At 41.8% G+C, this 53,257-nt stretch overlaps 6 protein-coding genes across 13 annotated transcripts; 2 read left to right on the top strand and 4 right to left on the bottom strand.

Moving 5' to 3' along the window:
• On the top strand, positions 19,826-26,524 carry LOC110433469 (CTP synthase-like). 4 transcript variants are annotated; one of them, XM_021455657.1, is made up of 22 exons: positions 19,826-20,187; positions 21,493-21,572; positions 21,751-21,837; positions 22,507-22,557; positions 22,648-22,765; positions 22,878-22,982; positions 23,057-23,121; positions 23,267-23,350; positions 23,461-23,511; positions 23,593-23,655; positions 23,743-23,789; positions 23,888-23,966; positions 24,079-24,141; positions 24,647-24,736; positions 24,821-24,859; positions 24,944-25,171; positions 25,264-25,349; positions 25,439-25,487; positions 25,576-25,656; positions 25,760-25,853; positions 25,988-26,124; positions 26,253-26,524. In XM_021455657.1, exons 1-22 carry the CDS (start codon positions 20,070-20,072, stop codon positions 26,262-26,264), a joined length of 1,827 nt encoding a protein of 608 aa, XP_021311332.1. In that variant the 5' UTR covers positions 19,826-20,069; the 3' UTR covers positions 26,265-26,524. The 4 variants fall into 4 exon arrangements, with proteins under 4 accessions (XP_021311332.1, XP_021311331.1, XP_021311334.1 ...); XM_021455656.1 differs by having other exon boundaries at positions 25,988-26,132; positions 26,253-26,513; XM_021455659.1 differs by having other exon boundaries at positions 19,841-20,187; positions 22,926-22,982.
• On the bottom strand, positions 27,080-32,804 carry LOC8054963 (membrane-bound transcription factor site-2 protease homolog). Of its 5 annotated transcripts, none has more exons than XM_021455660.1 (10): positions 32,517-32,804; positions 32,264-32,329; positions 31,256-31,322; positions 30,436-30,510; positions 30,259-30,362; positions 29,739-29,886; positions 28,841-28,921; positions 28,303-28,767; positions 27,810-28,139; positions 27,080-27,403 (listed from the first exon to the last, which is right to left on the bottom strand). In XM_021455660.1, the coding sequence occupies exons 1-10, from the start codon at positions 32,612-32,614 to the stop codon at positions 27,230-27,232; spliced, it is 1,608 nt and encodes a 535-aa protein (XP_021311335.1). In that variant the 5' UTR covers positions 32,615-32,804; the 3' UTR covers positions 27,080-27,229. The 5 variants fall into 5 exon arrangements, with proteins under 5 accessions (XP_021311335.1, XP_021311338.1, XP_021311339.1 ...); XM_021455663.1 differs by lacking the exon at positions 32,517-32,804 and adding an exon at positions 31,535-31,600 and having other exon boundaries at positions 32,264-32,320; XM_021455664.1 differs by lacking the exon at positions 32,517-32,804 and adding an exon at positions 31,535-31,595 and having other exon boundaries at positions 32,264-32,306.
• On the top strand, positions 33,067-39,772 carry LOC8054964 (pre-mRNA-splicing factor CWC22 homolog). Its single transcript, XM_002456024.2, has 8 exons — positions 33,067-34,338; positions 34,967-35,089; positions 35,191-35,257; positions 36,504-36,607; positions 36,890-36,992; positions 37,101-37,399; positions 38,758-39,063; positions 39,156-39,772. The coding sequence occupies exons 1-8, from the start codon at positions 33,319-33,321 to the stop codon at positions 39,510-39,512; spliced, it is 2,379 nt and encodes a 792-aa protein (XP_002456069.1). The 5' UTR covers positions 33,067-33,318; the 3' UTR covers positions 39,513-39,772.
• Positions 42,855-44,465, bottom strand: LOC8058257 (isoflavone reductase homolog IRL). The gene is made up of 3 exons (XM_021456740.1): positions 43,977-44,465; positions 43,413-43,854; positions 42,855-43,323 (listed from the first exon to the last, which is right to left on the bottom strand). Exons 1-3 carry the CDS (start codon positions 44,295-44,297, stop codon positions 43,157-43,159), a joined length of 930 nt encoding a protein of 309 aa, XP_021312415.1. The 5' UTR covers positions 44,298-44,465; the 3' UTR covers positions 42,855-43,156.
• LOC8054965 lies at positions 44,621-45,284 on the bottom strand. Its single transcript, XM_002458200.2, has one exon. The coding sequence runs from the start codon at positions 45,105-45,107 to the stop codon at positions 44,847-44,849; it is 261 nt and encodes an 86-aa protein (XP_002458245.1). The 5' UTR covers positions 45,108-45,284; the 3' UTR covers positions 44,621-44,846.
• LOC110433864 (cytosolic isocitrate dehydrogenase [NADP]-like) lies at positions 46,092-50,436 on the bottom strand. Its single transcript, XM_021456739.1, has 15 exons — positions 50,199-50,436; positions 49,206-49,249; positions 48,985-49,094; positions 48,783-48,820; positions 48,606-48,683; positions 48,468-48,521; positions 48,283-48,384; positions 48,027-48,112; positions 47,832-47,935; positions 47,656-47,724; positions 47,462-47,577; positions 47,305-47,339; positions 46,989-47,131; positions 46,618-46,743; positions 46,092-46,511 (listed from the first exon to the last, which is right to left on the bottom strand). Exons 1-15 carry the CDS (start codon positions 50,419-50,421, stop codon positions 46,427-46,429), a joined length of 1,413 nt encoding a protein of 470 aa, XP_021312414.1. The 5' UTR covers positions 50,422-50,436; the 3' UTR covers positions 46,092-46,426.

Raw genomic sequence — 53,257 nt, forward strand, 5'->3', positions numbered from 1 at the left:
TGTCTTGCAGTTTTCTGACGAGCTATGTAATTTATTTTTTTATTAGTTTCTAAAAACCTCTCCCGACATCCTTCCGACACATCCGATGTGACAGCCAAAAAATTTTCATCTCCAATCTAAAGAGGCCCTAGTGAAGCATTGTTGTGCCTCGTAAGATGCCCATTTTAGTACAGAGAGCTAGGAGGTTCTTTTGTTTTGAGGTGTGCCATCTGCATGGCGTACGTGCTGCTAGCTTCACTGTAACACCCTAAAAATTGTTTCTTTGAAAATAGAGCTAAAATAATTTATTTTGTATTTTTGTGCTCATGAAAACATAGAAAAAATATTTATTTTATCAAATTAAAATTTATCATAGGGTATAGCAACATTGTTGTGCAAACATGCTGGTACATATGTTTTAGGTTATGTTTGTTTGTTGCTTCTTTGTATGTGGAGAGTGAGCAAAGTCTTTAAAATGCGTTTAGTAGGTCGATCTTCCTTATCCGACATGTCTTTCATATTCTTCTGTAATCAAATTTCTTGTTTCTCAGCTTAGGCTTTCATTTGGAGCTTCTTAGAAATCCTTCTTTGTCACCCAAATCACTCGTTTTAGTTCGTCAACCATCAAGCAATCTCTATAAACCTCTCACGAATTTTTCTAGCTTTTTCTATAACTTGTTCCCTATTTTTGGTGAGCATAATCTAATTTTGTTAGATGCTCCAAATTATCTTCTCATGAGATTCAAATACTTTATTTGAGTTCCTCATATTCTATAATGTCTTCGAGAGTTTTCCCGAATTTTCGGAGCTTTCGGAGTATTTTTCGTGGCTTAAATAATAATTCTGGACTTTTCTAGAATTATTTTATCCATAAAATTAATTAATTTCGAAAATAATAAATCTCTGATTTTCCACCAACTATCAAAGGCCTTTGTCTTTATTTACTAATGGGCTTTAATTTTATTTAGACCTATTAGTAAAGGTGGAAGATGTATCATCAATTAGTACCATATTGCTAGTTGATTTAGATGTGAAGAGTTTTCCTCCCTATATATACGTACCGACCTCTTAGGCAAAGCATATCAAAACTACTCTAAGAGAATCTCTAGTTTGAGAAATCTCATGTGTAGTAAATTGGATTGTTCTCCTCCTTTTTATTCTCTTGTCGCCACCAGCCAGTCCCTACCATCGTTTGTTGATTTCCGGACATCTTGCGATTCTTGTCTTCAGCACTGGTCAAATTAGCCGCACATCGGTCTCTGGTGAGGACACCTCTTTCATGACCTTATACATTATTTTCAATCGCGTTGTATCGTATTTGTCTGAAAATGCCAATTTTGAACTTCCAGGTCTACTTCTTTCATCCTGCCGCTAAGCACTATGGCCAACTTTGGCGACCCTGCTTGTCGAGAAATCAGCTCCTACCCTGCATTTCACCATGCTTGTTGTTCTGTGCGCCGGCCATCCACTCTAGAGACCTGAGACGTCCTTGCTAGCCGCTGCCGCTGTGGCTATTGTTTGAAGCCTTCTCGTTCATCCGTGCAAGTCGCGAGGCACCTACTGGTGGTAATGAAACTCCTTGCACCGTCATCTCTCTATGGCATGCTCTCTGTTTTGATCACACTACTACTGAACGTTCACATGCAACCATGCGCCGTCCGTGTGCTCTCGCTGATTGCTAGCCTGATGACAGCAGGATGACATCACATGAGTATTATTGCCGTTTTCCTTTAGAAAAATAAATCCAGAAATACAAAGAAAATACACTAGTTTGTTTAGGCCATATCTTCTCTGTTTTAACTCCGATTTTCGTGATCTTTACGTCCGTGTGATCGTAGCGCTGCGTAGAATCTTTTTTATAAACTTTTCATACTATTTTTATATGATTGGTGTACTGTTCTAATTGTAGCCTTTGTTTGCTTCGTGTATGTTTGTTGTCGTATGTTTGTGATCGATGGTCGGAATTAGTCGGTGAGCAATTCGTGGTGATCAAGAGTGCTTCAGTGATCAAGATCAGAGCCTTGGCAACTAGTAAGACCAGCAGGATCAGCAAGAGCAATTGGATTAAGGCAAGTATAGCATTTGGATTTTATTTCTGTGACCGTGATCCTGTGACTAGATTAATGTTAAGTAATAAATGATAAAAATGACTTTTTAGCCACTTGATGATTTATCTGTAAGTGATAACCGGGACAACAGTGCAACCATGAGGACTATAATGGCTCTGGCTTTAGCTCAGTATGAAGACCTTTTCTAGCTTGTTAGAGGTTACCCGAAAGGGCGGAGGGGCTGAACCGTTTTGGGTATAGTGTGGCCTCTGTCTGTATGTGTATAGGCTGCGCGTCATTGTGCCATCGGAAGGGGGGCTCTATATCTGCGCGCAAAGGAAACCTTGCGGCCCTAACATGTTAGACGAACTTTTGAAAGGCTTCATAGTGATCCCTGCCGACCTTCCTTGGTAGTGGGTTAAGAGGTCGACGGGCCTCGGGCGAAAGGGTAAATCATGACTCATGGGTAAAGATGTGCAACCTCTGCAGAGGGTTAAAAACTAGTATACTAGCCGTGCTCACGGTCATGAGCGGCCTTGGGGATTCTTGCATCGACGGTGATGACTCTTGTGTGTTAAATATGCTCATTATTTATTATTTAATGCTCTACATTATTTATGTCACATTGATCATGAGATTGTGGGAGCTATATAATCTAGTTGCTATACTTGTGGAGTTCGACATGGACTCACTCTTGCTATTTCCCCCACCCTTCAGGAGAAGTTTAGGCTTGTGATCAACCAGTCAGTTGGATCCTGTTGAGTGAAGTTAATACCCGAAGTTTGGAGTTATCTGTCCGCTGTTTGTTATCAAAGGTTATATCTTTTATACTAAGTACGTTATATATTTATGCATTGTCTTTTGATATTACCTCTTATTTGTAGCTATATGTGAGATTTGACTTCTAAGACTCACATATGGTGCATATCTGGTTTTGTCCTTAAAATCGGGTATTACATTCACTGTCTGGATAGCGTTATCCAAACACAACGGCATGCCGACCATCCAAAAGTGCGCTGCCTAGTTACCTCACACAAAGAAGCTAGGAACATATTTTTTTTTCTTTCATAGTTGCATGCGCACAGAGAGATATTTTGGCATGATACGTACTACTCGCTATGTTCTAAATTGTAACTCGTTTTGGCTTCTCTAATTGCATAGCTTTTGCTATGTATCTAGATATATATATATTTATATGTAGATACTATGTATAGTAAAGCTTATGAATCTAGGCAGGAAATCCAAAACGACTTACATGATGAAATGAAGGGGTGTAACGTTTCACAAGAGAAAACGAGCAAACTTTTGCTACCACATAAACACCGTATACTACTCGTTTTATAACTACCATTTTGCTAAAGCACGATTAACTTTGTGGCAGATAGAGTAAAAAAACACCTGCACACGCACAAACATGTCGTAATATATACTCTGCGTACAGGTGGAGCATCATTGTAAATTTTTAAGAGGACACAAAAGATATCTGGTGAAACATCCAAATTTCAACTTACTACAGTCTGAAAATATCACAGTCCTCATGAGTGTAAATGCTAGTCAACTTTTATTACGTACATTTGGGATGCCATTATTATCATTATCATAAGAGCATAGTAGCACTTGTTTAACGGGACGGAGGGGGACTGTTGATTCCCGGTTTGTACATGCATGTGCGCATGTATCCAGAGCATGTGCACCTCTTCAACACAAAACGACGTCCTGTAGCGCACCTGCTCTTGTTTGTTCGTATTTGTATTTGTACTAGTATAATACTATAATATGGGTAGCGGCGGGTAGGGCGTTAGTTGGTCAATTAGCAGCGAGCTCGCCGAGCCCCGAGCCCCCCCGTAACTACCAACGGCCGTGACAGGCCTATCGGCGGGCCACGTGCTCCCGGGCCTCCCGGCTGTCGGCATGATACGCAACGTGGTGGGCGCGGCACCCAACCACCTACCGCGCGCCTACGCCCTACTCCTACTGGCTGCTTGCCGGCCTGTAGGGCGATGATCCACCTCTGCCTTACGTGGCCTGTCGTACGGTCCACCACCTGGAAAGCGAGACGACGCCCTTTTGGCTGCCTCACAGGATCTCGAGTGGGACCGCAGACTCCGAAATCCCAGATTTGGCTCTGTCCTCTCCGCCACTGTTGCACTGTTTTCGTTTCCGGTGGATCATCATGCGCGAGGCAATCAGGCCATGTTAGCGCAGTTCCAGCGTACGTGCAGTAGGATTGTTTTTTTTTTCTATGACTATACTAATTAGGGTTAGGAGGCTACCTCCATACTCGTAAAGAAAGTTATTTTAGAGGGAGTACTTTGGTTCCAAGCCTTTTGTTACCTTCCCAAGCCGATGAACTTAGCAGCGTCAACAAAAAGAGACGGAGAAATCGCCGAAGCGAACCCTAGGTTCCCGACCGAATGCTCCCCCACGGCTCATGCATCCCCATGCCAGCTCGATCGCATGCACCCGACCCTGTTGTCCCCATGCCTGCGCGGCCTAGAGACGCTGTCATCGCCACCCACGGGCCTATGCGCTGCCGCTTCCACCCATGAGGCCGGGCACCGCCGCCGCCATCGGTGCGGCCAAGTGCCTGGGCTCGTGCCGCGGGGCACCGCCATTGTGACCTACTAGCCAGACATCGCTAATGAATAGACACTAACCGACGTTGGATGATGCCATCGATCGCCGCGTCTCCTTGGGCCCAACCGACCAACCCAGATCTCTCTTGTTGGATTGGACGTTGGAAGAGCTTGAGGCGCGTAGCGAGGCCGCAGGTAAAAGCACATTGGGAATCCTTCAGGTCCAGGAGCTCCCAGTTGACAGTGGCTGGTGATTCACTGATCAAAAAGCGGATTTTTGAGAGATTCTTCATCGATCTAGTGGCCGGTGAATCACTGATCAAAGAGCGAGCAGCCGCCAGGTTTAATGATTTTGTGGGATCCCTGGATGTAGCGGCTGGCGAACCGCTTGGTTAGCAGCATAGGGAGGTATGGCGATGCCGGGACACAACCCTGACACATCATGGCTTCCTACAGGGTAATTGCTTATGTTTTTCATTTCTCTTATTTATCTCTCTTTGATTAGAAGATTAGGAGCATGGACGGGTAGACTTCAATGGGCGTCCATAGTTTTGATAGCATATTGATTCATAGGATGAACCTTGAGTCCAGCTACCTGCTGGATATAAGACTTTCTGGGAATCCTAAAAAGCGTAAGGAGTTTGCATGCTTTCATGTCTCCATGGTTGTTGATTGTAATTGATGCAATTTTAAGCATCTTGTCCAAGAAATTGTTGATGCATATCCACATGGCTACAATGAAGTAGTATCTACTTTTTTTTACTATGATGAACTCCAAAAGATCTTCCCTCAAGTCACAACTGATCAAGATATTTTTGCAATGTTCAACAAACATGTTCATAGCAAGGTAGTTCGCATGAACATTACATACACCTGGAGATGTTGTGCCTATCCCTGAGCCTTATCCTTCTTACAATTCAGAGGTCCTTGATATCCCAAGTACTCCATCTGTGGCTTGTCTAGTTATACCTCAAGCAAGCCAGTCCACTATACCTTCTGCTAGCTAGTCCACTATGCCTTCAATAAGCCAGTCCACTATGCCTTCAAGCCAACCTAGCACAAATGAGTGATGATGATGATATTCTTGTTAATGATGGTATTATTGCAAATTCTAAGCCATATAATGAACATGTGTGTATTGATGATGAAGTTGAATACCTAACCCATGGTAAATCTGGACTACTCATATTGAGAGCAGTGACTCTGAGTGTGATGAAGAGTACGAGAAGAGGGTGGTCTAGTTGGGAAAGATCTTTTGCCACCCACACCAGTTTTAGCTTATGACAAAAATAATCCTCCAATGTGTGTAGGCAGCATATATCCCAACATGCATGAGTTTAGGTTAGCGCTTTCTCAGAATGCTATTAAACATGAATTTGAGTTTAACATAAAAAAGAGTGACTCAAGGACAGTGAGGGTATATTGTTCAGGGGAGAAAGATGAAGGATGTTGATGGAGATTACATGCTCGTACAATGAAGGACAACATTACAATGAAGGTAACATTTGTCCAATTAGATTCTTTTTGTTGTGTATTTATTTTGCAAAATTCCGGATATATTGTTAAAGGATGAGTGCTTTATTTAGTTGCCTCCTTAGAACATTTGTTCAATTTGTTCAAATATATGCCGGTGACGAGGAACCCACATAAACATTCCTATTCCACACAAAGGAGGAATAAGGTAGTGAAGAATGCAAGAAAATTTTGGGTGTGTGAACAAGTCAAGGATTGGCTCGTGAGAAATGGATGTCTGAGGGTCTGGCCTTCTCTATCTGATTCTAGATAAGTATTTAAAAAATATGAAATATTTGACAATGTCCGCATCAGTAAAGATGATAATCTAAAGCTTATATTTACGATTAATGATTAACAATATAAATGATAATAATTTTATATAACAGATGATATGAATCGTATAAAAGTATTTTAAAGTTATATCTATGTAATTAAATTATGATAATTTAAATATTATTAATAACATATAAAATTAAGTTTAACTAATTATGATATGGCTAACCATATTAATTTAAAAACTTTAGTTTATTTATATATTTATGAATTTTTATATATCTATTTATTGATAAACATTTATATGTACAAATATTATCTACACTTCTGTTTTATTTATTGAATTATTTAAATATTTATCATTATATAAGTTATTTTTGGGAATTGCCTTCGTCTATAGGTGTTACTAGCAAACATGCTTGTGCGTTGCAATGGGAAAAACAAAATTACTAAAAAAATAAGATCAGAGAATGCTCTCCTTGTTTCTCCCCACATTGTAATTCTAATCTTAGATTAAGTCAGCTAGGAGTTTCGTTGCCAAATATTAGAGATTTTTTTGTCCATAGATGATTACGAGGGAGATCTATTTTGACTATTCATGTTGTATCCCTCTATGAGAATTGCACTGGTATATACATATAGCTTGGGAGTGTGTTTATTCATACCGATTTGGATAACAAATCACTCAATATCTGAGTTTATGGTTTGATCCATGAACTAAAGAAAGCTCAAATATAATTTACTTTTTTTTTGAAAAAAACGATAGGAATAACGAAAGATTATTCACCTTGGCACTTATTGGCACGAGTACCCACCATGAGAGGCACTGGTGGAGCTGCTGGCCGGACTCGACGCTGTTTTGGGCCTCCAAATGAGTATGAGTCAATAGCTCAGTTCAAACGATGAGCCGGACGCGATGTGAAGCCCAATCATACAACACGACCCAGTTTCACTTTCATCGCCTAGGCCACCCAACCCTCTGCTCATAGGCCGTAGTTGTTGCGTGTGTTTGTCGGGAGAAGAGGCGAAGATTTAGCACCATATCGGCCACCGAGAGCTGAGCGTGGAGAGATAGTGCTACAAAAGAAAGGGCACGACACCAGAACAACTTGTACATAGATGAAAAACGGCCCAAACGAAAAAAAGTTGAAATTGTATCGACTAATACTTTACTATTGACGGACATAGTTTATCTAGTGGACTGAAATTTTGATAATTATATATTAGGGAAAGATATGTTCATATTGTAAATGCATTCCTACATGTATATTAATTTTATTCTGCTACAAAACTTTCGATAAGCAAACCTACATGTTATCTTCAATCAATTAGATGTCGAAATTTGAGAGAACCATTTTGTATTCATACCCAATAATATCCATATTTGAATTTAAATTAAAATGTGGCAAATGATACTATCTAGATTCGATTCCAAGTGAATTCGATTTGAATCCATCCTTACGTGCAGGCATGTTTGCTAACACTCACTCCTTTCCAAATCGTAAGTTGTTTTGCCTTTTCTAGGTGTATAGTTTTTTTTGCTACCTATCTAATACAGTATATATTATGTCTAGAATCCAAAACGACTTAAAGTTTACTCGTAAGTAGAATGGAGGGGTTATATATCTGTTAATTTCGAGGTCAAGGGTTGTTCTCAATAGAACCAGCTATGTGGCCAAGCTGAAAGAAAAACTAACTATCTCGCGTTGATTAATCTACTTTTTTCTCATGGACTTTCTCCTTGTCTCGATCGATCGATATGAAATAGTCTGACTATTTACTTATTGCTAGCCAACACTCGGTCATCTTCTTCTCTTCTCCTCCCTCTATTATGTAATATAGTGTATTCTAACATTCAAAATTTATCCTCAAATATAATACATTCTAAAGGACAAAACCAATTTTACATTAAATACTTGCTATTTATCAACTAATAATCATTAATCATGTTGATGATAACATCTAGTTAGAAAATAAAATAAGGATATATACGTATTTTATATTCTCTCTTAATTTGTCTTATAAAATTTTTAAAATGTACTATTATATCAAAGGACAGAGAGAGTAAACGTCAAACTCGTCTAGTTAGGTAGCTGAATAGCTGGCCATTTATATATTGGACACCCACGCCCTATCTATAAAGCCTCCAAAACGACCGACGATTAGATCCCATTTTGTGACAGTAGTATCGTATACTAACTTAATCTGCATCTTTTGGTGCAGCGTGGGGTCAGTGGTCACTGGGAGCACGAGATCCTGTAATCCAGCGCCGGAAAGCACTTACTCCACCATGTGGCCGCCGGCCGCGCAAGCATGCATATGACAATTTGCATCATCCTCCCGTCCGCATGCAGCGCCATTCAGGGCTAGATTTCTGCGGCTATTGATTCCTCCCCGTGAGGCCGGCCGGTCCCTGTTTGGCCAAATTATAAGTCCAGATGGCTCGACTCCTTAAGTGAAGCATGTGCACGTCGTCATCTTTCCTCTTCATTTCTCTCATTATCCTGTCCAGGACCATGGGGGGGCGCACTCTCCATATGCAGCATATGCATGCATGTTGCTGGATCTTTAATTTTGTTGCGTGCACTGCAAAATTAGAGAAATGCTATCCAACACTCAAGTGTTTTAGAGCAACCAAACAATCAATTTTTCCTTCTCTTTTCATTCTCTCTTCTTATCCAACTTCGGTGGGCTTAGAAGAGGCTTGGAGGAGACACACCAACCAAACGGCAGGGATGGTGTGAGGGCATCAGTTAGGGTTCTCGAAGCATAGGAGGCGGCCAAGCCAGGTCAGGACGAGGGCGCCCATGGCCATGGTAGTTGCGGAAGGGATGGAGGTGAAGAAGGAGGTTGTCGTGAGAGGTGGATTATGGGCGGTGACGACACGTTGGGAGGAGAGAAAAGATACGGAAAAGGTACCGAAAAAATCGGGTGTTGGAAGAACCTAAAACACGTGAATGTTGTATAAACACATCCAAAAATTATTAATTCTTAGTAAGTATTTAGAGGCAAAATCATCTGGATCCGTTTTGCGCGCTCTACTCGAGTTATGCTAATTATTCAACCTTTAGTCCGACCGTAGGTTCTCAATTTTCCACACAGCTGCGTCTCTTGTCATTAGACGGTCAAACAAAACCTTATCTATACGCCACAAATCTTCTTGCTCTGAGTCAAAGCGCCCCGGTCCCATGCGGCCACGCCCACGCCTCTAAATTAAAGTCAAACACGCCACCTCATCACCTTCTCATGCATGCATGTCAATGAGCAGCAATTGGTAAAAACCTTTTTCCCAAGAGCTCTGCTTATTAGCTTTTTACTAGGGCCTTGTTTAGTTCCGAAAAGATTTCGGATTTCGGTACTGTAGCACTTTCGTTTGTTTGTGACAAATATTATTCAATTATGGACTAACTAAGATCAAAAGATTCGTCTCGCGATTTCCAGTTAAACTGTGTAATTAGTTTTTGCTTTCGTCTATATTTAATGCTTCATGCATGTGCCGTAAGATTCGATGTGACGGGGAATCTTGAAAACTTTTTGCTTTTTGGGGTGAACTAAACAAGGCCTAGATCGTGATTTGGTTGTTGGTAGGCTAATTTCTTCTCATCATCAGTGTGACCTTTAGCTAGGTAGGTACACACGCAGGCACAGAAAAGAGCCCTTCCCTTTGGACGACGACGTCATGATTGACTGATATACCCGCGTGCAGTGATCCATGATGGATCCGAGGTTTCCTGTTTTTTGTTTTTTCTTCGGAGATGACAAAATTTAAAGGGCTTCAAGTATGAAATGAATTTTGTGGAGAAGAGCACAGCTTTACTACTCACATGCATGCACCGACGATGCATGGCTGCTGGTAGTACGTACTATTGACGACGATGAAATAACGTCGTGCAATACTCGATCCGTGAGACACGCTTCACATGCGCAGAATAATTATCATTGGACATATATGGCGCTTGCACTCGATGATCGATCCACGGAAAATAAGCATGTACATTGGTATTGTCTCAAAGGTCAATACCGTGCCACATAATTATAAGACGACTTAAGAGGTAACAAATATAATATATTGTCTTTTAAGTTGTCTCCTAATAATTCAAGAATCCTTAATTCGTGGAAACAAATGTTTGTTGTGAGTTATATGGCAACAACAACTCATACAAGGGTGTGTAAGCTGTATCATAATCCTAAATTTTAGCTCATGAGATAATTGTTTCGTGAAACAATGACACATCTTTCTCTTTTCCCTCTCTCTCTTTCCTTCACGTCAGCAAAAATCCTACGTGACACTATCCTGAGCACCATTATTTCGTCTCGGCCGTCAGCCGTTCAATGTAAGTGCACTGGCTGTTGATGTAAACTTGGCTAAATCGACCTGCAACAATTAAGCCTCATTAATTTATTTCTCAAGCAAGCGTGCTAATTAAAACGACTGCCCATGCATGGTCCATGGCCCGTACGTCCAGTCCAGCGGCGGCGGCCAGCGTGCGCGCGGTAGCGTTCCAAGTTCGTCCACCACAGAGATCGGTATGGCCGGCGGCGGCGTGCTAAGACCTTGTTTAGTTCACCCTGAAAACCAAAAAATTTTCAAGATTCTTCGTCACATCGAATCTTGTAGCACATGCATGAAACATTAAATATAGACGAAAACAAAAACTAATTACACAGTTTAGCTGTAAATCACATGACGAATCTTTTAATCCTAGTTAGTCCATAATTGGATAATATTTGTCACAAACAAACGAAAGTAAACAAACGAAAGTGCTACGGTACCGAAAACTTTTCACTTTTCGGAACTAAGGCCTTGTTTAGTTCCCAGAAAATTTTACAAAATTTTTCACATTCCCCGTCACATCGAATCTCTAGACGCATGCATGGAGCATTAAATATAGACGAAAATAAAAACTAATTGCACAGTTTGGTCGGAATTGACGAGACGAATCTTTTGAGCCTAGTTAGTCTATGATTAGATAATATTTGTTAAATACAAACGAAAATGCTACAGTGTCGATTTCCCAAAAATTTTCGGAACTAAACACGGCCTAAACGAGACCTAAGTAGTGACTACTCCATCTATCGAGGTGACGATGTGTACGTACGTGGCGACGACTGCCCGTGCGGCCGGCACGTACCTACAAATAGACTACCCTTGGACGCGCGCGACGATGGGCCGGCGGCCGGCGGGGATATTCCGGCGCGCGCGTCTCCATCGATCGGGCCGGCCGGCGATATCGCACGTACGTCGTCGTCCCGCCTGCTGGTGTCCGACCGATCGTGTGAACGCGCGGGCGAGAGCGGTCGACGAGCTTTTGGTTTGGCAAGACTTCCAGCGGACGGAAACGAAATATCCCGTCGACCGGCATGGGCGCATATATATGGCGAAATTAAAGGACTCGGCCTTGTTTAGTTCACACTAAAAAGCAAAAAGTTTTCAAGATTCCCCGTCACATCGAATCTTGCGGCACATGCATGAAACATTAAATATAGACGAAAGCAAAAACTAATTACACAGTTTAGCTGGAAATCGCGTGACGAATCTTTTGATCCTAGTTAGTCCATAATTAAATAATATTTGTCACAAACAAAAGAAAGTACTACAGTACCGAAATCCGAAATCTTTTCGGAACTAAACAAGGCCGAGATAAGAGATGACGGAGGTCGTCGTCGTCGCCCTCCGACAGCGACGTCAACGAACGAACTAACGTGCGGGAGCGATAGCACACCCCAGAGATAGAGATGTCACTACGTGTGAGGGCGGCGTCACACAAGCAGCTAGCGTCGTCCGTCCGACGAGTTACATTGCTGATGATCCATCATCAGTTAATTTATTTATCAATATCAATTTATTCCTGTAATATATATATATATATATATATATATATATATATATATATATATATATATATATATATATATATATATATATATATATATATATATATATATATATAAGATCACGGAATAAACAGCATTCCGGCCTTCACATTCGCACGTGAATGCTTGGCCCAACAATACAAGAAAGGTACTTAGACCAGAGTTCCGCTATACGGACACTAACATAGTTTAAAACAAAGACAGCAGCCTGCTAACGGCAGCCGCACCAGGAGCAAATCACTCAGCAACCTTACAAAGAGCACATCGTGCAAAAAAAAAGGGATTGCACACCTCAGACAGGGAACAGCAACCAGGACTACCAACATATCCTTCTTTGAAGCTTCCAAACAGGATCTCCAAAGAAAAACAACGCTATCCCTTCGAGACGTTTACATCCTTCAATCAAAGGCCCTCTCTCTTCTTCTTTAGACAACTGGGACCATTGCCTGATCCAATAAGCCCCCCCTGAAAATTACCTGCACATAAGAGTTAGTAAATAATTTTTGGAATACCGCATCGTTTCTATTCAACCATAAAACCCAGCACAATGCTGCTATCCCCACAATTATTTGATTTCTTAGCCCTCGAGTAAAGCTCCTTATCCAAGAACCAAACATATGAGACATGCTACGTGGTGGGTGAATATTGAACGTAATAAGCAGCAAATTCTAAACAAAACGAGCTACCCGACAGTCGAAAAAGAGGTGCTGAATGGATTCTTCAAAGCCGCAGAAATTGCACCTAGAATCACTCCTCCACTTTCTCTTTAATAAGTTATCCTTTGTTAACACCACTCCTCTTTTTAAGTACCAAAGAAAAATTTTAATTTTCAAAGGTATTTTCGCCTTCCAGAATAACTCCTTTCCTCCAATTCTCTCCACTTCCATTAACTCTCTATATAGTGACTGAGTTATATATATATATATATATATATATATTGGTATCTCTATCTCGCGGATTGTCCGATGGCTAGCTAGATCGATGCACGCTAGCTCATGCGCATGCCTTTTCGTTCTTTATTTTGTTCCCTCCCGGCCCTCTCTTACATCATCCGATCCGTCCATTAACAACACTTTTCATTTTCTCTGTCTAGTTTTTTTTTCTGTTTTTATGAAGCGCGTTTAGAACGCCTTTTTCTCTTTGGAATCGTTGAACGGCGAAGACCCAGCGCGGGCGCGGTGTAGTAAACAATTCACACAAGCACACACGGAGCGTCGGGCGGCGTCACAAATTAAATTAATCACATTAGACCGTGTTACCGCGAGTCAATATATAAACAGTCATGACTCGGTGAAAAAGTTACTGTTTCTCTCTTACATTAAAATTTGTCTTTTAGACCGGCATGAATCATCACCAGCATTGGTAGTCTGCTAGATGTTTTGTACTATATAAAAATACAGTAGCCTTCAACAATTCCTCCCATATATTCTTTTCTTTCACAGGAAGAGGAAGAATATTCGTCTACTCCTATATGCTATATATATCAACCCCGAACTTTACCGCTTTTGCTCCTATTATTGTTTGCATGCGTCACGTCTTTTTTTGTTGTCTCCTTTTGCCCATCTGGAGTGTAAATTCGAATCGTTTGAATTGAAAGCAGGAGGAGAAGTTTTTGGTTCGTCGTCCATGTGCAAAGTCGCACCTGCTGCAAACTAAAGAAGGAGCTCGTGGACACATATAGTGTATAGTATATGTGTGCTGTGGCCAAGTACTAAACATTTTCGCTAATGAACGACTGGTTATTGGCTAACCTAAACGTGTCCAGCTACCGAGAACACACACGCGCGAATCAAATAATATCTTGCAGTTGCAGCTGGAATGGATCGGGGCGGCAGCAGGCCGGGATGATGGCGTGGATCCCTGTTGGCGCGGACTCAGCGGCAGCCGGAAAATGTGCTCGTCAATAATTTCTTCAGACAAGTTGGTACGAGTCTGGCAGATTCGGAATTCAATGTTGTTGAGGGGGTCGCCGGGGATGACTCAGAGCCCGGTCACGGTTTGGTCCTGCGTCGTCCGCAGCACAAGCTGCATGCTGCGACTGCATGCATACATCCTCCACCGGCGGGTTCAGCAGTCCCCGTGTCCTGTGATATATATACGTCCTTTCTATTGATTAATTACAAACTTCACAACGGAACCAAGCAAGATTTAGGGGCTGTTTGGTTCACACCCATACTTTGCCTGCCTAAGTTTCGGTGAGCCACGGTGTGGAGGCAGCTGTTTGGTTCTATTTTTAGCTGTGGCGGCCACATGCCTTTCTTTCTTGTCCTTTGCTGCTTGTGGTTGTCGTGTAGCGCATGCTGATTGTGGCGAGGCCGTGGCGAGCGTGGCGGGCGTTTTCTCCGCCACCGCCATGCCATGCTGCGGCTACCATCATTGTGGCGTGGCACAGTGTGGCCGTGAACCAAACAACCTCTTAGGCCTTGTTTAGTTCCGAAAACTGAAAAGTTTTCGAAACTGTAGCACTTTCGTTTTTATTTGACAAACATTATCCAATCATAGAGTAACTAGGCTTAAAAGATTCATCTCGTGATTTACAGGTAAACTGTGTAATTAGTTTTTATTTTCATCTATATTTAATACTCCATGCATGTGGCGTAAGATTCGATGTGACGAAGAATCTTGAAAAGATTTTGCTTTTTGGGTGAACTAAACAAGACCTTATACCAGAATACGTATATAGGAAACGGGCTTCAGTGTCTGCTTTCACCGTTCAGAACACTGTATCTGAAAGGCTGATGGATGAGGTACACATAACACATGTGATGGATGAGGGTACACGTGAACAATTAGAGACACGTGGACAAACGGGTACCCGAACATGTGAGGAGTATACAATATATATTTCACTGCGGTGATTGGAATGACCCTCTGGTTATTACTGAAAATAATGTTTTCCAAAAAGAAGTAAAATTTATGTGCAAATATTCCCGTTAAATTAAATTCACACTAAATTACCACTTCTATCATTGTTTAAATGTAAACTAAAGTATTCCCTGCCCTCAAAGTATAGCTTAAGAGAATGTGACATGCCAAATTGCGTCTTATAAATTGGACGAGAGGGAGTGTATATCACAACTGGAAGACAATATATAGTAGGAGGATTCTCCGCGCATTGCTGTGGGTACGAAGGAGAATATAAATAGGTCTCATTGTAGTCTATTGAGCAGTATGCATGCATGGTCATGTTGAGATAGCTGCATCCACTACCGAAACCATGGATAATGATGTGGCGTAAGGAGGTGCAAGAGAATTAGCTTAGTGGGGTTTGTCTTTATAGGATATATAGATATGTATGTGTATTTGTTACAAAACGAAGAGAGAGAGAGAGTGCAAATATAAGTAGTAATTTTTATTGATGTAGAATAAATAAAAACTTCTAATGCTTAAGAAACTCCTAACCTGTAGAAGGGCAAAAATTGACGGGCAGCAATACTATGCACTGCAACGTAAGCCATAACCGTTGCATACGTTTGCATCCTTCCATTTTCATTCTACTAATAAACAGAAAAAAAAGTATCAATGGAGTCTGCGGCGAAAGTGATGAGAAAAAAAATGCAGCCATGCAGGTTCTTTAATGACACTAGCATTCATGCACACATAAACTATGGCCTTGTTTAGTTCCTAAAAAATTTTGTAAAATTTTTCAGATTTTCCGTCACATCGAATCTTTAGACGTATGCATGGAGTATTCAATATAGACGAAAATAAAAACTAATTGCATAATTTGGTCGGAATTGACGAGACGAATCTTTTGAGCCTAGTTAGTCCATGATTGGACAATATTTGTCAAATACAAACGAAAGTGCTACAATGCCTGTTTTGCCAATTTTTTTGGAACTAAACAAGGCCTATATGATCTGTATCAATTAAGTATCAAGATCTCACCCATGCAAATCCAGTGATAGTTAGGTTAATCAACGCTGTCAACTGCAGGCCGGCCGGTTTGCCTTTGGCGCCAAGTTTGAAATTTCACTTTTCCGATCCCTTCACTTGAACCATAACTAGCTAGTCCCGCTTTACTTAGAATGCAAGAATCTACTCCAGTGGTAATTATATATTATCAGTTGAGATGCGGATCTGCAAAAGGGGGGAAAAGTAGAAAAAACATTTACAGATTTTTTCCCTTGATTTTTGTTGATGTGTGTTCGATCTGCTGCTACCATTTCGCTGCCCCAGGTAGCTGATCATTACGAACTGTAACAGAAAGGCACAAAGCTAGCAATCATTGGTGCTTACTCTAATCTCAAGATTTGAATCTCACGAAAAGTAGATCTTTTGGGAAATTTGGCACAATTGCACCTTCTTTTTATCCATCTCGTGGCATTTGTTTCGAGATATACAGTGTCTTTTCACCCAAACATTTCTACATATAGGTTTTGTTTTTGCAACGCGAGAACGAACTCCATGAGAATTTTGGATTGCTGCAATATTCCTATCCTAATTAACGCCGGAAATTAGATATCTCGCATAACCCACTGTGACTTGTCATCTCACTTCTTCTCGGCTAATCACACACGTTGATGTGTACTAACATCACAGGTAAAACTCGACAGATTAGGCTCTGATTTGTTGGTTTTGAATGACGGGGCTTCATTGTTAACGTCATTTCCTGATGACTATTTACAATGTGGAGCCAGAAAAAGATGTGCGCACTGGAAAAGTAGCGCTGAAGCAAAATCAGGAGCTGTAAAAGTGCTGGCAGAAAGGGACCGGAGTGCAAAAGATTCGATCTTTTCAGTGCAAATTGGAAGGGAAAGATGAAACCCCACAGACTACGACTAGCTTGTTTTTGACAAGAAGAATGACCACGACTCCAAGTCGGCATGTTTCGGGTTAGGCAGCAGAGGGAGGAGCTGAAAATAACGGTTAATAATGATCGATGATGCTAGCTTGAAATGGTATCTCCTTTTAAATTTTTCTCCCACTAGAATCATGTTCTCTCTTGTGGAAATAAAGCCGGTGCGTTTGGCCTTAGAAAGGATACAAGTTGAATATTGGTGATATTTATATGTAATTTTTATCGTAGGCATTTGATTCCCTAGAACCACAAACAAAATTATATATTGACGAGCAAAGAATCATACCGTGGATGATATGTTTCCAACAAAAAAAAGTTCATTCACATAAGACCGACTAACCTAATCTGTTCACATTAAGACTAACCAAATATATATATGTTCTAGAAGAATATCACTTTGATGATATTATGCACAGGTCTCTTGATATTAATTTTATTTAGAAATAATAAGCCTGGTTCTAGAGTACAAGACTAGGAGTCTAGGACCACTTATAATAAGTTATAACGAAATCACACATGATGAAGAATATCAGACAATAATTTAAAAAATTGTGAGATTATTCTACACACGACACTGGCAATACCAAAACAATCTTATTACTTTATCATACAAAAGGTCTGAGATTTGTTAGTTTTTTACTAGATCTTTATGACACGATTTCGCTCTGAACAACGTATTGACGAAAATAAAAACGGAGTGTTTGTGATTCTTTATGTGTTAGTGCGTTGTTCAAAGATCATAGTTTAAACCGCACCTGTTCTGTGGCGAGAAATTTGTGACCGGAGTCCAAGCGTCACCATTCACCCCTTGATGATAAGCTAAATATTCTTACCACGCATAGCTAACAACGTATTACGTACTCCATATCTTCTGCAGTATGCACCCCCGGAACCAACACCAAGAAAGACAAAAACTTCTACAAACCTGAAAACTACTGCTTTTGTCCTACTCCTACCTCAACCGTTGCCTCATAATCCAGACCTCCTTACTATATATGGTTCGATGCCGGGAAAATGGCTGGCAATATTTACTCAGATCGAAATGAGGTGAGATATGACTTATTATGCCTTGTTATGCATGAGTGTTTTCCGAATTATATACATGATCATATACGATTGTGTGAAACTTAAACTATAGAAAAAATATCGTCATTTGGTTTTCATGTGCATCCCTAAAATAAAACCATGGCGTTAGCACGAGCACTATACTAGTTGCAAAAGGAATACAAGTCTTTCCAAAAGAATTTTGTTAACACATCCAAAAATTACTGTGAACATATCTACCTCCCTGCAAGAATTATTATTGCTAGACACAATGACTCAACCCCTAGGGTAAGATATATCCCTTGGAGACAATAATGGAAAGGGATTTTGTTTGGCAGAGTCAAGAAAAGCCATGAACCCCAGCTAAATCAGGACATGTCACTAACGGCAAGGACGTGAAGGGTCGCGTATCATATGCAGCCTTAGTGGACCACATATTTTGCTGAAAATAACACAAGGAATAGCTCCTTTTTTGTTAGAAGAGACCCTCGATCTGTAGATCGCTTTTCTTGCATCTGTACCATTGCATTACATACATGTTATTGACACATATGAAGAACACTAGTACTCCATCCCAAATTGTAAGTTATTCCAAGAATCTTGGAGAGTCAAACTTTACTAAGTTTGACCAAATTTATATTATAAAATAATAATTATTATGGTACTAACTAAGTATCATTAGATTCTTTCTTAATTATATTTTCATAGTATACTCATTTTACGTTACAAATCTTAGTATTTTTCTCTATAATTTTGGTCAAACGTGAAAATGCTTTGACTCTCCAAGATTCTTGGAATGACTTACAATTTGGGACGGAGGGAGTATTATTTAAATTTGTGTTATATTTATTTTGATATGAGACCAGTGTTGTGTTGTGTTGTAAAATTGTGTGTAGATTAATAGGTTTATTTTTTTAGAAATATACTATAACTGTGCGAAATAAAAAAAGGGCTCACTACATGTGCTTGATTTTTTTTTGAGGTCGACCAACTTGTTCATTTGAGATTATCTGTCGAATCTGTCAGCCAGTCAGCAATATTTTTCTCTCACAATAAATCAATAAATAATACTTTTAGCCATAACTTATCAGTCAAGCGAACAGACCAAGGAACATGAATAAAACCTTAAATTTGCAGTCACATAATCTATGAGCATCCTGGACAATGGTTAGCCACCCAAGTCTCATCGGAAAGCTCTATTGCTCGATCGAATTTGCTCAGTTATATCTATATTATTTTTATTATGTCTATATCTATATATGTATAATCTGTATTTATATTTATATTTATATCTAAATAATTAGTATGTATATCTATATCTATGTCTACATCTATATATTTTATAATCCTTAAATCTCTTAGGCTACTGCTTCGACCCTTCCAGTCGTCACACAATCCACTCTGAGGCTGAGCCGTCACTTTCAGAGCGTCTCTAGGCTGGTGTTACTTGTAACAGAAATCCAATCTTTAGAATCAGACACGGTCACACGGTAACACCCTCGCACCGGCCACCTGGTGCTTCAAACCAATGCCTGTCCAGCAACCAAAAATGCTCCAACCAAAAAAATTATATATTATATCTATATATCCCTTCTTTTGTTGTATTATTATAGTAGTAGCATTATATCTATTAAATACTACATGTGAGGGTTCTCGGGGAAGTTGTCACTTGTCAGGGCACCTCCCCTGGGGTTCTATTTAAACCCCCTCGTCGTCTCCCCGTCCATTCCAGACTAAAAACTTCTAAACTCTGCCCACCACCACCAGCGCCTGAGAGAGCCTGCCTCCACTCTTGGTTTGGTTGGCCCCCTGGCTGGCGGCACCACACTAGCCTAGTGAGTAGTGCAGCAGCGGCAGTCTTGCTTGCTCGGTTGCTCCTACTACCTGTCCTGCACACTGCACAGGAGCAGCAGAGCCTAGCTAGGACCGTCGTCGTCGGCGAAAGGGGAGCGGGCGGCCATGAAGTACGTGCTGGTGACCGGAGGGGTGGTGAGCGGCCTCGGCAAGGGCGTGACGGCCAGCAGCATCGGCGTCGTGCTCAAGGCCTGCGGCCTCCGCGTCACCACCATCAAGATTGGTAGCCATTCCTTCCCTTTCCTTCCTGGCTTCCTCCCCGCCGCGCGCTTGGCGATTTCGTTTTGTTTTGGGCGGGGTGGCTTTGGCGTTTCCGCGCGAAAACGAAAAGAAAAGAAAAGGAAAAAAAAAAACTGCCTCCCTCCGGCGGAGAATCCGGAAAAAAGGGCGGATTTTTCGGTGGAAAGGCCGCCGGGTCTGCCTGATCTCGTTGCGTTGTGCCGTTTGCTGGTTGGGTTAGCCTCGGTCTGAGCCCAGAGCCCCGGCCCGGACGCTCCCTTTTTGTCGCTTCGGCTGTGCTGTGCAACAAGAGTGCTGTTTGTTTGGGGGCAAAGGAGGCAGGATTTTCCGGATAACTCAGAGCTGTCTGGCCGTCTGGGCGGGGCGTGCGATGGCCGCGTGGCAACCCCCCCCCCCCGTCTGAATGTGCTGTCCATAGTTAAGCCGGAATGAAATGCGCTCTCAAATTTCGTTCAACTGTCAGACGAACGGTTTTCCTGCTGCAATGGCTGACGAAGCTTCTGAACTCTTGTTTATTCCTCACTCAAAACGGCCTCGAACGCATGCATGCTTGCTTTCCTTTTACTGCCTTGAAATTCGTTGAACCAAAATATACTGTCAAATCAGAGATTCAGATTATTATTACTGTCAAGTTTGTTGGAAGCTTTTGCTCTTTCTATTCCGAGAGTGCAGGAAGCCTTTGCTCATTTTTGTTGTTTTAGCCTTGTAGGCCTGACTCTATTACTTCTGTACATATATGCTAACAACCTTCAGCCAGTACCTTAGATCATGCCTTTCGTGAGCTGTGGCACCATGTTTTTCGGTGATTAAGAGTTTATTCTTTTGGATGCTTTTGTCTGTTCTTTTGGTAAACCAAGTGATTGTTAACAACATTCGTTTTGGATGTTGAGTACTTGTTGTTTTAACGAACAATCAGGAATCTGAACTTGGTGTCACGATCTTAGTTCCTTCAAAGAGACGGAATCCCCAGTAGTTTAGGTCAATTTTGTCACCTCAAGCATTAAATTTATTTTGACATATTTCCACACCGTTTTGTGAAGGAAGGTATTCATTTTGCTCCATTTGATGAGTGTGCAAGTACGGATTTCCAAAGTGGTTGGGAACTTGTGCCTTTGTTTTTTTTTTCTTTTTGGCTCCGTCTTTTAGTTCATTGAAGAATTTAGTTGCAAGGTTTCTGTCTATACTGAAAGTTGGTGAAGGGTTTAAGAAACCATTTTTTTAGTTAACGTTAAGGTTACCTGCTGTTCATAATTTCTTATGGCTGTTTATTTGTGACTACCCTCTGCAGATCCATACCTCAACACTGATGCTGGAACCATGTCTCCATTCGAGCATGGGGAGGTGTTTGTTTTGGACGATGGTGGAGAGGTAACTAACTACAAGCTGGTCCTTCTGTGTCCCTCTCTTAACAGAAAAAACACTGTTGTTGGTAGCATCATGGATGACCTCTCCGCTGACATAGTCTTCAGTAGCTCTCCTACAATGTCTACTATGTGGATATATCTTTCCGGCTAATAGGTCCTTCTTCCTTTTATTTTTCTTGAAGGTGGACTTGGACCTTGGAAACTACGAGCGTTTTCTGGATATCAAATTGACCCGTGACAACAATATAACCACAGGAAAGATCTATCAGGTAATTGGACAGATGAGCCCTAATCCATGCGCAATTAGAAACTGCTGTGGAGTATGGCGCTATCAACTCAAAAGTTTGCTTTTATACTTCCCTATATTTTTTCTTAAAAAGGGAGGAAGTTTATTTCTCCCTTTTTTAATTTTGAATTAACAAACCTGCGGCATTCAGTGGCTATCTGCAAGTCATTGAGCGTTGATTGACTGCATGCACATGGAACCCACAAATCTTTATTGAGTCACTTTACGTTTCATCGTAAGATCCACTGCAGTACAATTATGCATGTGCAGAATCATCCGGGCCTCCTCTATCCTGCCACCGTTGTCGGAAGCAGCTGAAAAAGATTCAGCCTGCCACATGGTGGATTAATTGTGGAGTTGATGCCCTGTTGGCTGTTTCTGAGAATTGGTGGATAAATAATCTTTCTTCTTTTGACCACCTGAATTTTGTATGGGATGCAAAAGTAAACTAGCTAGGTCTGAAACTACAGTTGAAACAAACAATCAATTGGAGCTAACCGTTATGTTGCTAGCCTATTTACTACAAGTACATTATCATGTGATCTCCTGTCGCTTGTGCACACTCCAACTCTTCTTGGACTTGACACCACTGTACTTGCTGGCTTTGTCATATGTAGTTTAACATCAGTTTTCTTTGTAATGCTCGAATCAGGCTGTCATTAACAAAGAAAGGAGAGGTGACTACCTAGGAAAAACCGTCCAGGTGGGTGATCAGTATGTAGTGGAGTTTTCATGTGATGAAAACATCATTATTGAGAGACGTGGCTAAACCTATATTCATTTCCACTATCAGGTTGTGCCACATATTACAGATGAAATACAAGATTGGATTGAACGTGTTGCAATGGTTCCAGTCGACGGCAAAGAAGGACCTCCTGATGTTTGTGTCATTGAACTTGGGGGCACTATAGGTGAAGATAATAATTCTATTATTGCATAAATAAAAGCATTACATTGTTCAACATATAGATTAGTTTATTTTTGCTTAATTGTACCCATAGTTGTGTAAGTATGCCGGTGCAGGGGACAAAATCTTTTCGCCGCATAACGACAGTGGCATTCTTGATGCAGGGGATATTGAGTCCATGCCTTTCATTGAAGCATTAGGTCAATTTTCATACCGTGTTGGTAAGAAAACAACAGTTCTTACTCCATTTTAAAGTTTTTTTTTATAGTCTGATCATTCCTTCTCTGTACTGTAGGACCTGGAAACTTCTGTCTCGTTCATGTCAGTCTTGTTCCAGTTCTAAATGTAGTCGGTGAACAGGTAAATTTATCAGTAGTTTACATAGAATTGCAATTTAGCTTGAAGAAAACTAAACTTTGTGTCACTAACACCCAAAACCTTTTATAAAATAGAAAAACTCTGTTAATTACTTTCATGTAATTGACAGCATGCTACATTTGTGTAGAAAACTAAGCCTACACAGCATAGTGTTCGAGGGCTTAGAGGACTTGGGCTGGCACCGGATATTTTAGCATGTCGCAGTACCGAGGTACACTATACAGTCACCTTTCTCCAGTTTCCAGTCCTTCAAGCCTCTGTTTTACTGTTTGTCGGTGCGTAAAACTGAATCACTAATGGTTAGTTCTGTGTTTTCGGCAGCCATTGGAGGAACATGTGAAGGTCAAGCTTTCACAATTTTGTCATGTTCCGGTAATGATAACGATTCCCATTTCAAGGCTTCTTTTGAGTTTTTACCCTCGCTCTTGTCCTGACAATCCAACTTATGTGCAGATCTCAAATATAGTGAACCTCCATGACGTGACAAACATTTGGCACATCCCCTTGTTGCTAAGGGTAGGGCATTTCTTTTCCTATGGAATGTTTACCATAAATTCGAAATTCACATCTTATTTAACCATCCACAATGGAACTTTTTTATAGGACCAGAAGGCCCATGAAGCTATTCTGAAAGTTTTAGAGCTTCAGTAGTATGTGCTTTTGCATGATCACATCAATTGTCCATATAGTAGTCTGAAAATTGAAGGAACACTAACATGTTCACTTTTTATTACTGCTATGTATGCAGTGATGGAAAAGTACCTCGGGAACCTGAGTTAGCGAAGTGGACTAAAAGAGCCACTAAGTTCGACAAATTGAAGACTCCGGTAGGTTTCAATCATCATTCTTATTGTTTCCAGGAGTGGAGCTAAAATATTGCCCCTTATGTTTTTGAGCAAACAGTTCGTTAAATTGAGCACTATTGCATTAACTTTTCAGGTCAAGATTGCCATGGTTGGAAAATACACTGGCCTGTCGGATTCCTACCTGTCTGTCATAAAGGTGACATTACTACTATTTGAACTTAAAAATGAAAACTTGACCAAACTAGGAGGAACTAGGTGGCACTATAAATGAGAAGAAATAGTCAGGACAAATTTGAGCTGAAAATGGACATGGGCGGTGGGCGTGTACATCCACAACTCCCACCAACCCAATGTCTGATTATGAATCAGTGAAAACATACTAAACCAAAATGAATCGCGTGTTTTTTTTCAGTTCCTCAATCATGACTCTACTCTATCTTATTAAAAATAAAAACAAGAGCTATGTTGAGATGACACTGCCTTATAAATGTACCATAAACATGTGCAAATGCGAGAATTGAGAAGAGCCTGGGGACAACCTTGAAGAGTTTCTTCTTACATGGCGCTGTTTTCTGTTTGAAGCTTGTTTAAATTGTAGTTGCTCTTAATTCATTGGATTTGTGCCAGGAATACTCTTTCTTGAAAGCAGAACAATTTTACTCTTCCTGCTGACTAATTTGTCGAAATTGACCTTATTCCAGGCTCTTTTGCATGCATCAGTTGCTATGGAAAGAAAACTTGTAGTCGAGTGGGTTCCTTCCTGCGATCTTGAAGATTCTTCAGCTAAAGAGGTCAGTTTTATCATGGGCACTGAATCAATTCTATTCCTCAATGGAGCTTTTGCTGATGCTTTTGAGATGTGTTGTTTTGAGTAGACCCCTGAAGCCCATAAAAAAGCATGGAAATTGCTGAAGGTAAGTGCATACATCAAATGGTAGCATGATGCAATTCTTGAAAGTTCTGTACTTCTGCACATGTCTCACGGAATTCCACCTCAGGGTGCAGATGGTGTACTCGTTCCTGGAGGATTTGGAGATAGGGGAGTCCAGGGCAAAATTCTTGCCGCAAAATATGCACGTGAAAACAATGTTCCTTATCTCGGCATTTGCTTGGGAATGCAAATTGCAGTGATTGAGTTTGCCCGTTCGGTTATGAAACTACGAGGTGCCAATAGCACGGAATTCGATCCAGCTACAACATCACCCTGTGTCATTTTCATGCCAGAGGTAGGTTATGTTCACTGCCATGCTTACTTGGTATTATTATCCTTCATTAACCATTCATTTTGAACTGTAAACTTCTGACAACACTTCCACAGGGCTCAAAAACCCAAATGGGAGCGACAATGAGGCTTGGATCGAGGAGAACCTATTTCCATGTCAATGGATGCAAATCTGCAAAGCTGTAAGAAACACTTATCCTCATATTCTTCAGTCTAATGCATGATTGCACACTTGATGTGGTGAAATATAACTGCTGTAAATATATCTCAGGTATGGCAATGCCAGCTCTGTAGATGAAAGACACCGCCACAGATACGAGGTACCCTGATTGAATTGTCTATTAGCCATATCAAACAATGTGTATCACTGTTAATACTTTTGCATAGTGACGATTTTTTTTCTTTCAGGTGAACCCTGATATGGTCCCGGACTTTGAGAGGGCCGGGCTTCAATTTGTGGGCAAAGATGAAAGTGGAAAACGCATGGGGGTAGGCTTGGAAATTTTCTCGGATCCTGTAGAACTTAGATGTACTTTCTAGGAACTTAATAAGAAACGTTCTCAATCACTTAGTGGCGCTCTGTTGGATGCAGATAATTGAGCTTCCCTCTCACAAGTTCTTCATCGGTGCACAATTCCATCCTGAATTCAAGTCGAGACCAGGAAAGCCATCTCCGCTTTTCTTAGGTAACACGACCCTACTTTGCAAAAATACCATAAGTTTTTTTTTTCATGATATCCACTCTTATAATAAGACTGCTACTGCATTTTGAGCATGCCTAAGTGCCTCATCTGAATCAACAATTCATCTCTGCTGACAGGGCTGATAGCCGCGGCATCTGGACAGCTAGAACCTTTGCTTCAACGCAGCAATCTGACAACAAAAGCATGTCCTATCAGTAAAATCCCGAAACTGAAATTATACCCAACTGGACCTGTGAATCCATTGAACAGCTTGGTAAATGGGTACTACCCAAATGGCACTGGCATTCACACCTAGAAGCATAATGCTTAGCAGCGGCTTGATTGATATTTGATTTGCTCATATGGTTTTGCTTGTACCCCCTTTTTATGTTTCTTTTTCAGTTTGTACTCTGATCAACTGAGAAGGCTAAGATTCAGCAAGCCCTAGCTCCAGCGACACATGGTTCCGACATTTTAACGAGGAACGTCCTCCAGTCCGTTGCAGCAAACTAGCTATAGGGTGGTGAGGTCTAGTGTGATGTTGCTTTTTTGTTTTGAGGCCTGGAATTAAAGGCGGGAAGTGTTTTGGTAGCGTTAGTAGAGCCTGGAATCTCAACTATTTGTACATTATGGAAGAACTTATCTAAGGACTGAATATACAAATGCTTGGCCATGATTGCATTGCTGCCAAAATATTAACAACCACACTCAGATAAAGAGTATGAGTGTATAACTGTTTAATTAAAAAAATGCAAGCAATATTGTTGTTGTTACTGTTGGTGCCTGTGTTGCCCTAATGCAATGGTGTACCTGTTCAAGTATCCAGTGTTAACTCGCATTATAATTTTTTTCTTGGATTCGAAATTTTGGAGCTCAAGACAATAATATGGGTGCCATATCATAATTGCATGCTTTTGATGCTTTGCTATTTCTAGTTTTGAAGACACAGTAGTAATTTATTTATCTAAATGTGAGCCTGTTTGGCTTGTTTGAAAAACCATGACTAAAAATACTGTTCACTGATTTATTATAAAAGAAAAACACTATTGGCCGGCAAAAAAAAAAAAGCTTAGAAGACAAGCGAACGGAGCCGCATCCACATTAATATGGACGCACACTGCAAGTCTAAAGCATCTTCCGAAGATGCTTTAGACTTGCAGTGTGTGTGTGTCCATATACATGGATGGGACAGTGAACACAGCCACCTTTACAACAGTGCTAGGACGACAAGTAAAATGGGAGGGGGTATGTATATAGAAAACCCAGAACAAATTATAATTTGGAATGGAGGGAGGAGCTCATATAGGATACGAAATACAATTGGCATGCGCAAAAGGATCTTCTCTCTTTGTTCAAGACAAAATTCCATGGGTAATTTGTTATACAACACCATGTAGCACTGTGGAATAACAAATGCTTGAGAACGTAATAACTGATAAAACCGTCCACACAAAGCGGCATACTTTCAGAATTCTGCGTTGCAGTCTTGGGGTAAACCAAGCTACATAGCTTAAGGTAGTCTCCAAAATCGCTTCACCATCCAGAAAATACACCTATCCATTGTGATAAAGTTAGCTGCTAGAAAAGCACTCTGAACATAGAAGCACACTATGCTAAAAACGTAAAAAGAAAGCAGATGGCTGAACCAACACTCAGAAATCATATCAAAGAAAGACAGAAATCCAGACCTACTAGTTAGCATAATCCAATAGAAACAAACCTAGGCCCAAAAACAGAAAGGAAGAAGAATATAGCCATCTTAACATAAAAATTTCTACTATCATATCTTATATATTTGTCCTTAGAATTACTTGCTAAATTGGAAAGTTTCTTTGCTCTAAAGATTGACACCAAATTCTTCTAAGGCTATCCTCTTATAATCAAAGACATGTAAAAATGTCACAATTGGGTGATAGGAACTGAAGAACCCTTCACTACTTCGGTAAAGTAAACACTCACCGGTAGGCAATTGATTACAGCCAATGCCGCAGATGCATGAAGCAAGCTACTTAAACCATTTTCCAAGATATATGGGATGTCTGCAATGAAAAGTAGAAGTGCCCATCGTGGTCGGTAGTGGGACAACCTAACAAAACGTGCTGATGATGCCAGATCACCCACATAAACAAAAGATCCTTCACAAGGACTCTGTCCAAGGTTACTATTTGCGGTATGTGATGATAACAAATTTCCTGCTTTTTGTAAACATCCCAAAGAGTATGGCCTGGCATAGGAGACCTCAATCCATGAAATGCCTGGGGTGAGAACAGGTACCAAGCAGTGCTCATCCTATCACCATTGACCAAATAGACACATATTAAGCATAATACATAAATCATACAAAAAGATTACTTCTATTAAAAGAAGGAAGGACTTCCTAACGATTGTTCATAAAAACTCTTAATTCATCATTCAAATGTGGTACCAATCAAATCAGATGAGGGGTTCTTACCTCAAAACATGCACAACTACTTCCATCACCTTCAGTCCTGTGCCATCCAATTCCACATCTTCTAAGCTTTACTACATCTTTTGCAATCAAACAATATTTTCCCTCAACTTCCTTCTGGTCACTACCTATGCTAGTCTTCTCAGTCAAAATGGTTGAGCCATTACAGATAGCTTTTTCGAAGGCTATCAGTTCATCTGGGCAAGGCAGCTTGTCTCTTATCTGCCAGAGATTTTTGCTTGCATCTATCCATGAATCAGGCACACAATAACCCTTGGCAGAACTAGTGGCAACATATCTATGAGAGCCTTCAAGGAACTCAGGATCACTAGATTTTGCTGTAGAACCTTGGTTCAGAATCTTGATCCATTCATCAGTTCTTGTTATTTTCAGGCCATCCACAGAAAGGATAACATCATGAGAAGACAAGTATTCTGACATAGGAGATATTTCAGGGACCTCTATGACCTGTTCTGACAGACTTTTTTATTGTAAAGATTGCCAAGATTAAAATAATGTAAACACATAGAAGTAGACTTACCATGAGGCCATCACCACTCACATAGAGAGGATATAACATCACCGGAAGTAATAATGTTATTATCACACATGCTGTACAGAGCTATTAAACATGAAATCACAGCAAAAAAAAAAAACTTTTATAAAACATCACGATTATTGAGTAACAAGCTCAGTATACAAGTATATATTACACTTGAACTACGCCTAGGAGTGCATTAGAACTATATTTGTACTTCTCTAACCAGGGTTTAACAGCATTTTCTAAACCAGCAATTGTTTCTATTTGGTTGTTATATACCTTGAGTCCTGATTTAGGCTACAGGCCTACAGCAAAACCATGTCATATATATTGACTTCAGTTTCTGATGTCCTAACCAGACAAAATGCAGCCCTTCAAATGTACGTGTAGGCATGATACACACTGGTGTATGCCCTCAAGTGTATGTGTAGCTGTGTAGGCAAGATACTCAGCGATGTACCCCCTCAATACCAACTATAAATCTTTTTACAGTCAACTTGTAGAGGGGGAGGGGGGGGATCTAATTATTACATTAAGCAAAGACAAGGACATGCTTATTCGGTTTAGGAGGTTAGTTTCCATTTTCCGAATATATCTCTGCTCACATTGTTTAAAATGAATATTCAGTGAGATCAATTGCATCTTATGCCAAACTGCATAAAGCATATTGTTCTTATTTCTTGTTTGTTGCACTTATTATTGCAAGTAAACAAATAATTAACCGTTTTTCTTTTGATTTAAGCACTGTACTTCCTGTATGAGGTAGCAAGAAGTACCCAAATATTGAAAGTAGCTGACAATGGATTACGAAATTACGAAAATAAAAAGAGGGCATAACGAATAAAATAGAATTACTCCTATCTTTTGGAAATAATCAATGCACAACAGAATGGCTTACCATAACATTATGCCAAATTCCTGCACAATAAATCCGGAGCATAGAAAAGAGAGGTAGATTTTGTAGTAGGTCATAGTTCAGAGCAACAAATGCCCCAGGAAAAAGTACAGCGACAAATATGGCAACATACTCAATCTGTAGTCCCTCACTGTTGCAAATGTAGCAAATAATGTGTCAGAACAGGACACAAAAATAATTAATGAGCAAGCTGTTAGACAGATAGTTGGTTTAGGCCATTGGCCTTAGTCATGTCATGCGCTGTCCATAGGCCCATGCCACATATATACATCGGTTTTGTGTTAGGCAAGGTCGGGGGGATCTTTGTGATTGGTGCTATTTCTATAAACTAAAACCCTAGAGCAGCATTACCTATATAATCAGTAATCTATTCCCTCATAGTCAATCCACTATTTGCTGCCTATTATCCTTGCTTACAGATGTTTTGAGTATCGAGTGAAAACAAAAGCACACAACATCTAAGAGAAAAAAAAATAGACATGAGAAGGTAAGACATAAAGACCTTGCAGCTGCAATGGCATGTCCAAATTCATGAAAAGCAATAGACAGAATTGTTGACATTATGATGATTATGGTGTCCACAATAGATATGCTGAGACCTGAAGTCTGCAATAAGCAGAAATGCTTGGTGGGTTGTTGATGTGAGAAGCTGAAAAGAGAAGCGTCAAATTCTACTCACCAGTAGGTTCTGTAACCAGGCACTAAGGGATCCACTCCTGAAATAACACACACCAATTGACTCCCACAATAGCATCTAGAAAATCGAAAAGATCACAGTACATAAGATTTGTATACCCATGGGAAAAGTATAACCAAAGCATGGGATTCTCCATATTACAACAAAAGATATGGGACCTGCTAAACCCACCACATATTTATAAGGAATCGATGGAAATTGATAAGAGCAAGAACCCAAGAAACACAGAAATTGAAGGTACATAACTACAGATTAATATTATTCAATGCAGTTACTGATAATGATATCAACTGATGGACTCAATTTTTTTTATAAAAAAACTTAACATTATCATAATGCCTAGTAGAACCCTAATCAATTATGTGAGGAAGCCACAAGACAAGCCAAAAAGGTTAAAGATAACTCCTTTGAAAATACTGAACCACCAAAAGGAAATCCTCATGCTTCAGATCATAAGGTCTTAAATCATCAGAAGTACCGCTGTCAATTAACTATTTAATAATTGGCCACCATTAATTTAGGATTTAGGAACAGCATGGAAAATCTCAACACCATCTCCTGTCTGAAGCAGCAATCCATCCATTCAACTTATGTAGACTTATATTGTATACACATTGTAAAATGTAAATTGTCACATAATCATGTTCATCTGTGATTGTAAAGGCACTACCACACGGGTGGTTCTAATTGTTTGAGCAGCAACAATAGGTGACATCATGGGATCCATGATGCAAATGAACATTTTTCAACTTTGGCAATATAACATAGAGAACATTGGAATAATTATTGGACATCAACTTACCAAGGATATACTGACTAAAGCAATGAGAGAGAGATAAACACCTACAGAAAACCATGCTCTCATATATCTGCGGGAGAAAAAAAGGAAGGAAAGTCGGTATAACTTCAAAAGTAATGAATATTTTTGGTCAACATTCTGAATGTGCCAAAGAAACTGCACTTCACCCTTAAGTATTGACACCATTGTTTGAGAAGTAACTGAAAACAACGAAAATTGAGTACAAACATGTGTACAGTACAGTGCATCTAGAAATATCCATGGGTGTAGTTAAGGAAAAACCTGAAAGGAGATCATAAAAGTTCTGCAATACTCATCAGTGAAAGGAATGCAGAGCAAGGATCTGATCTAAAAAAAAGTACAAGATGTTTAATATGGTGCCACCACTATTTATCAATCAGTAAATATAATACAAACACAGCTATATGGTTAATATTTCAGAGAAGAAAACAAAATAAGGACCCATGTTTAATATGGTGCCACCACTACTTATCAATAAATATAGTACAAACGGAGCTATGTGGTTAATGTTCCAGAGGAGAAAACAAAATAAGGACCCCCAAACGACAGTTTTTTTTTTGTTATTATTTTCGCCTAATTTCATGGTTAGTTGGTTACACATATAGGTCAAGCGCTAAATTAGTTATAGAACTATTCAGAATGCCAGATCTGGCAGAATAACATGTTTAAGTTCAGTCTTCTGTATGGACAGCATTGCTTCAGAACAATACAACGTGGACCTTTTGGCAAGATAGGTTCATAATGTATGTAAGTACAACAAAATTTTAAAATATTATAGAGCTATCAAAAAAAAAAAGAGAGAAACGAAAGCAGTGCATATATATGGTTTGAAAAAAGCACAGGGCATGTGTTATGTAGTATTTCAATTCAGAGTATCATGAGCCAAATGCTATGGACGAGTTCAGACAACAAAATATTATCACCTGAAGTTTCCACTCATGAGAAAATTAGGAATAAAATAGAATCTTCATAGTCTAAGCCAGACCATACCTAGCATAGTTCCACCCCAAATTGAAGAGGGCGTCGTTTAAGGCATATATCTTGCAGTCACAATACCTGAATTTTGTGCATCCACAATAAGCAAAATTTAAGTGTCAACTGCCTCTACTGTCTTAAAATCAAGAAAAAAAAGAAAGAAAAAGAAAAGACGAGAGAGAAACCTAAGAAGGATGCTATTCAGATCGAGCTTCAAGCCTTCAACAATATAGCAAGCGAGAGGTAAGAAGCCGTGCAGTTCACTAACCAGCAGGAGATGGAGTGCTCGCTCCGGCGGGAAGCGGCGCTCGTGGGCAGGGACGCCGGTGGCCGCCCCCGCCGCCTGCCGCGGCCGGCGCCGATCATCTCAGCAGTGCGGCGAGCAAGGATCTCCTTCTTCTGTTAAAAAAGGTAGACTAGGTTCAGCTTCTAGAAGCTCGGCTGCCCGCCTCTGCGAGCTTCTGGAACCTTCCTACGGTTGGCGAGACAATTCCGTCGGATCGAGCGGGGCGCGGGAGCGCACTAGTTCAGCTGGAGAGGGGAGGAGACAGGACAGGAGAGGAGCCGACTAGGGATGCAAGTGGCACGGCCGCATGGGCCTGTGCGCATGCCCGCAAGGCCTGCTCCGCAATAGCGGCGCATGCAGGATGCAGCCCACTGGGCCCGTACCAGGCACGGCCCGAAGCATAGATCGTGCTTGGGCCGCTACTCCAGCCCGGCGGGCGGCACGCATGGCCCGGTATTTTTGAAAGGCCTAGTGGCAGCTCGATATCCGGTGCGGCCTGCTAAGCTTCCTCAGCAGCCCGGGCCAGCGCGCTAAGACCCCAAACCCTAACTCCACCGGCCCGGCCTCCCCACGCTCGCAGGCGAAGGCCCCCTGCACCGCCGCGACCTCGTCCTCCTGCTTCCCGCCCCCTGCTCCCCCGCGCGGCCTCCAGCGCAGCGTCCGCGCCGGCGTCGAGCGCGCGGCCGGCTTCGAGCGCAGCGGCCTCGAGCGGCGGTCGCCGCCTCCACTTTCCTTTTCAATCTCGCAGACGACTGACGAACCCGCAGAAACCCTCGGTCGCGCTATGGCCGCCTCCGCCTCCGCCTCCCCGCCGCGCCACCGCCACAGCCACCGCGATGAAGTCTCCCCGCGCCGCCGCAAGCGCCGCGCGTCCCCGTCTCCGTCCCCACCCCGCTCACCATCTCCCGGCGTCGACGCGGACCGCCGTCGCAGATCTAGGGCTTCGCCGCCCGATTCCGACCACCGCGGCCGCCGCCGCGACGCCAAGCCCTCGGAGGAGAAGAACGGCCACGCCAAGCCCGGAAGGGATGAGGACGGCGACAACCACCCTCCCCGGCGCGACAGGGTTTCAGATGGGGAGGATGGTTTCCAACGCCGGAGGATGCGCGATAGGGTTTCCGGCGATGAGAAGGAGGAAGGCCGTCGGCACAGGCGTGCTAGGGATGCGGATGACGCGCCTGACTACCGCCGTGGCAAGCGAGACCGGGAGAGGGACAGCCGGTGCCACCGCCGCCGGAGCCCTAGCTCGGAGTCAGGGTCCTCACCCGACGACCGTCGACACCGCCGCCGGCGCCGAGACGAGGGCTCCAGGCGGCGGGATGACCGCAGGCGAAGGGAGGACGACGGAGACGAGCGCCGGAGAAGCCCTGTGAAGAGGGAGCCGACCCCGCCACTGCCTCCACCACCACCACTGCTTCCGGAGATGATCCCTGGCCGCACAGGTGGGATCTACATTCCGCCTTTCCGCATGGCGCAGATGATGCGTGATGTAGAGGACAAGTCGAGCCCAGAGTATCAGCGCCTCACCTGGGATGCTCTCAAGAAGAGCATCAATGGGTTGGTGAATAAGGTGAATGCGACCAATATCAAGAATATAGTGCCGGAGCTCTTCGCAGAGAACCTTGTTCGTGGGCGGGGGCTCTTCTGTCAGTCTTGCATCAAGTCACAGATGGCCTCACCTGGGTTCACCGATGTATTTGCTGCGCTAGTTGCGGTTGTGAATACCAAGTTCCCTGAGATTGGGCGGTTGCTTCTTGTTCGTGTTGTGCTCCAGCTCAAGAGGGCATATAAGCGAAATGACAAGGTGAGCTTGTCTTCATTTTCCTTAGCTCAAGAAATATTAATACTTAATTGAATGACTCATTTATTTAGAATTTACGAATGCTAGGGTGTAGTTGCATTCCAAGGTGATTTCATAGAACTAATTTAGCTTAATGTAAGGTTGCTTACCTACTCCTGATCAAGATCTTTGGAATTGTTTCAACTCACTTATTTACAAAATGGGCTATGCCATTTATATTAGTCCTTTAAACAAAACTGGCTACTTAAGTCTGCAGCGAAGCAGAACTATTTGTACCAATAGGTCTGCTGTTCTGTTGTTACAAAGGGTTGTAGTTAGGCTCATGAAAATTTTTGCTCAACACTTTACATTGCTTTCCATTTGTATTAGAATGGATGAACTGGATCGATGCAGGTTTAGAAAGTTACATAGGGTATACATTCTACTTGGATTCTGGTTTCAAATCAAATAAAAGAACTAACGGAAGTTGCTGTTTATACCTGGGTCCTATATACACTGGCATCTGCTGTTTATGTACATAGGTTGAATTGTTGCTTACATTCAGGATGCTTAATATTTGAGTATGAAGAATTACATACTTTATTGTTAGTTTCTGCATATATTTCTTACTAAAGTTATCCTTTACTTGCAGCCTCAATTGCTTGCGGCAACCAAATTCATTGCGCACTTGGTAAATCAGGTGGTGGCACATGAGCTTGTGGCGCTGGAGCTTCTTACTGTACTCCTGGAAAATCCAACTGATGATAGTGTTGAGGTACATAGTTTGGACCTTATGTACTTTTTGACTTTTTTCTATCTTGTTAACAATTAACAACTTACTCATTTCTGGAATATGTGTATGTTTGTCAATGATAGGTCGCTGTGGGGTTTGTCAAAGAGTGTGGGGCAATGCTGCAGGACTTGTCTCCTCAAGGGCTTCATGGTAAGCTATTTCAAACGGTGCTCTGACTCTGAGTATGGCTTGCTAAACTTGTTAGCTTTTGGTGATGCAGAATGGTTTTCTCAACACACATTTTATACCATCGAGCATCGACATTCATTTATGGATTTTCAAATTGTTTGAGTCTCTAATGTAGTATGGTCTCATGGTTAATTCTAAAATACTTGGATACCATGATGATGGTTAGGTCAAACATGTGATTATCTGGGTTTTGGCAGAATGTAGAAACCTTGTTTTAACTTTGTATAAGATGCATTATTGTGGACCAATGGTGATTGGTGAACGACTAGATGTTCAGCCTTAGTTTTGGATGCTCTGGAGAAGAAAAGTTTTGATGCATAAGTACAATTATTATGCTGCTATATGAATTGAATTGAATCTGGCAACACTATCCTCTGTGCTAGTTGCCTAATTAAGTAAGATGGAAACTTGTGTACAAAGGTTAGCTATGTGACATGAAGGTTGCTTTTAAAGGTACAAACTACTGTTAGCCACCATAAGTAAACAGTCAAAAATTTTCTGAATTGTTCTATACTATACATCTCGATTGTGTAATACTCCCTCCAGTCAAGTTTATAAGGCACAGTCAGACATGACATGGTCTCCCAAACTACAATTTGGTCATTCATTTATTGTGTTTATTTTATGGTTATAAAGTTATGATCATTGGCAGTATATTTGATTTATAATCTAACTATATCAAGTTTGTATTACAATTACTGGCCAAATTATCGGTTCAAGATTGTGAAGTTTGAATCTTGATATGCATGTGCAAACTGGACCAGTCGGTGTATTCCTTTGAGCCGATGCATATAATCTTTCCATTAACTATATGCATATATTATTTTAGTGTTTGTACAGTCAACTATTATTTCTCCATTAAAAACTGGATGAGACATTCAAAAGATGATATAGTGGACTTGTTTAGGTTGTTCTTGAAGATTGTTATTTTTTCTTTATGTTTGTCACTCATTATAAGATGGATTGATGTTTAGTTTTCTGTTCTCTTTTGAATACTGTGTCCAAAAAAATTATTTTTTATTCGAGGGTGAATGCTATGTTTGGCATTAAATGTGATTAGTGATTATTTATTTATAAATGCTGAAACACTTAGCCTTAATTTGACCATTGTGGATAAGCCTTTATTGATCCCACGCTGTTAGTTTTGTTCTCTGTCCTATTTCTTGTTCCATTCACAAAGTATTTACCTGTTCATCAATTCATGCAGCTATTTTTGAAAGATTTCGAGGCATTCTACATGAAGGAGAAATAGACAAGAGAGTGCAGTTTCTTATTGAAGGCCTTTTTGCAATTAGAAAGGCTAAATTCCAGGTAAAGTTACACTTATGGTCATGGTTTTTGAGGTGCTGTGGTGTCCTGTTGTGCTGGGGAGATGTTTGTACGCCTAGGCTCCTTCTAGGTGACACCTAGGTGATATGGTGTAACTAAAACCTTGTGGTGTCCTGTCGCACTTGGGGTATGCCTCAGTGCCTAGGCGACGCCTCAAAAACCATGCTCCTGATTTAGAAAAGGCTCGAAGTTGAGAAGCCTGGTGTTTTTTGTGTTGCATGTTCAATTGAATGTTCTGACATGATTTTTGTTTCATTTATGTAGGGTTTCCCAGCCATCCGTCCAGAGCTGGATCTAGTGGAGCAGGAGGACCAGTTTACACATGAGATATCCCTTGAAGATGACCTAGACCCTGAGACCAATCTAAGTAAGGCTTTGCTGCATAGATATTCCTCTATGCTACATTGTTAATATGAGCTTTCTGACTGGAGATCCAGTTGTGTGTAATGTAATGCTGACCTCTCTTTAATTGCAGATGTTTTCAGGGCAAACCCCAATTTTGTTGAAGATGAGAAGGCATATGAGAATCTAAAGAGAAGCATCCTGGGAGCAGAGTCTTCTGAAGATGAAGAAGGATCAGATGCTGCTTCTGATGATGATGAAGATGAGGAAGAATCCGATGAAGAGGATGAGGAACAAATGGAGATAAGGGATAGAACAGAGACGAATCTTGTGAACCTTAGAAGAACAATATATTTGACTATTATGTCCAGTGTTGATTTTGAAGAAGCTGGGCACAAGCTTATGAAAATTAAGCTTGAGCCTGGTCAAGAGGTAAGCATCAGAAGCCCTTCTTGATTTCATGTGATTCTGATATCTGATTAATTTTGATATCTAATATTGATTTATGTTTGTTTGTTGAGGTGTTTCTTGCTTGCTTGCTTGCTTGTCTTTCGTTCCCTTTTCCTTTTTGATAGTAAGCTGCCACAGTTTAGAAACTTATTCTGTATTTGCTTCTAGTACCACTATTTTTTTTTACACTGATTTAAACTTTCATAAACGTTTTTAAGTTTTGCTGCTTATCTTTTTATTGGACTAATTTATCTTGGCAAATTTTTCCCATAGCTATGTTTGAGTAAAGCTTGCTTTAGATTAATCCTAATACTTCAATACTCCCCATTTTATAGAGGTTAGATATGTTGTGAAAAGTGACCACACGTTTGGTCAACACCTACAGCCTCAATGGCTGATTCAATGGTAGTTAGAAAGATAACTATCCATTACATGCAAAGTGCTCTTGAATGGTTGAGCATGATAGAGGAATCCTGTAGCGATTGCCTACAGGACATACGCTGAATTTATTGCTGTATATTTGTGTCAAAGCTGCTAACAGGAGTACAAGTTATCATTGGCTGGTTAATCCTTCCTTTAACAATATAATAAATTGCATTGTTACAACTTTTCACCTTCATGGACTCTTTTTTATCATTGGTCTAGCCGAGCTAGTTTTGGTAATTTCACAAGATACCGTTTTCTGATAAACTGGTCTGCAGTCTTTATTTCTGAGCATTTCATTACATGCTATGCACTTTGTAACCTCAAGAGATTAGATTAATTGCAGCAATTGATCTATTCAGATGAGCAGAAAACTAATTTTGAAAATTCTGTGGATACATGTGAAATGTATTCATGACTTGACATTAATTGTTAGTTGATGTATTGCTAGTAACAGACGTATTGTAACAAATACTAATATTGTGTGCAGCAGTGCAGTGCATAACCTACATTAAGACTATCTTTCTGGTTTTTGTTGTTCCACCTGTCGCAAAATATTTCAAGTAGCTGTTGCCTTCAAGAAAAAATTTAAATAAAGCAAACGACCATTGTTTTCGTTATTGTCACTATGCTTGAAACAGATAATATGCACAGAAACAAATAATGCTTAAGGTTAAGTAACTTCTTTGTAGTTATAAATGTAATTAATATTTTGTTGCGTTTAGTGTCTTTTTATATGGGGGTTATGGGGCTTTTAATTGCTTTGTGTTTTGTTGTTGGCTTGATGCAAAATCTGCAATCTTTATTTGTTTGAAGAGAAATCTGCAATGGCTTGATGTGGAATATGTAATCTTTACTTTTTTGAGGAGAAATCTGCAAGTATTGTTTCCTGACGAAAATTGTTTGTTTTATGGCAGATGGAGCTGTGCATTATGCTTCTTGAGTGTTGCAGTCAGGAGAGAACATATCTTCGTTATTATGGGCTGCTAGGACAGCGATTTTGCATGATCAATAAAGTGTACCAAGAGAACTTTGAAAAATGCTTTGTGCAACAATATTCGATGATTCATCGTCTTGAAACAAACAAGTTGAGGAATGTTGCCAAGTTCTTTGCACATTTGTTGGGGACTGATGCGCTCCCTTGGCATGTTTTGGCTTACATCAGGTTGACAGAGGAAGACACGACATCATCTTCTCGAATTTTTATAAAAATTCTATTCCAAGTATGTTTGCAAAGATTCTGCTTTCAAGCCATAGCTATTTATCATTGTTTGTATTGTATTAGAATACTGATATGCCTTTTTTCCTGATGCAGGAATTATCGGAGCACCTGGGCATACGCCTACTCAATGAGAGGCTGAATGATCCTAACATGCAAGGTTCCTTCGAATCTATCTTCCCAAAGGATCATCCAAAGAATACAAGGTTCTCAATCAATTTCTTCACGTCCATTGGTCTTGGTGGTATAACGGAAAGCCTGAGGGAGTACTTGAAGAACATGCCGCGCCTAATAATGCAGCAGCAGAAGCCGGAATCATCGCAGTCAGAATCAGGTGGATCTGAATCTGGTTCAGAATGCTCTAGCTCAGGGTCTAGTTCTGAGTCTGAGTCAGAATCAAGCTCTGATGAGAGTGACAGGAGGCGGAGTAAGAAGAGGAGGAAGAGGACTTGAGAGCACTTCCAAATGTGCTTATTGGAATCACGTATTTGGTTTTGTTCAAATTCAAATGTGCTGCTTTAGTATGCATGTGCAGTATGTGATTTAGCTCTTGATGTGTTCGTTGTAATCAGAAAGCTGTAACATGTAAGATACTATACTATCCAAACTTGTACGGGCAGGTTGGTAGTCCAGCAACCAAGGGGTAATAGAAATCTTAGCCCCCTCGTTTCACAACAGCTTGTCCCGTAGTAGTTTATAACATTGTTCACATATACACCGGACGCTTAGAATCAAATAGAAAACAGAAGTTTGAGTATTTTTGTTTATGTGAACAATGGTCCGCTGTGTGTCCACTAGTTCAAATATATGTGAACACTCCGATGTTGCTTTCTGTTCACAAAAAAAAAAGATGTTGCTTTCAATATCAATAGGAAAGATGGTGGATGACCAAGGAACGGTGGCAAGTCAGGAGCTGGACGTGCTGATTTCCTGATGGATGCTTTCCATGCCGAGCTGTTGGCGTGCTTTGCAGGTTTACAAGTAGCAGTCAAGTTGGGAATACAGGAGATCGACATAGAGACAGATGCTACACTCATCAAAGAGGCGCTGACAGGTGACGGATACAGATTATCTGCTGTTGGGGTCTAGTCACGGAAATAAACTGTTCCCAAAAAATAATGAGGAAATATAAAAGGGGGAAGAACAGAAAAGCAGAAAAAAGAGCTACAAAGTACAAGAGAAAGGAGCTACAAAGTAAAAACTTGTATTGAGTTGACATTGTCTAGAGTAACTTTGAATTCTCAAATTGATGGCCCTTTTGTTCTTGCAGTCGGTTGTTCCAAATATGTGTCGATGCTTCTGATAGCCAAAGTCCTTGGTTCCTTTCTTGTTCTGTGTTTCCAGAGATGTAAAGTTTTCACAACATTCTCTTTGATTGCTGAGCAAGGTATTATGACATTGTCAACTACTTTTCTTTTTCTTGCCAATCAAATATTCTAGGCTATTGCAATTAAAATAGTTGTAGCTTTAGTATCAGCTTGTCCCAATTGATTATGTTCTGCAGCCAATAGAGCTTGTGCCATGTTTGTTTGCTGATTTAGAGCGAAGCCCAAGGTTGTCCATACTTGAGTTGCATATGGACATCTGAAAGCAAATGTTCTACATTCTCCTCTTCATTACAACCTTAGGGACATAAGGCATTTTCTATGATATTTTTCTTTGCTAGGATATCTCTTGTCTTCAATCTTCCTTTTGCTGCTTGCCAAGTAAAGATCTTACATTTCTTAGGAGCCAAGGACGACCAAATATCTTGTGCTACTGGGCAAAGGACTCCTCCAAAGGTTAGCATGAAGTGAATTGTTTTGACCGTGAATTCCTTAGTTCGTCTAAATCTCAACTCTCTTGCATCTTCAAGATCTATCTGAAAGCCGTCTAGTTGATTTAGTAACTGAAGAAGTTCATGTTCTGTTCTTTGAGAAGTTAAGGGTCTTGTACGGATTTGCCATCCTAAATCTGATCTGCAGTCTAGAACAGTGACATTTTTATTTACAACATGTGAGAAGAACAAGTGAGAGTATTGGCAAGCTAAGGGCTTTTTGTTAAGCCAACTATCAAGCCAAAAAGCAGTGTTTTTCCCCTTTCCTACTGTAACTATTGTCATTGCTCTGTAGAGGTCAATCAAATGCATTAGTTGTCTCCATACCAAAGTAGTCTTGTTGATTTTTATCTCCTATCCTTTTTTGGTTGGAACTGAATATCTTATCCATTTAGCCCAACTACAGTCAAGTTGAAAGTGATATTTATGGATAAATTTTAGAAAGAGGCTGGTGTTTTGTTGTTCTAAATTTTTTATACCTAACCATCCTTCGTGCTTTGGAGTACAAATGTTTTCCCAAGCAATCATACAATTTGCCTCTAAAGTGTTTTTCTGTCCCTTTAAGCTCTTCGTCTATTAAGTGAACGTGGCCGGCTACTGCTTTCTTTGATTTCGTGGCAACATATACGGAGTCGCTTGTGATAACCTTATTAATATGAATGGAAGCAATTCTCAACCACTTTTTATGTGTTATATAGACACTATCCAATACGGAATTGATAATGTACAGACGTCTGTCTCATCCGGACAGACCCGCACACAAACGACTTGAACCGCCGTGACCATCCGCTCCCATCCAACCCGTGACCCCCAGCGGATAGAAACAGATGCATCCAGACGCTCTCCCTTCTCTCTCGCACGCACTCGCTCTCTTCGCTCTTGCTCGCCCGAGCTGCTCTCCGGCCGCGCGCCTAGATCGGGATGCTGCACCCGCGTGCAAGCTCGGCTATGCTCTCTCCATCCCTCCCTCTCCTGTGACCTCCATATTACCCTGGGTGTCCCAATCGATCTCGCTCCCGCTTCCCCCATCGGAGACGAGAACGACGACGACCACAACTACGGCTCCAACGCAGTAGATCGTTCCTTCTATAGATCCCACTTATCCTCCTCCTTCTCCTCCTCCTCCTCTCGACCCAAGTTTTCCTCCTCCCCCTACTCCGTCTCCTCTGATCTAGATCTAGATCTAAGGGACACGACGTTGATTAGAGTTTCAGCAAGTTATGTTGCAGTAGCCTTGCTTTGTTGTTGCAAAAAGTAATATTTCTTTGTTGCATTATTGTTGAAGTAGCCTCGTTTTGCTATTGCAACAAGTAATATTTCTTTGTTGTATTAGTCTTTTTTCTCTGATGTTGCATCTCGCATTGCACTTTTGTTTTTATTGTTTCAGTAGCCTTGTTTTGCTCTTGCAACAAGTAATTTTTTTGGTTGCATTAGTATTTTTTTCTTTGATGTTGCTTTCTCGCATTGCGCTTTGTTCTCCTTTGTTGCAGTAGCCATGTTCTGGTGTTGCAACAAGTGATATTTCTTTGTTGAATTAGTTTTTTTTTCTAATCTTACATCTCGCATTGCAGTAGCTTTGTTCTATTTGTTGTAGTCGCTTCGTTATGATGCTGTAGTAGATTTTTTGTTCTGATGTTGCGAACAAGTAATACTTTTTATGGGGGAGTGGTGAAGATGCAACGCACCTAGCGGGGTGCGGCAAGGGGATGTGCGGCGCAACAGGATGGTAGAGAGCAGGTGGCATGGCAGGATGCGGGAGGTCGGGTTGCGTGCGAGCGCGGGATGATCCGCCCTGACTGGCGAGTGACACCCGAGTCGAACGGACCTAAGGTGCTAGGTGCTCTGTTGTTTTGATCACATCAAAATGAGTCGTATTGTTTTGTGCGAGGAGCGAGCACGGTTTCGTGAGGTGAGGAGTCATACACTCGGACGGACCGAGGTGTGTCCGGAGGCACCCCTAATAAAGCCGGACATCCAGCTAGGACTTCCGCTATCCAATAGTGATCCACATACTCCTAGAGCCGGAGCCGCAGCACCCGGAGCCTCACCAACTGGCCCCTGGTTATTATTAGCGTATAATTGAAAAGATGAGACCAGTACAAAACAAGTAGGCACGCTAGATCCATCAGACACGTCTATCACTCATGGCGGGACAAATGATGCTTAGGTAGTCACGTCGTCGCTAGCGACTAGCAGTAGCTAGCTAAGGAATCACACAATTAGTTATGCCGTCCACACCAAACATTGCGGGCCACGGGCGACGTCCGGCCTGTTGAGACAATCAGACGAAGCGGTTGAGGTACTCATCGACGGTGGTGTACTTGACGTCCGGGTACAGCTCGCTGGCGTCCACCCCCATGGCCGGGTCGATCTCGAAGCCGGCCTGCTCCCCACGCACGTACCCCGCGTGCCCGATCGCCAGGATGATGCTCAGCGGGATCGGCGACTCTGCACATGGATCCGACAATGTTAAAACCTGTGCAATACTCTACTGCAATGGATCATATATTCATATCCAAAAGCAAAGCAAAGCAAACCTTGGATCTGCTTGAGCACGGCTTCCTCGGGCACGTACTCCCGCCGGAACGTCTTGCCGGTCTTCCTCTCCCACAGCGAGAGCAGCTGGTTGTGCGACAGCGTGTTGGACGGCGGCTTGATGTACAGCGTCTTGTTCTCGGCGCGCGGGTCGCCGGCTGCCAGCACCGTGTAGGTCCCGATGTCCGCCTCGTCGACGAACACCACCTTGGTGTCGCCGTCGCCGAGGACGACTGCCTCGTCCGTGGGCGGGCCGGGGGCGAGGAGCTGCCCGATGTTGGGGAGCCCGTAGCCCGCGAAGTAGCCGGCCACGGCGTAGGTGTAGGGGATGCCCGCGGCCTCGGTGGCCCGGCGGATGCCCACCTTGCCGCTTAGGACGGACTTGCCCGGCTCCACGATGCCCGTGCGGTCCACGTCCAGGCCGAACTCCGACGGGAAGAACCGCTGCGCGCATGCATGCGATGCGCAGGACCGAACGAAGCAGATTAGCTAGATGTGTCAGCATGCAGTACGCGCTCTTGCTTTGCTTCCAGTGCAGCAAGGGGAAGAAACAGGACACGACGGACCTTGACGTTGCCGGCCTCCTTGATGGCATCGATGAGCCTTGCCTGGTCGGCGATCTGCATCTTCCCGAGCGTGGAGATGACCACGTCGGCAGCCTTGACGGCGCTCGCCAGGCTAGCCTGGTCGTACAGGTCGCCCTTGAGGAGCGTCACGCCGGTGTCCTGGAAGCTCTTGAGCAGCGCCGCCTTGGCCGGGTCGGAGGGGGCGGTGTCCCTGACCAGCGCCAAGGTGGGGTGGCCGAGCCTCGCGCTCGCCGCCACGACATGCCTGCCCAGGTACCCCGTCCCGCCGACCACCAGGATCCTGCTCTTCTCCGACGCCATCCGGCCGGCCTGATTGTTAATTACTACACAGTAGCTACCGGGCAATAATGCGGGATCGATGGAGTTTGCTTAGCCTCTTGATTGGCGTGTCAGTTTCTGTACCTGAGGAATCAAACCCCACTATATATATGGGAAAATACAGCAGCTGGAACCGACCAGAGCCTAAGGCCTTGTTTAGTTCGCAAAAATTCTGAAAACATTGTCCAATCACGAAATAATTAGACTTAAAAGATTATCTCACAAATTATAGATAAACTGTACAATTAGTTTTTATTTTTATCTATTTAATACTCCATGAATGCATACTCCATGAAAAATTTCAATGTAACGAAAAATTTTGAAAATTTTTATAAACTAAACAAGGCCTATGTATAGGATTCAGATCAGACGGTCCTTTTACTTTATTGCAATCTATCTTACACAGTTACACTACCACTGGCTGGTTGGCTTCACAGTCCACGCGCGCGTAGACAGAGCAGCCAAGCAGCGCACACAAAAGCACGCACACGTACGGTGCCGCACACAAACCATCGCCGTCGCCCAGCACAATCACGCGGCAGTGCCGCCGGTGCCGGTTGCCCCGGCATCGGCGCTGTCGTCGGGGCGCTCCTTCTTGGCGCCGAAGGTGCGGTGGTCCACTCCACGGCCCGCGGCGTCGTCGACCTTGTCCTGCACCTTCTCGATCTGGATGGCGCCCTGGTCCTCCCGCGACCGCAGGTCCGTGCGCGTGCGGTTCTCCCCGCCGCCCACCGACTCGTACGTCGTCGGCGTCGTCTGCCCCACCGGGTGCGCGCCCTGTGCTCCCGACATTGTTCTCTGCTTCTGCCTGCCTGCGCGCTGCGCTAGTGTGTGTGGTCTTTACCCTCGCTCGCTCGCTCGTGCCTTGCTCGTCTTGAGGGGTCGTCTCTCCTCTCCGTTGGCGCGTCACTTGTGCTGCTGAAATGGGAAGCAAGTCGTCGTGTATATAGCTGTTAGCTGAGCTGCGGCGTGGGAGCGTCCACGCGGCGCGTGGGCTGGGGACGTGGTGCGACGGGAGCGGCGTCCTGGGACACATGGAATTGGGAGCGGACTCGTGTCCGCGCGCTGCCGTGTGCAGCTCACGCAGGAGACGCCGTAGCAGGCTAGCTTGCCCCGCCGGGTGTGCGGGGAGGATAAACACGACGTACCGACCACAACCACACCTGGCCGTCTGAAAAGAGTGGCCGGCGTCCCCCGAAGAGTGAAGACTGAAGAGGCACGACCACACCTGCCATGCCACTGCCAGTGATCCCGCGCTATGCGGTATCCTCTTCAGAGCAAGCCCACAAGGCCTTGATAGTGCCGTTTGTTTATAATTAGGCCTTGTTTAGTCTCTAATTTTTTTGTTTGGATACTTTAGTACTTTTGTTTTTATTTGACAATTATTGTCCAATCGTAGACTAACTAGACTCAAAAATTCATCTCGCGATTTACAGACAAACTGTATAATTAATTTTTGTTTTCAACTATATTTAATGCTCTATGTATGTGCTGAAAGATTCAATGTGACGGAGAATTTTATAAAGTTTTTAAGCCTTATTTTGCTTCGCAATATTTAATGCTTCATCTCTCTCGCTCTTTGTTCAAAGCTTCCCCAGGCACGAGTTTCGTAGAACCACTACTATTGAAGGACAACAAACACGGGTGACGTCATCTCCATTTGTGGGCCAAAACGGTAACATCGAAAGAGTTAGCATATACATAGTTTTTTGGGTTTTTTTTTTAACGGAAGGCATCTGTTTACTTGATGATGATGGAAAAACCGAGTGCATACGGTTATCGGCGAACTACGGAATGGGCAAACCAAACCGAACGAACTGCGTGATTTGTGAACTACAGAAAAGGAGAAAACAAGAAAATACCCAGGGAATGACTGAACTTAGCAAACATAAAAGTATTTTAATCATCTGCCACAGTTGTTCTATATATCCTTTATTATGGGCGCTCACGTGACACCATCATCTTTAATCAGCTTCGATCGAAATTGCATTGCGATGACGCACATTCAATTCATCACGGAAGCATGACTGGCAGTACCAATGTAACAGAAATGACTGGAGCAGATCGGTGATGAAGCATTCAAGTCGCCATGCACAAAGTTTCTTGTAAGCTCAATTGGCTCCCAATCTTGATCGGAGCTCAGTAGCAACTGCATCGATGAACTCTTCAGTGTTCAGGTAATGGCTTCTTGTGACGCTGCAAATTAAGAAAAGGTCAGATGCTGATCAGGCACTGAGAAAAGATCGTGCGAGAAATATGATTTAGTAGAACTAGATGACCAAAACTGCGAAGCATAGCATACCTGGCGGACCCATGAACAAGAAGTGCAAGATCTTTAGTCATCTTCCCAGACTCCACAGTTCCGACGCAAGCAGCCTCGAGTTTGAGAGCGAAGTCGAGTAGCCTAGCATTGTCATCCAGCTTTGCCCTGTGGTGCAGAAATAAAGGAGTACCAAAGTGAATCAGCCACAAAAACCTAGGTCCAACTCCAAGAATGGTAATTCACCTCAAGCTGATACATTGCATTAGCTCGCTATTTTGGTGAAAGTAGGATGATGTTCTTAGTTGTTACACACCAATGTTATATAACTGAACAAAGACTGACTCCCACCGCCTATATTACAGAAGGTTGTAAGCGTGAAAGGCTTGCCCCAAAGCAAGTAGAAGTTGTACCTGTGTGCAAGTCCTCTTGTCCATGCAAAGATTGAAGCAATGCTGTTCGTACTGGTTTCACCTCCTTTCTGGTGAACACGGAAATGACGGGTAACTGTGCCGTGGGCAGCTTCAGCTTCAATGGTTTTTCCATCAGGGCACACCTATATACAGAACGGATTGACATCATTGTGTATATTTATGATAATGTAAAGCATGGATCTCTGAAGATACATTCCCAGGTATGACACTAATTCAACAAAAAATAAGGTTCTTTTTCTTTTTATAATTATGACATCTAATCAAGAAAGTAAACTAGAAATCAAAAGATACATACCAACACTGATGTCATCAAACCCAAAGAGCCAAAACCTGCATTGGTATATAGGTTGAATTAAATAGAATGCATTTTAGCCTTGTTGATTATCATGCAAGGGGAAAAAATATTATTGAGCATGTTCTACGCATGGATTTAGAAGTTTGTATTTTATTACCTTGAGCTAAGAAATCACTCTGCACATCTCCATCGTAATTCTTGCAAGCCCACACATAGCCTCCTTCACTCTTAAGCGCATACGCAACCATGTCATCAATAAGACGATGCTCATACCTGCCAGATTCGACAACAAGATAACACTGAGAGAACTTTCTAGAAGATTTGAGCAAACAACACAAGATGGAAATTCACCATATTCCAGCAGCCTCAAATTTTGATTTCCAGCCAGCTTCATAGACCTCCTGGAAAATGTCCTTAAACCTGCAAGACCACAAAATATCACAATGCAAACACACACACATATATAATAAGACCAATTATCTATAAGACAAGCACCAGATAATAAGAGCATATAAAGATGTAAGCACCTGCCATCGTATTTTTTCAGGATTGTGTTTTTGGTGCTAAGGTAGAGTGGCCATTTCTTCTCATAAGCAGTTGTCATAGAAGCCTCGGCAAAAGCTCGAATTGACTATCAATAGCAATTAAAAAGATGTTCAGAAAAATACTCAGAATTGAGACACTACATCATAAGTTGTAACTAAAGACAAGACATGTAGTACCTCATCAGTGTTGTACATAGACAAGGCAACTCCTCCAGCACCAGTGAAGTTGAACACCTCCAGATCAATCTGTTCTTCTTTTCCCTCTACCAATTGAAAAGGAAACAAGAAAAATAGATGATCAAATTTTGGCTCACATCAGCTCTCTGAATGACAAACAATGCAATCATACAGGACATAATGAGAATCTGTGAAAGAAAAAAACTGTTAAGAAATTCAGTTTAATGATCTGATGTAGGCAACCATACGTCCATACCAAAAACTAGCTTCAGCTTCCCAGGCCCCTTCAGAACTGCATCAGTAGCACGGTACTGATCACCGAAGGCATGCCTTCCAATGCAGATGGGCTTAGTCCATCCTGATTTCACAAACATTTCAGTTTAGAGGGAAAACATTATTACAATCAAAATGCAGAGTAGTTTCACTTTTTTTGTTAAATACCTGGAACAAGCCTTGGCACATTTTTGCATATAATCGGCTCTCTGAACACAGTGCCTAAAAGCAACAAGCAGAAAGAGAAGCTTCAACAACCAAACTATGAGTATTGCATTCAAAATTCAAATTACAAAAGCACTTTACCGTTTATAATGTTCCTAATTGTGCCATTTGGGCTCTTCCACATGTGCTTCAGGTTGAACTCCTTAACCCGAGTTTCATCTGTCACATGTTGAAGTAGTTAGATATATAAACTTACATAGAAAGGTATTTCAACAATATTAAGAGTGCATATTTCATCCGCATAAGAATCAAATGTACCTGGAGTGATGGTCGCACACTTAATAGCCACATTGTACCTGCAAAACATTGGGTTAGATCTGAGTAATATGGAACAACAAAGTCACAGGTAGATGGTAGAATAACATGGCATGACCTTGATTTCAACAAAATTCATAAGAATCTTGTGATTCAAACCCTTTGCATCAGACTCAAAATCAAAATACCTAAAAAAAACTCTTACTTGAGAGTAGCCTCTGCAGCCTCCACTGTGACCTTGTCATCAGTTGCATCCCGATGCAGTATCCCCAAATCATAGTACTTGATGTCCAGATCAAGAAATGGAAAAATAAGCTGCAAAAATAATCTATTGTCATCATCTGGCCTAATGGAAACATAGAAAAAAAATAGGAGCAAGCAGTGCAGTTTAATCAGAAGACTGGTAACGCATGAAGTATTGATTACCTTGTCCTTGATAGACTGCCAGAATACCCTGGTCATCTCATCACCTGTAATAGGACAATGGCACAAGGTATCAGCTACAGTGTGTTTAAGCAAATTAATTTAACTTTGTGCATTTCACATTGGAAAAGAAAAAACATTACAAATTTATCACTAAAATGGGTTATTTGGATGAGCGTTATCTTGTTTTTCTTTTCCTTCAAAGATGGAGAAGTCAGCACATGTGGCAGTCAGTACAAGCAGAGCAACAATAATGATCGAACGCAGAGCAAGACTTTTTATTGCACCCAAAAATACAAGTGAGATCCAGTGGTTATACATCCACCAAAACTGTTCCACTACCAGTCGACTACCAGGTAGGGGCGGAAGCTATATATAATTTAGGGATGTGTTGCACCACTCAAAAATTACGAAACAGTGATTTAAACTAAAATTTCGCGACCATATACGCGGATGCAGTCCACCAGTCACTGTAGTACAAGTCCATGAACCTGCCACTGCCACCAGGAAAGCACCGGTGAGTGCTGACATCTAAAACACCACTTTTTTTCTCTATTTTACGCAGACTTCGTCTTTTTTTTTTTCTCTATTTAAGGCAGATTTCGTCAAACTTTCCTCCTGTATTTTACGCAGACTTCATATAAATTTTCTACACCTTCATCCGTAGTTAGATCATCCGTGCACCCGTCTGCATGCCTGAATTCAGTCTCACGGGTCACGGCAGGGAGGCGAACAGCGAGAAGTCGCCTCCCGCGCTTCCGCTGACATGCGCCGCGGCGACTCGACTACAGATTACACACAGGTTCCTCGCCAGAAACCTCCGTTAGCGTCTTACCGAACCCATCCACTAAACCTTAACCAAACAAATCAGAGTGATCACAAGGATAGCACCGAGGGTTCAATCCTACAGATCTCGGCGGACCCGAAAACCCGGCTTTAAATTAAAAAATCCAGCAGCGCGACGTAGTTTATTATCGGCAAGCGATGGGATCTCACCGTCCATCTCGACGATGGGGTTGGAGACCTTGATCTTCTCGAACGCCATGGCGGCGGTGGCGGGGTCGCAGCTTTGCCTCGGAGATCGGGAAGGGGCCTGCGGCGGCGCCTGTGGAAGGAGGAAGAGAGATGGCAGGCAGAGCCGCAGAGGCAGGGGAAGAGAGAAGGAAGAGAGTCTGCGAGCGGATTTAAAGAACAAGAGGGGGATGTTCCGGGCCCACATGTCGGTAGTGGATACGTTTGTAAACTAGTTTTCCCCGTGGGCCCCAGCTTAGGATCGGGAGGTGGGGCCAACCTGTATGAATCGGGGACGTACGCGTGGGCCGTCGATTATGGTGGGGGAGATGGTAGTTGAACCGTAGCAAAGTAATTGTAAAAAAAAAAAAAGAACCGTAGCAAAGTATCATATGGATTTATAGTTTGAGTTTTCAACAAAATTGCTTGGTTTTCTTTTGACAAGAAAAATGGCTTGGTTTTGGACTTTTGTTGAGGTGGTGCCGTGGCGACCGATTTTTTTTTTTTTACTATAATCATTTGGATAAGCCGAAAAGATTGATCCTCCATCTTTGTGTCTAGAAGTAGACTCTCGTAGGATTCCACCAGTTTGACCAAATTGAAAGATGTGTGCGTGCTTCGTCCGTGGGTCCCTAGTTTCTGTGGGTCTCTTCCTGACTGCTTTTGAAATAGACATCGTGAGATTATAAGGCCAGCCTAAATGCATGTTTTATGAGAGTGTCATACACATTAAATAGGGTACCACATAAGCAAAATTGTTGACTTAACGGGATCATTAAATGAAGGAGTTTTATCAGATGAGAGAGGAATTTCATCCCTATGAAACTCATATGGCTTTATAGTCTTGGTAACTGTGCCATAAAACTATGCATTGAGACTTAATAACTCATGCCTATTAAATATATGGTTGACTCTTCTACTTATCTAATTTAGAAGGATTTTTCGCGTGTTGCCGCATATATATATAAAGGAGAAATCTATATGTACAATATTAGTAATATAAGAACATGATATAATATATATAGATTTATTAGCATAATCGTGTTGATTTTATCCATATTGAATGATATGTCTTGCTGATGTGAATATCATAATTCGTGTGTTAGTAAACTTTAATTGTAAATGACGGTGGACTGGTGAGGTGCACACCTTGCATATCAAGAGAAATTGCTAGTACTGAATGATAGTGAACTGTTGAGGTAGACGTCTTGTATGTCAAAAGAAATAACTAGTAGGTTTTGCTTTATAAGAGTTATAATGTATACTCTATCCTATAGTCACTTCAATTTTCTTGGAGAGTTAAAATATTTTAATTTTAGCCAAATTTATATAATAAAATAAAATTATGATATTAAATAAATATTATTAGATTCTTCATTAACTTATATTTTATAATAATACATGTTTCATAAATTATTGCTTATGTCACGCGACGAAAAAGTCACCTTAGGACACGACGAAAGTCGTACTACCTTGGTGGCAATCTGATCAGTGCTTGAACTACCGATGCCTGATGGTAGGTTTGCTGTCTTCACCTCGCACTCACAGTTCACACCTAACGCCCAACTCCCAAAAGTGCTAGTGTTACTGTGATTGGCATGATGCTTCATCAGAGACATAGACCAAAGAATACTGTGATATCACCATCAATGCATCTCACAGCGTCATCCTCCACCAACCTAAAGCCACTACAAATAATCAGCCTTGTCATTGACAGTATATGCTTTATTATAATAAAGTTGAATAAAAAAGGGGAATCCGGTTTTCTCACCTACTACTACACTCTTTTTCCGCTTGCGGTTTGCCCTCGCGATCAGATCAGCACCGATCGTCGCTACGGCACTAGCTCAAAGCCTGCAACAGTAGCCAACATATGAGCTTCTGCCGCTGTGCATACGAGCTTCACCGTTTAGAATTGGGATGACAATAAGCCACCATGCATGTCTTGTCCAGTGTGCTGCTGCAACTCCATGACTACCTCTCCTTTTTCACGCCTGGCCTAATGGGTCTGTTCCCCCAGCAACTTTTTGAGCAGGACTAGATGATCCTTTCAGTTGAGCGTATAGTTTTCGGATCTGTTGTCTGTCACTCTTCCAGACCTTAATCTGTGTCAATCTTTAAGGCCTTATTTAGTTCACCCCCTAAAACATAAAAAATTTTCAAAATTTATCGTCACATCAAATATTATGGCACATGCATGAAACATTAAATATAGATAAAAAAAATAATTAATTACACAGTTTGTTTGTAATTTACGAGACGAATCTTTTGAGTCTAATTAATCTATGATTGGATAATAATTGGTAAATAAAAACAAAAATGCTATAGTACCAAAAAAAAAATTTCACCTCTTCAACTAAACAAGGCATAAGAGCATGTCACCGTCAGAGCAAAATATCTAAGAGCACTTAAACTAGATCGTCGAAGTCAGGAAAATATTTCGCGTCGTTCTCGGTAGAAGCGGGTCCAGTTGGCGCACCACTAGCAGTCTACCACCCGGACAGCAGTCTGAAGAGCCGGACAGAACGAAGGGGCAGCAACACTTGGTTGGCAGTTGGCACACAACAACAACAACACCATATCATCATCCGTCCGCATACGCTTCCAGGTCCAGGTCCACATGACCACATGCCACGATCTTCCTCGTCGCCGCGGTCACAGTCACAGCGATGCAGCTAGCTGAAGTCTTTCCGTTTGTGATATACGTTCCGAAGAGATAAGCATAAGCTTGGAGGCTCCCATCCATGTCATTGTTTTTATAAATGACGAGTATGTTGATTTGAGTTTATCTGTCTAATCTGACCGTTATTCAATAATATTTTTTATCATAATAAATAAATAAATAATATTTTTAATCATGACTTATGACTTTAATCAAGCGAACAAGCTAAGACTGGAGTAGACCCGTATCCTTTCTTTGAGCAAGATTTGGCAGAGGTGTCATAATCATAGCACGCACTACCAGACCGACTCCTCCTCTAGCGTGTCTCGTCGTCTCATAGCACACTAGCACAATGATCATTTTTGCTTCTTTGGTAATTAAA

This window comes from Sorghum bicolor, chromosome 3 (genome assembly GCF_000003195.3).
Source record: "Sorghum bicolor cultivar BTx623 chromosome 3, Sorghum_bicolor_NCBIv3, whole genome shotgun sequence".
NCBI lineage: Eukaryota > Viridiplantae > Streptophyta > Magnoliopsida > Poales > Poaceae > Sorghum > Sorghum bicolor.

What these genes read in the sequence shown, in the direction of transcription:
- LOC110433864 (XM_021456739.1), bottom strand. Translation starts at nt 50,421, where the DNA reads ATGTGGGCCCGGAACATCCCCCTCTTGTTCTTTAAATCCGCTCGCAGA. An exon ending in CCCCATCGTCGAGATGGACG is followed by an intron (nt 49,250 to 50,198) that starts GTGAGATCCCAT and finishes GTCCTATTACAG; the next exon opens with GTGATGAGATGACCAGGGTA. An exon ending in AATTAGGAACATTATAAACG is followed by an intron (nt 48,522 to 48,605) that starts GTAAAGTGCTTT and finishes TGTTGCTTTTAG; the next exon opens with GCACTGTGTTCAGAGAGCCG.
- LOC110433469 (XM_021455656.1), top strand. Translation starts at nt 20,070, where the DNA reads ATGAAGTACGTGCTGGTGACCGGAGGGGTGGTGAGCGGCCTCGGCAAG. An exon ending in AAAGTTTTAGAGCTTCAGTA is followed by an intron (nt 23,790 to 23,887) that starts GTATGTGCTTTT and finishes CTATGTATGCAG; the next exon opens with TGATGGAAAAGTACCTCGGG. An exon ending in AAGATTCTTCAGCTAAAGAG is followed by an intron (nt 24,737 to 24,820) that starts GTCAGTTTTATC and finishes TGTTTTGAGTAG; the next exon opens with ACCCCTGAAGCCCATAAAAA.
- LOC8054963 (XM_021455660.1), bottom strand. Translation starts at nt 32,614, where the DNA reads ATGATCGGCGCCGGCCGCGGCAGGCGGCGGGGGCGGCCACCGGCGTCC. An exon ending in GAATTTGGCATAATGTTATG is followed by an intron (nt 28,922 to 29,738) that starts GTAAGCCATTCT and finishes CATGTTTAATAG; the next exon opens with CTCTGTACAGCATGTGTGAT. An exon ending in CTGTAATCAATTGCCTACCG is followed by an intron (nt 27,404 to 27,809) that starts GTGAGTGTTTAC and finishes CACAATGGATAG; the next exon opens with GTGTATTTTCTGGATGGTGA.
- LOC8058257 (XM_021456740.1), bottom strand. Translation starts at nt 44,297, where the DNA reads ATGGCGTCGGAGAAGAGCAGGATCCTGGTGGTCGGCGGGACGGGGTAC. An exon ending in AGGAGGCCGGCAACGTCAAG is followed by an intron (nt 43,855 to 43,976) that starts GTCCGTCGTGTC and finishes GCATGCGCGCAG; the next exon opens with CGGTTCTTCCCGTCGGAGTT. An exon ending in CGTGCTCAAGCAGATCCAAG is followed by an intron (nt 43,324 to 43,412) that starts GTTTGCTTTGCT and finishes ATCCATGTGCAG; the next exon opens with AGTCGCCGATCCCGCTGAGC.
- LOC8054965 (XM_002458200.2), bottom strand. Translation starts at nt 45,107, where the DNA reads ATGTCGGGAGCACAGGGCGCGCACCCGGTGGGGCAGACGACGCCGACG.
- LOC8054964 (XM_002456024.2), top strand. Translation starts at nt 33,319, where the DNA reads ATGGCCGCCTCCGCCTCCGCCTCCCCGCCGCGCCACCGCCACAGCCAC. An exon ending in CATATAAGCGAAATGACAAG is followed by an intron (nt 34,339 to 34,966) that starts GTGAGCTTGTCT and finishes CTTTACTTGCAG; the next exon opens with CCTCAATTGCTTGCGGCAAC. An exon ending in AGCTTGAGCCTGGTCAAGAG is followed by an intron (nt 37,400 to 38,757) that starts GTAAGCATCAGA and finishes GTTTTATGGCAG; the next exon opens with ATGGAGCTGTGCATTATGCT.